Raw genomic sequence first — 70020 nt, forward strand, 5'->3', positions numbered from 1 at the left:
GCCCCTGGGACACCTCTGATAGCATATTTCCGTACATTCTGTATGGCACGTCTAAATAGTTTTGGATGGTTTTAATATTTTGTACCAGCCGTGGAAACTGGTTTGCTGCTAGGTGACTGTAAAAGTGAGATTTAGTAAATAATTATTAGAAATCTTACACTAACGCGATGATTGAAACAATAGACAAAAGTATAGCCAAGCAATTAACTAGCAGAGGTAGGTACTCCTAAGTTTTGCAGTTCTTTGCTCTTATGACTAGATGAGAACAATGCTGAAACTGACCGCATGCGATTGAAACTGCGTTAAGCTTCAAGATCAAAGAACCAAGGACAAGAATAAAGACTTCAAGGACAGCCGGCAAGAACTTCAAATGGGTCGGTGGTCGCAAAAGCAGCCCTTCGTCTCAAATGGATCCTTCATTGCGCGTGATCGGATGTAGGCAGTGCTATGATAATCAGTTGCCATCATTTTTATGTATACGTATACTAATCTGATTCATATGCAATTAGTTAGTCTATATGACCTGTTTGTGCTAAAGGTGTGGCATGCACGCTAGGTGGAACTATCCCCCGTGCATCCAGCGCTGCAATGAAGAATGCCTGCTTTCTAAAACGCCAAAACGAGCCTTCGAGAGTTTCTTGGACCGGCTTTTCAGTATCAGAGGTACAAGGGAGGAAAGGAAAAAAAAAAAAAGCGGCGTGGGAGAGAGAGGGGGCCAGGGGAGGGGCAGGGAGGGACCAGAACGCAGAAGAGGGGAGAGAGAGACAGGGCCCCGAGGGCCCGGGGCTCACCACAGCTCTCTTTCTTGGCGCTGCCAGCAGACTTTGCCAGTTCAGACGCTTCTTTCGGCTCCTCTCCCGCTCCCCTCCTCTTCCGTAACTCCGGCTGCACGGCCGTCCTCCCCCTAGGAGAACACGCGTCTCACAGGTCTTGCAAGACGAGGCTTCCTGGGCACGGAGCCTCGCTCGCCCGCACGCCACGCGGCCGTACCGCACCGTCGGTGCTGCGTACGGACCCTGCGGTGCACCCTGGCGGTCTGACCTGCTGTGGACTACGAAGAGGGATCCTTCCACACGCGGAGAGGCAGGCTCTCTCTTGCCTGCAGCGGGAGGCAGCTGCCGGCCGGGCGGCCGGCCGGCCTTCCGTTTCTTCTTCTCTACCTTTCTCTGGCCTCTCCAGCTTCAGCCGCAGCAGCTCCTGCCCACAGCCAGTAAGTGCCCTGCCTGTCCCTTTGTGCTCCCACGCCATGCCGCGCCGCGCCACGCCGCGCGGAGAGGGAGGCCAGGCAGAGACAGCCCATGCAAGCTTTCCTTTCCGGCGGCGTTTCCTTACCGGGAGGAAGCAACGAGTGCGGCGGCACCTCCCGCCGGCGCCGCATTGCCGTTACCGTCGGACGGCACGTGCGGGACGGGGGCAGCCCCGCGCACTCGCAGCCTCCGAGCTGCAGTACCGAACATTGGTCACGAGGTGGCGGAAGAGAGCGGCGGCGAAAGGCGCCGCCAGCGCGCATGCGCGGATCCCGAGCTCCTGTGCCGCGTTCTGGTTGCCACGCAACAGCAGGAGGGCTGCAAAACGCGCCACCGCGCATGCGCGGCTCCCGAACGCCAGGACCGCCCACTGGTTGCTAGGCAACAGCAGGGGTGCCGTAAACCGCGCCACCGCGCATGCGCGGTTGCAGAGGCGTCATGTCGCGCTACGGTTGCTAGGCAACAGCGGCGAGCGCCGTAAAAGGCGCACCGCGCATGCGCGCCTCCGAGCTGCCGTACAGCGCCTCGGTTGCTAGGCAACAGCAGCAGTGCCGTAAACCGCGCCACCGCGCATGCGCGGTTGCCGAGGCGTCGTGTCGCGCTACGGTTGCTAGGCAACAGCGGCGAGCGCCGTAAAAGGCGCACCGCGCATGCGCGCCTCCGCGCTGCCGTACAGCGCCTCGGTTGCTAGGCAACAGCACGAGCGCCGTAGATCGCGCCATCGCGCATGCGCAGTTGCAGAGGCGTCGTGTCGCGCTACGGTTGCTAGGCAACAGCGGCGAGCGCCGTAAAAGGCGCACCGCGCATGCGCGGTTTCCGAGCTGCCGTACAGCACCTCGGTTGCTAGGCAACAGCACGAGTGCCGTAAACCGCGCCACCGCGCGTGCGCGGTTGCCGAGGCGTCGTGTCGCGCTACGGTTGCTAGGCAACAGCGGCGAGCGCCGTAAAAGGCGCACCGCGCATGCGCGCCTCCGAGCTGCCGTACAGCGCCTCGGTTGCTAGGCAACAGCACGAGCGCCGTAAACCGCGCCACCGCGCATGCGCGGTTGCCGAGGCGTCGTGTCGCGCTACGGTTGCTAGGCAACAGCGGCGAGCGCCGTAAAAGGCGCACCGCGCATGCGCGCCTCCGAGCTGCCGTACAGCACCTCGGTTGCTAGGCAACAGCACGAGCGCCGTAAACCGCGCCACCGCGCATGCCGAGGCGTCGTGTCGCGCTACGGTTGCTAGGCAACAGCGGCGAGCGCCGTAAAAGGCGCACCGCGCGTGCGCGGTTTCCGAGCTGCCGTACAGCATCCTCGTTGCTAGGCAACAGCACGAGCTCCGTAAACCGCGCCAGCGCGCGTGCGCGGTTGCCGAGGCGTCGTGTCGCGCTACGGGTGCTAGGCAACAGCGGCGAGCGCCGTAAAAGGCGCACCGCGCGTGCGCGGTTTCCGAGCTGCCGTACAGCATCCTCGTTGCTAGGCAACAGCACGAGCGCCGTAAACCCCGCCATCGCGCATGCGCGGTTGCCGAGGCGTCGTGTCGCGCTACGGTTGCTAGGCAACAGCGGCGAGCGCCGTAAAAGGCGCACCGCGCATGCGCGCCTCCGAGCTGCCTTACAGCACCTCGGTTGCTAGGCAACAGCACGAGCGCCGTAAACCGCGCCACCGCGCATGCCGAGGCGTCGCGTCGCGCTACGGTTGCTAGGCAACAGCGGCGAGCGCCGTAAAAGGCGCACCGCGCATGCGCGCCTCCGAGCTGCCGTACAGCGCCTCGGTTGCTAGGCAACAGCACGAGCTCCGTAAACCGCGCCAGCGCGCGTGCGCGGTTGCCGAGGCGTCGTGTCGCGCTACGGTTGCTAGGTAACAGCGGCGAGCGCCGTAAAAGGAGCAGCGCGCATGCGCGCCTCCCCAGCTGCCGTACAGCCTCTCCCTTACCAGGCAACAGCGGGGGCCCAGCCACACGCACCACCGCGCATGCGCGCCTCCCACACGCCAGTTCCCACCTTCGCTCGCCGGGCAGCAGCTCCCCCGCAACGATCCTCTTCTGAGCATCAGCTGGATGAGACACCACTGACAGCTCAGCCCAGTAGAGACCAGCCACAGGCGGCAGCTACTTACTGGGGGCACAGGGCTTACGTTTCCCTGCCCTTTCCCCACTCGCAGCCCGGGCAGTCCTCTTCATTGCCTCTGTTCCAAAAAGCACCCGAGTGGCTGGAGCCTTTACAGCAGTCAAGCGCAAACAACAGACAATGCGGGCGGTCGCTTCTGTCCCTGCCCCCCCACCCCATTCTCTAGAGAGGAGAAGCAGCACAGGGAACCTGCAAACGGCAGGGGGGGTTGCCCTGGACCAAGCCCCAGGGACTGCTGTATCCGTCTGCACGTGGCATCAGGGTTGTGGGAGGGACAGCAGCCAGTCAACAGATGCTGGCGAGAGATTTAAAAAAAAAAAATAATAACGCCTGGTTCAGGTGACAGCCTGAAGGCAGGCCACGAGAGACCCAAAGCTGCTTCGTGCCAGAGGGGCAGCTCTGTTCAGCAGGAAACGGCGCGTCCCAGCGGACCAGATGCGAGCGGCCGACCTGCAAGTGAGCGATACCCTGGCGATCCTGGGGCTCTCTTGGGGTGGGCGCACCTTTCCTCACCTCTGTGCTATCACAACTCTGCTCTCCTAATCCTGCACGCACGCAAGGCTTCTTGGGCGGGGCTTGTCTCTTATCGAAGAGACGCTGCACGGTGTTACTTACCGCCCTGCCCTCCGGCGTGCAAAGTAATTAGACGGGAAGCAGGGAAAGCAAAAGAGGCGCGTCGGGATATTAGATGTCCTCAGCAGATGACCGTAGAGCCCTCGAGGTTCCACCTTTGCTCCCTACAGGAGCATGGCTCCGCACTCCTTGCCGCTCCCGCCAGCAAGCGTCACAATTGCCCTTTGCTGCCTGCAACGCGCAGTACCTGCACGGCCCGAGCACTGCTGCTTACGGAGCAAGAGGCGCTCGCTATAAAGCGGCAATGAAGAACAAGGACGGCCCGTCAAGACGGCAGGAGGAACACAGAGAGCCTCCAGCATGAGCCAGGCAGGGCTTCCAACTCACCTCGTGTCGTGATTTAACGCCAGCCGGCAACGAAGCCCCACGCGACCGCTCGCTCGCTCCCCCGCCCCCAGTGGGACGGGGAGACAATCGGAAGGGCGGAAGTGGAAAAACTCGTGGCTTGAAACAAAAACAGTTGAACCATTAAAAAGAAACAACAACAACAACTTGTAAGGAAAAGAAGAAAAAAAATGACAGAGAATGGGGTGCACGCAGCATGCCAGGGGTCTGAAGCCTGACGGATGATGGGGGGGGGTGGGTGTGTGGAATACGGAGGAGGGGAAGGGGGGGGGGGGCAGGAGATAGGAGAGCAGGGGATGCGGGGGGAAACAACTCGCGTGGGTTAAAAACTCGCGTGGGTGAAGGGGGCGGGCCGGAGCAACAGGGGGGCATATGGGGGAGAAACACACACGGCGGGAGGGTAGGGGAGGGCACAAAGGTGCACGGGGGGACACGGGTGGGGATGACCTACCCCAGGGAGTCCACCCGGGATAATCCACAGCAGGTAACTCACCTGGGATAACCCGCAACAGAGAATCCACACCGGGAGGACCCCCAGCAATGCCCCTCAAACTGCCTGTGCTTCACCCCCAATCTTCCCCAAACTGGGGAGTTTTCTGCTTTTTCAAAATACTCAGTTTGGGGTGTGTTTCAGTGCTTTTCCACAACATAAAAAGGGGAGATCTTTTGGTTGTGGTTTTGTGCATGAAAACGGGGTGGGTTTTTTTGCTTTCCAGCTGCACAAATCCAGGCGGATTTGGCTTTCCCAGGAGTCCCAAATCCGTTCGGTTTTTTCCCGTTGCAGACCCAGAATCAGGGGGGTTGGGGTTGTCCTGGTTTCGGCTGGAATAAAGTTAATTTTCTTCTGAGTAGCTGGTACAGGGCCATTTTGGATTTAGGATGAGAACAATGTTGACAACACACCGACGCTTTAGTTGTTGCTAAGCAGTGTTTATACTAAGTCAAGGACCTTCCAGCTTCTCATACCGCCCTGCCAGCGGAGGCTGGGGGTGCACAAGAAGAGTCGCTGAGCTAAAGGAGGATTCCAGGTAAACAGGTCAGCTCGAAATACACCACCTCCTTTAAAAGTTAAGAGCGATTTGAACGCTTAAAATCAGCATTTAGGCTAATCGATACCATTTTGAACACCTTCTTAGCATACAAGTAAACACTCTTGCCGGTGTTGGAAAACGTCTCCTCCCTTCCTTACAGCACTGCTGCAGGGAGATAACCCTGGGAGGCTGCGGGACGAGGTCGTACGCAATCAGAATCTACGCTTACGGATCCACCGCAACAGCTACAGCCCTTGCGCTGCTGCTGCTGCTTTGCATCTTGCTCGTTTGGTGAATAAAGCTGAAAGTGAAGTGGAAAACTTCAAAAAGCAAAATGAAAAATAAAGAATAAATCTCAACAATTCACTTTACACTAAAAGGGTGTGCCCATGTTTATATACATCCAATAAAAATACATTATTGAAGCAGTAACTCACCAAAACCACCTCAGGACTCACTGTCACTAGTTACAAGGCTGCTGATGCTTCCTGGGAAAACCTGGAAAACACACGGAAGCGACGCCAGTTTGTCCTGTTTTGTCCGCGTCTCTTCTTTGACCTTGATTGCTTTTAGTACAGGTGCTAGTTATCTCAGTAAGGTTGTCGAGTACTCCTGTAAGATATTTAAAAAAACTCATTGACTGCAGAAGCATAAAGCTTTTATCGTGAAAACAAAGCCCGTTTCTTCTGAACAGCTGAACTCTTACGAACAGTTTCTCCCCTCTTTTAGTACAAAATTATTTTCACGGTATCATTTACTAGTAAGCGCACGGAAACAGAAGATTACGTGCTTTCAGGAAGAGGAAATAGACAGAGGGAAGTCAACCTGGCGTAGGCGTAACGTGCTCCAGAACAGACCTTAGTTTTAGTATTCGTATTAAAATATTTCACAGAAAAAATGTGGAAGGAGAGTTGGCACATTCTTAATGTTAACTTTAAAGTCCATACTACAAGTACCTTTGGAAAAATGCAGACACACATCGTAGGCGTACCTTGTACTTGCAGACCACTGCGGAATCTTTCCATCTGTCTTGTACTTTCACGGCAGAAGAAAGGGCAACCACGGTGAAATGGTGGCAGCTGACATCCACCTGAGAGAGGGGGAAAAAAAAAACCCAACAAACAAAAAAACAAAACAAAACAAAACTTTAGCATAAAACTGGGTAGGAATCCAAAGCTGCCTTTTTTTGTGAAGGTTTGTGAAGACAGTACGACTGAGCAGAGCAAAAAGTATTTTTGCATCATCTTCGGTACAGCTGTTGACACAGGCCACTAAAGCTTTTGCATTTTTCAGACAACTGTGCCTTTTTTTTTTTTTTTTTTTTTTTTTTGACTCATTGGTAACTTTAGTTTCACTAGAACTCCCTTTCCTAGATACACGCAGGTGACAGACATAGAGACCTACATACATTTTCTCAAGCCTTAGTATAGCCAAGACTTCATCACCCTATATGTCCCAAGCCGAGTATTTTTGCTAAAGAGCACAGCAACACATCTGTCCTTGTGAACTGCCTCGTTGCAAAAACGGAATGATTTTTTCCAGGCCGTTGCTCCAAACGGTCAAGATCTTTTAAAACCGCAGTTGTGCCACCAAACCTGCTCAGGGTCCCTCCTAGCTTTTGACTGCCCTGAGATTTAACAGGCACACGCTCCATTCCATCTTCCAACAGCAAAAATACGTTAACGCTCTCGGACCCAGAGCGCGACCCTACGGATGTCCACACACACACCCCTCGCCGTTTTGATGAGGAGCCACCGAGCATCCCTGCGAGCACAGCTGCACGCGCCAGATCGGTTTCACCTACGCCGCCAGTTACCGGTTTCGGTGAATGTAGTTTCTGACGCTTTAAACCGAAAACCGTATCTCGATGCTTCGCCACAGTAGAAACGACCCATCGCTAGAATGCTACAAAAACGCAGTAACACAAGTTGCAAACCCACAGCAGCAACAGCTCCAGAAATATTTAGACCAGGAACAAGGGAGAAAAATAAAACAGCTTCATCTCACGCGCAGGGGAGCGGCAGGCAGAGAAAAGGGTCGGCATTCTGAGCCCTTACAGAAAACGGGCATTCTCCTTCCATTCCTCAGCCCGTCCGTTAAGGTCTCAATACCGCAACGCTACTACGGCAACGTCGAGAGTAGGGAACAACAGCCCTGCCGCTGGACTTGCCATTGACCCATGCTATTTACCTAGCAGGATGCGTACGCAGAGGGACGCGTTTTGCCACGCACAACCCTGAACTTCCTGAAAGTTTACGTTTACCAAAAAAAAGCCATTTGGAACATATTGCCAAACAACATTTGGCAATAAAGCTTCGATGCGTTTGACACACGCAAATTTTTGGTCACTTGCTATTTGCTTCCTGTTGCTGCTGCTGTTCTTCCTTCAGAAATTCTACTTGTAGCCAAGTTATTCACTACTGGTTCAAGCATTTGCCTTCCTGGTATTACCAGCACATTCACAGAGGCAAGTAACTTAATTGCTCTTCTACGATTATCCAAATGACAATTACAGCCATGAAAGAGAAGGAGAGGTCAGGCAGCAGAAGAGCTCTGCAGGCTGGCACCAGTCAATAATGCACTCTTTAAAAACAAACAACAACAAAACAAAACCGTGACCCTGTATCCTTTTTTTTTTTTTTTTTTTTCTTTCAGAGCTCATCCCTGCCTCAGCATTTTGTCTCATCAGAGCATGAAGCACAGGTGACCCGTACCCTGACGACTTTTGCGTGTGATGAATGCCTGTTCAGAAATAGTCCAGATCTGCAGGACTGGTGTCATTTTTATGGTTTTAATCATCATAACTCAGATTTTATTTACTCACGCATTTGTGAGGAAACTAATTCACTTTTAGACACTGCCTCTCCTTTTTTTTGGGGGGGGGGGGGGGGGTGTGGAATGTGCTAGAGACTGAAAAAAATTACGATTCAGAGCTCCCAACCATGACAGAGTGGTGGAGAAAGCAATGAAAGCAAAGACCAACAGCAGCAACATTAACTGAAAGTTGGCTTTAATTCCGATCACGTACTTAAGCGACTCTCCAAGTCTACGCCTCGGTCCGATGAACGACTAGTCCTTTTTTGGAAGGACAAACTTTTTTACTTAAAAGGCCTAGACTGAAGACTCCGCTGAACGGAATGGGGATTGTGCCACGGGACGACACGCCATCACCACTCTTAATGGGGAAGAAAAAAAAAAAATAAAATACAAATAAAAATCAAGTTTAAGTACCAGTTTCCATCATGTTTCACCCATTACATCTCTACTGGCATCTAGGTGCTCAAAAGTGAACTACAGGGACACCACATATTCCTAAAAATTCAGTTATACCTAAAAAAAATAAAAGGCTATCTCCAACTTGCCCATAAAATCAGTATGAACAGAGAGAAGAGAAACACTCGACCCTAAAGAAGCTAACAGGCAGCTCTGAATTTACCAGACATGAATTTTCGTTCTTTCACCTGAAACGCAAACATATCAAGGGACCAGTTCAGGAACAGGGCACGATCTGTTACAGCAATTTTTCCATCAGCTCTTCTGCACTAGCAGCAAATTTGCCTTTTCTGTGGGTTTAACGTGGAGCATCTGTAGTGCCCTCGAACTCGCAAGTGTTTCTCTCCGCTCCCCCAGCCCGATACGTGCGATTACCTGAGCGGCAAGCGGAATTAACCACGCAGGATTTTCTTCGTGTGACGCGGAAGGTGACGCTGGGAAAAGAGGAGACAAAGGAATGAACCTGCTTGTCACACCCAGCCAACGGTGAAAAGACAGGGGAGGATTCTGCCGGAAGGGCTCTGCACCCCAGGAGCTCCCACCGGCCGGTTTCTCTCCCCTTTGCCCGGTACCGAGGGGACGACGACACCTCGCCCGCGCCCCCTCGCGGGGGGGGGCTGCCCCAGGAGAGCCGGGGGACCCCCACCTCGCTTCCGCCCGCGGGAACGGACCGGGCGAGACCCTCCACGCAGAGAGAGGAGCGTGGCGTGGATCGCATCCCCGAGGGAAGAGGCCGGGCTCCCCGCTGGCAGAAGGACAACTCACCTCCCTGCTGCTCGGAGCCGCTCGCTGCGGACAGCCCTGCCTGCGCCCGGCCGCTCTTCGGCCGTGCTGGGAGCGCGGTCCGGCCGACGGATGCTCCAGCAAAAAGACGCTCCAGCTCATCGCGCCTCCTGCTCGTTACAGCCGCAGGTACTTTTGCCTCTGGCTAACGCACGCTCCAGACAGCGGACACCCCGCCTCGTTCCAGCTCCCGCTTGCTACAGTTCTGGCTCACTGAAGCCCCAGCTCCGCACTGAAGCTCCGGCTGATTTCAGCTGCTTCTCCTTACAAGTTCCAGCTATGTGCAACGGCCTGGGCTTTCCATAAGGTTGTATATCAACTGCTGTCAAAACCGGAGCATTAGGATTAAACATCAGAGTTACGCGCCGTATAAATATGCGTTAGTTTGGGCGATTAATTACCGAACAACTATTCTGAGCAGCGCAGAAAGAAGAGCTGCACTCAAAGAGGGCACGTGGGGTCTGAAAAGCGCCTTTCCCCCCCCCAGACCATCGCAGATGTTGAGTTCGGCCGGCTACGTGCCGGCCTCCCGAACTTCGGCGTCCGACACAACCAGACCCCCATCTCCGGGGAGGGTCCACGCGCCCTGCCCACCCCCTGCTTCCCCCCGCAGCTCCCCACACCCTCCCACCCGCCTGCCAAACCAGCCAAGCCGGCTCCCGCTTTTGGCCCCCACGCCGGCTGACTCGGGGCCCATTTGGGAGCCAAAAAACCCGGCTGCCGAGCCTGTTCTCAAGGCCCAAAAACGCAGGGCCGGACCTCTGTTTCTGGGCCCAAAGCCGCGCAGCAGCTCGGTCTGTTTCCGAGCCCCAAAATCAGCCAGGCGAGCCTGTTGTCAAGCCCCAGGAACAGAAAACTTGTTCTCCATTTCTGACCCTGCAGCGCCCGCGGGCGACGCCGAGCGTAGCCACCCCACAGCCCTGCACCCCCGGGGCCCCACGCGCAGTTTTGGGGAGTGCTCGGGACCGGCGGAGGGCCCGGCCCCACGCCTCTGCGGGGCAGCCCCAGCACAGGCAGGGCGTCGCTTCACGATCGCCGTTTCAGGCTTTATTTCCCCGCCATGGCCGGCACGGCCAGGCCCCCACCCCAAACCCCCGAGCCGAAGCACCCCCGCGGGTAGCCGGGCCCAGCCACCCGGAAAACAAGAAAACCAAAGAGGGAACAAGACAGAGAACGTGGGGAAAGGCAAGGAGACGGACACAGAAACAGAGAGAGCGCGAGAGGGATAGGGAGCAGGACAGAGAGATGGAGCAAGAAAGGAAAAAGGGACGGGAGGCAGAACCAAGGGAAAGAGACACAAGGACGGGGAGCAGGACAAAGGGACGGAAGAGGAAAAAAAAAACAGCGACGGGCTGCAGGACAGAGATGAAGGGATTAAATAGACACAGGGAGCACGACAGAAGGACAGGGAGAGACAAAAGGGACAAAGAGCAGGCCAGCAGCGGAGGGGAGAAAACCAACTGCGATGGGCAGTGGGAGAGAGATACGGAAAAAGAAAAAAATACTGAGGAACAGAACAAAGAAAGAAGAGACAGCTAGCTGGACAGGGGGACACAGTTAGAAAGGACGGGAGAGGGAACGGGGCAGAGAGAGACAGACAGAAAAGGTAGCGAAAGAAAGCAAGGCAGAGGGACAGCAAGGCGGGGCGGGGGGGAAGGGACGGGGGTCTGGACAGATGGAGAAATAAGCAGCAGGGACAGAGGAAAAGAGACAGAAAGAGGGACAGGGAACATGGCAGAGAAGGACAAATCAGGACAGCGGCAGGACGGAGATAAAAAACTGGGACGGTCCTCAGGACAGAGAGGAATACAAATACGAGCAGGGAGCCGGACAAAGGGATACAGCGAGAAACGACGGGACAGGAAGCAAGACAGAGCGACAGACAAGAACAATGGCAACGAGAGAGAGAGAAAGAGAGAGACCGTGAGAAGCACAGGGGGTTGGGGAATTTAGAAAGAGAAGTATCAGGAGCCCTGCAGAGAGAGGGAGGGTGAATAAAAAAGGGGCAGGAAGCAGCACAAAGGGTCAGAGAGAGTAAGAGATGAACAGGAAGGAGGACGGGGACAGTGAGATCCAGAATGACAAAAATAAACAGCAACAGCGAGCAAGACAAAGGGATAGAGAGAGAAAGAGAAAGTAGAAAGAAGAGAGATAGGAAGGCAGGGACACAGAGCGGCACGTACAGGCGCAGAGAGGAAAAGAACGCCAGGGAACAGGCCAGAGAAATTGGGAGGCGGGGAAAGAGGTGGATGCAGATCAGGACAAGGAGATGGAAAAGGAAAAAACAGCGACTGGCTGCAGGAGAAAGACGGGGGGCGGCGGGGCGGGGAAGAGGGAGAGGGAGCAGGACAAGAACGCAGAGAGAAAAAGGAAGGGGGGCAGTCGAACAAGAGAGAGAAAGGGGGAGAGGAAGAGGGAGCAGGACAAGAGAATAGACAGAAGAGGAGAGGTACAGGGAAGAAAAAAAAAAACCAAAAAACACAAACACCACCCAAAAAACCCCAAACGTCACAGCAGCATGGGAAAGCGAGGGGGCCAGGAGAGGGGGAGGGAGGGACCGGGACACACAAGAGGAGCGACAGGGCCTCGAGGGCCCAGGACTCACCGCAGCTCTCGCTCTTGGAGCTGCCAGGAGACCTTGCCAGCTCAGACGCTTCCTTCTCCTTCTCTCCTCCCTTCCTCTTCTGGAACTCCCGTCGCTTGGCTGTCCTCCGCGTAACGGAACACGCGAGCGTCTCACAGCTCTTACGAGATGAGGCCTCCTAGACACGTAGCCTCGCAAGCCTGAGGCTGCTGCAGTCAACGGCATCCCCAGGGGACGAACGGACAACCGCACCCACAGCGTGGCCTCTGGGAGAGGGAAAGAGGCAGCAGTGATCGTTATTACCGCAGCTCGACCCTGGCCGGAGCCCCTCCTTCCGCAGGGGCTTCCGCAGACGCCGCTCGTTCCCCGCGCCGCTGCTAACGGCACCCCCGTTAAGGGAGACTCCAGACCACCGCAGGGCCAGCTTGCTGCCCTCGCGACAGGGCTCGGGGGCTGCCTGCGGCTACAGCGCAGGCTTCAGGGGAGGGGCTGGAGCTGGGGGCAGCCGCGCGGGCCGAGCGGGGCCGGGGGAGCTCTGGCGACTCGGGCGGGCGCCCGCTGGCCGCGCCTGGGGGGTGCCCGCCTCCGTCCCCTCTTCCCTTCTACCGGCTCTCTCTCGGGAACTCCCCGGCGCTGCCCTGGCCCGGCTCGCCTCCGGCGGACCGGCAGCCTGCCGCGGCGGCCGCTTCGCAGCTTCCCGTCCCGCCAGCCCCGGGCGGCCAGCGGGCAGGAGGCACCCCTCGCCCTCGCCCCCGCCCCCGCCCCCGCCGGAGGGGATCGCTCGCCTCACCCGCGGTCCCGGCGCTCGCCCGCTGCCGCCGAGACCCGCGCGCCGCCACGCTGCTCCCGGGGACCGCGCATGCGCCGGAGGGGCCGGAGCCGGCGCGCGAGCGCCGGGCTGCCCCACGCGCAGGACGGCGCATGCGCCCGGGAGGGCTGGTCGGGGAGCGGGCGCAGCGGGAAGCCCGCGGAAAACCACGCGAAACCGGCAACGCTCCTGAGTCTGACCTGGTCGCACTCCGGGGGCCGCGGCGGCGGCAGCAGCGAGGACTACGCCGCGCCCGAGAGCCACGCGGCTGCCCGGCCGCCGAGTCCGCGGAAACTACAGCTCCCGGCATGCCCCGAGGGGACGCCGCTTCCGTTTCCGCCCACCCCCACGCCGGCGCAGCCGCAGTCCCCGCCGAGCCCCCAGCGCCGCTCCGGGCAGCTCCGGCGCGCTCCCGCCGCCCGCCGCCGGACAGTCCCCGCCGCCGGCTCCGGCACGGTCAGTCCCCGTCGCCGCCGCTCCGTGCACGGCGCGGCACCCCCCGCCCGGCTCCGGGCAGCGCCCGCCGCCGCCGCTCCGGCACGGCGCGGCACCCCCCGCCCCGCTGCCGCTCCGCGCGTCTGGCACGGACCCCGCCGTCCTCCTCGGGGCTTTCCCCGGGACCCGCCGGGCGATTGCGCAAGCCCCGCCACGGGGCCCGGGCCCCCCCCGGCCCACGTGCTCCCGGCCCCCCGCGAGCCCCCAGGGCCCCGGCCCCCCCCCCCGGCCTCGGCACAGGCGGCCCCCACCTCCCCCGGGCCACCCCCGCCGGGGACGGTCGCGGTCCGAGGGGCGCCCGGCCCCGCTCACCTTCTCCCGAGGGGCAGCCGCAGCCCGGCCACCGCTCTGCTCTGCTCTGCTCCGCTCCTGCCTGGGCTCCCACCGGCCCCGCCGCGGCCCCTCCCCCGGCAGCCCCCCCTTCCCAGGGAGGGGCCGTCGCCATCAGCCTCACTGCCCGCACCTGGGGCTCCTCCAGCCCCGGCCCGCAGCTGTGGTACCGAAATCCCGAATAAAACTCCACAACACCCATGGGAAGTTCAGAAGCAGGCGCTTCGTTTATGGAATGAAAGATGTCAAAGTAAGATGACTCTTGACGAGCTGCTCGCTGGGGTAAAAATACAGATTTTAATACCCGTCTTATTTTAGTTCTAAGACTTGGCAATTGCCAGGTATCATCTTTTCGATTTACCCAGGTCCACCGCCAAGGCCGCAAGGGAGATTTCTTCCAGAGAGAGGATAGAGTTATTAAGTCTAAAGTCCATTATTTGCTTTTGTCCTTCAGGAGAAGGTGAGTGGATCGTATATCATCACTATTCACCCAAACAGTTAACCCTAAACTTTTCACCTGTCCTTTACTACAGTCAATTCCAAGCTAATTTTTTTCCATTATTAAGAGGGGACCCAGGATCATTTAAAATATTATTCTACTTTCCACAAATACATGCCCCATCTTAGAGCTTTAGCTACTAGAGAAAGTCTTTGGATTTGGGGGTCAGAGGAGTTGCAAGTCTAAACTTTCATACCCTTCTCTTTAGGATGTGTGATTCTTCTCTCTTTGTCTAAACCAATCTAAATTTCCCTAGATGGTCCTGACTCTGGGTGGATCTAACAAGGATCCTGGAACTCCAGTAAATTCCAAACATCGTTTTATATTTTAAATATGGTCCCAAGTTCCTTTCTGCACTTGTCTCTACGGTTTTGGCAACTGACAGCCCCAAGGGGTCTTTGTACAAGTTTCTCCCGAAGGGCGATAAATTTATTCTTTTGTCCGTGAGGTGGATGGTTTGGTAATGTTATAATTCAAAATGCTATAATTCCTTCTTTCAAATTTAAAAAAACAATTGCCTTTTAAATCCATCCAATTTAATTTGCTAAAATGATTCTCATTGTTCTACGTCTTTTCTCAAGTTTTGGTTAAATTCAGTGTCAGTATTCTCCACGGAACTAGATTTTCATCTGACTTTGGAATCGGAAGGCAGGCTGTTATCGAGGTTAAATTTTGTGTCTTTACAAAACTTCGAATCAATTCCAAAACTAGAATTTTTTTTTTTTTAATCAAAATTACAGAAACGGTTAATATCAAGATTAATAGCTCAAACAATAATTGTTTCATTTTGTTTATGTTTAGAACCCCTCAAAAAAAATACTTAAACCCTATAACACACAAAAAGATTACTGCCCTTGACAACATTCCTAATAGCAACCCCAATATTATAAATTTTACACAATTGTTTTCCCAAATAGATAATGTGAAACTTACTTATAGGTTTTCAGTTTCAAAGGGCCAGTTTCTTTAGACTTCCAATTTCCTGTTGGTGCTTTCTTTAGTCTTGAATAATGAAGCCAAGGTTCTTCGCCCAGACCTTTACTGCTCTAAGTGTTGTTAAAATGACTCGATGCGGTCCTTTCCACTTCTCAGTGATTTTATATATATTCAATCTCCTGGTCGGAAGGGATGCGCTGCTACGTCCAATTCTAAGGGTCCAGCTGCGGAGACATACTGACGAAGTTCTTGAAAAGAATTTCTCAAAGAAATCATAACACCTTTTAAAAACATATCTCCAAAGCCACTCCAGATACTCAGAACATAGGACTCTTGATACAGTCTTTCATATAACATTGCATAATGACTTAAATTTTCTTTCTCTTCTGGCTATACTCTGATTCTTAATAGAGCCATGGGTAAGGCTTTAACCCATGTGAGTGAGGTTTCCTGACAAATTTTACTCAACCGTTGCTTGAGGGTATAGTTCATTCTTTCTCCGCCCCCCCCCCCCCCCCCCGCCCCCTTGCTTGTGGTCTATATGGGGTGTGATAGTCTCAATCTATAGCCAATACTTTGCTCGACTTGTCTCATCATCTTTGCTATGAAATGAGGGCCATTGTCAGATGACATTCTTACAGGCACCCCATATTTTGGTATTATCTCTTTGAGCAAGACTTTAACTACTTCTCTTGCTTTGTCGGTGTGACAAGGGAAAGCCTCGGGCCACCCAGTAAAGATATCAACTAAAACTAGGGTAGATCCTTCTTTTCAAGGCAATTCTATAAAATCAATTTGCTAGTATTCCCCTAAAAAATTTCCTTATTTAATAATTCCAAAGATAATCTTATTACTGATTTGGGGATCATTTTATATATAAATTTCACATCCGCTTATAATTGTTTAAACAATCTTTGTCATATTTTACTTTCTGTTCCCCGATATACTTTGTTATGTTCAGCTCGGGCAATTTCTCTTGTTATCGTGGGCGGGACTATTATTTGACCTGTCGGTGTTACAGCCTGTCCTGTTTCATTTTGTTAGCCTGCAATCTAACAATTAATTCTTCCATCTTTTTCATTATAATTTGGAGTTTCTTTAGGCCATTTTATACTTTTCTCTGGAACTAGCGCTAGGATGCCTTTTTCTGCAGCCTCTTTAGCAGCTTTATCAGCCAGTCGGTTACCTGCGTTAGGAACAGTCTTACCTAACTGATGCGCTTTACAGCGCGTTATCGTGACTGCTGTTGGTTTTTGAACGGTTTCTAACAATTTCGGTATTTGTTCTGCATGCTGAATGGTGGTTCCTTGTGCAGATAACAGTCCTCTTTCTCTCCATATCGCTCCATGTGCACGTACTACTCCAAAAGCGTACTTTGAGTCTGTCCAAATGTTGACTCGCTTTCCTTGACTTAGTTCCAGAGCTCGAATAAGAGCTATCAATTCAGCCTTTTGGGCAGATGTCATCGAAGGCAAAGTTCGCAACGCAATTACCTCCTCGGTTGTTATTGTCTATCTGGATAAACGTTTTCCTTCACAGATGAAACCGCTTCCGTCGGTATACAGTTCCCAGTCTGCTTCTTCTAGCGGCACATCTCAGAGATCCAGTCAGCTGGGGTAAACTCCTTCAGTTGTCTGCAAGCAGTCACGTTCCAGTTCTCCTTTAACTTGATCAGTTGTTGAAAACGCAACAGGGTTAACGGTGGTAGTAGTTTTTAAGTAAACATCATCTTGTTCCAGCAACACCACTCGGTATTTCAGCATTCTGCTAGGGGATAACCAATGCCCCCCTTTCTGTTTTAGCGCAACAGTTATCGTATGGGAAACGTACAGTAATCCTTTGTCCTCAGGTGAACTTACGAGCTTCCTGGATCAGTAGCACAGTTGCAGCGACGGCTCTCAGACGACCAGAGCATCCCAGACTCACGTGATCTAATCGCTTCGAGAAGCAGGCCACAGCTCGCCCACTTGGCCCTAAATATTGGGCCGGCATGCCCAGAGCTATACCTCTTCTTTCGCGAGTGAAAAGTTCAAATGTCTTTGTGAGATCCGGCAGGCCTAGGGCTGGCACCCCTATTACAGCCTGTTTCAATTCTTTGAAAGTAGCTTTCTCGGCATCAGTCCAATCCATTGTTTGAGGTTTTGAGCTGCTCCTACAAAGGTCGGACCCGCAAGCCGCAACTGGTAATCGACAGGTGACACCACGCAACCGTTCCCGGAAATGCTCGTCATTAATTTGTTAGTCTTAGGTTCGGGGAGACGACAAATTGCCTCTTTGCTCTCAGTTCCTAATTGTCTCTGTCCTTTTAGGATTTTAAAACTCAAATAAGTTTCTTCTTTCTGGGTTATTTGGGTTTTTTCTTTTGACACTCGCTATCCACTGATTCCCAAAGAGTTCAAAAAGTTAATAGTTAACTTTGTGCGTTGTTCTTCCATCTCAGCTACAATTAACAGATCATCCATACATTTCAACAAGATTTCTTGATTATTTTCTTTCTTCCAAAGCTCTAATTCTCGTGCCAATGGATTTCCAAAAATGGTAAGACTATTCTTAAAGCCTTGAGGCAAGACTGTCCCTGTATATTGTCTTTTTCTCCCTGTCTCAGGATTTTCCCATTCAAAAGCAAAAAGCTCTTGACTGTTGGGATCCAAGGGAATACAGAAAAAGGCATCTTTTCAGTCTAACACTGTGAACCGTTCTCGTTTCTCTGTTAGGGTTGTTAACAAAGTATAAGGATTTGCTACTACCGGATGAATATCTTGTACTATTTGATTTATTGCTCTGAGGTGTTGAACTAATCTATAATCTTTTTCATTAGCCTTTTAACAGGCAAGGTCGGGGTGTTATATTTGGATTCACATTCTGTTAACAATTTATATCTTAAAAATTTTTGTATTATCAATAGTAACCCTTTCCGGCTTTCCAGTTTTAGGGGGTATGGCTTAATTCGTAGCGGATTCGATCCTGGCTTTAAATCCAGTCTCACAGGTTCTGCTTTTTGGATTTACCGGGAACTTCCCAGTCCAGACGATTGGAATTACAGCATTATACTTTGACTGGTATGATCTTCTGCTTTCGGTAACCATCCTGTAACAACAAAGCCACTGCTTCGATACGTTTAGTTTCTGGAATTAAAATTTTAATCTCTCCATTTTTTAATTTAATTTCTGCCTCTAAGTTCTCCAGTAGATCTCCCCTTAACAGGAGTTTAGGAGAATTTGGCACATACAAAAACTGCTGAGTGACCCATTGCTTTCCTAATTTCATTGTTAAAGATTTAAAGAAGGGTCTAGTTTCTCGTTCACTTGTTGCACCAACACCACCAATTTCTTCAAAACTTAACTCTCCCTCTAAGGTATTTAAAACTGAAAAGGTGACTCTAGCATCAATTCACATTCAATTTTCTGTTCTCCCAGTTTAGCTGTAACCAGAGCTTCTGCTGGGAGACTCCCCTCCGGTCCCCGTCAGCTGCGTTCACTTAAAAAGAACAAATCGACATATGGCACTTCATTCCATTTACTCTCTCTCCTACAAAACAACAGTAATTGCAATATAGTATTATAACTCAAAGTTCTGTTTGTTTCCCATTTTTCCTGCAATTCACCCCAGTGTGCCAACAAACATCCCAACGGTGATGGTTTTGGTATCTTTTCATCAGCAGTTCTATTTCCTGCACTCTTATTCTTAAACAATTTTGCTAATGCCATTATACTTATATACATTCAAATCCCAAATACCAAACAAACGCAAATGACAGTTGTCCCAAATAATACACAAAGTCCAACCCAGCAATAGCTTTCGCTTACGACTTAGGGGCAGACGCCTAGGCTTCCACTGCAAACGGGTACCCTCCAAGCCCCAACCCTGCGAAGCTTTCGCCGCGCCTCACGGGCAGGCTTTCCAAACAAATTCCAAAGCAGCAGCGCCTTACCTTTTTTCCAGGGAACGCCGCGAGGAGCTTTGTGAGTCGAGGGCGATGGTTCTCCCCGAGAATACCTCGGCGCCGGCCGGAGTTCGATCGACACTCGATCTCGTCCAGTCTCACTCGCAAGGTCCCGTCTGGGTCGCCAAAACCGTTACCGAAATCCGGAATAGAACTCCTTAACACCAACGTGAAGTTAAGAAGCGGGCACTTAGTTTATCGCAGCGCTGGGGACACGGGGGATCGCTCCTCCAAAGGCGTGTCCCACTTAGTATCAAAATCCGTCAGTTTTTACAGACTTTTTCTGTCAGGTCATTGTTACATAAGCTCTTTCCATAAAAAGGCATACTATGCTCGTTCTTAAATTTAACCTTTCTAAGGATTGGTCCTTTGATTATATAACCTTATCAATATTCTTATTTAAAAACAATCATTGGTCAGTTACACTTAGCTCTACTGACTGGAATCTTCGATACTCAAATCAAGATGGGAAGGGTAAGGGGGTTTCCAAGCAGCAAACTGGCGTCCACGACGGTTTCCTTCGTTTCTTGAAACGGAACATAGAAAAACCTGTAACTTCCTGGTGAGGTTTCTAGGGTTAGCTATTTCCAACCTTAACAATATTAAGGTTCCGATAGTCACACGTAACGCAGTTCCTAAAGTTTCTATGGCTACGTTTCAAACGTAACAATCCTATACGTTACGCTTCACAATTTTACTTCTTAATCAAACCTAACTCTTCTACGTGATTAAATTTTGATTTCTTTACCAGAATATTTGCAACAGCTGGAGCCCAGCAGGAACGGGGGGGGCATGGCCCGACCCCCCCCAGCGCCTCACCTCCTCCTCCCCTGGGCTCCCTCACGGCCCCTCGCCCCGTGCAAAGGGAGCGCAAACGCAGCCCGGAGGGCAACGGGGCCGGCCGGCCGGCGTCCGTTCGGTCAGTCGCGCGCCTAACGAGTCCTGCCAGCGAGTCCGCTCCGGGGCTCGGGGCCCCCCCCGACGCTCCCCCTGCCCCTGGGACACCTCTGATAGCATATTTCCGTACATTCTGTATGGCACGTCTAAATAGTTTTGGATGGTTTTAATATTTTGTACCAGCCGTGGAAACTGGTTTGCTGCTAGGTGACTGTAAAAGTGAGATTTAGTAAATAATTATTAGAAATCTTACACTAACGCGATGATTGAAACAATAGACAAAAGTATAGCCAAGCAATTAACTAGCAGAGGTAGGTACTCCTAAGTTTTGCAGTTCTTTGCTCTTATGACTAGATGAGAACAATGCTGAAACTGACCGCATGCGATTGAAACTGCGTTAAGCTTCAAGATCAAAGAACCAAGGACAAGAATAAAGACTTCAAGGACAGCCGGCAAGAACTTCAAATGGGTCGGTGGTCGCAAAAGCAGCCCTTCGTCTCAAATGGATCCTTCATTGCGCGTGATCGGATGTAGGCAGTGCTATGATAATCAGTTGCCATCATTTTTATGTATACGTATACTAATCTGATTCATATGCAATTAGTTAGTCTATATGACCTGTTTGTGCTAAAGGTGTGGCATGCACGCTAGGTGGAACTATCCCCCGTGCATCCAGCGCTGCAATGAAGAATGCCTGCTTTCTAAAACGCCAAAACGAGCCTTCGAGAGTTTCTTGGACCGGCTTTTCAGTATCAGAGGTACAAGGGAGGAAAGGAAAAAAAAAAAAAGCGGCGTGGGAGAGAGAGGGGGCCAGGGGAGGGGCAGGGAGGGACCAGAACGCAGAAGAGGGGAGAGAGAGACAGGGCCCCGAGGGCCCGGGGCTCACCACAGCTCTCTTTCTTGGCGCTGCCAGCAGACTTTGCCAGTTCAGACGCTTCTTTCGGCTCCTCTCCCGCTCCCCTCCTCTTCCGTAACTCCGGCTGCACGGCCGTCCTCCCCCTAGGAGAACACGCGTCTCACAGGTCTTGCAAGACGAGGCTTCCTGGGCACGGAGCCTCGCTCGCCCGCACGCCACGCGGCCGTACCGCACCGTCGGTGCTGCGTACGGACCCTGCGGTGCACCCTGGCGGTCTGACCTGCTGTGGACTACGAAGAGGGATCCTTCCACACGCGGAGAGGCAGGCTCTCTCTTGCCTGCAGCGGGAGGCAGCTGCCGGCCGGGCGGCCGGCCGGCCTTCCGTTTCTTCTTCTCTACCTTTCTCTGGCCTCTCCAGCTTCAGCCGCAGCAGCTCCTGCCCACAGCCAGTAAGTGCCCTGCCTGTCCCTTTGTGCTCCCACGCCATGCCGCGCCGCGCCACGCCGCGCGGAGAGGGAGGCCAGGCAGAGACAGCCCATGCAAGCTTTCCTTTCCGGCGGCGTTTCCTTACCGGGAGGAAGCAACGAGTGCGGCGGCACCTCCCGCCGGCGCCGCATTGCCGTTACCGTCGGACGGCACGTGCGGGACGGGGGCAGCCCCGCGCACTAGCAGCCTCCGAGCTGCAGTACCGAACATTGGTCACGAGGTGGCGGAAGAGAGCGGCGGCGAAAGGCGCCGCCAGCGCGCATGCGCGGATCCCGAGCTCCTGTGCCGCGTTCTGGTTGCCACGCAACAGCAGGAGGGCTGCAAAACGCGCCACCGCGCATGCGCGGCTCCCGAACGCCAGGACCGCCCACTGGTTGCTAGGCAACAGCAGGGGTGCCGTAAACCGCGCCACCGCGCATGCGCGGTTGCAGAGGCGTCATGTCGCGCTACGGTTGCTAGGCAACAGCGGCGAGCGCCGTAAAAGGCGCACCGCGCATGCGCGCCTCCGAGCTGCCGTACAGCGCCTCGGTTGCTAGGCAACAGCAGCAGTGCCGTAAACCGCGCCACCGCGCATGCGCGGTTGCCGAGGCGTCGTGTCGCGCTACGGTTGCTAGGCAACAGCGGCGAGCGCCGTAAAAGGCGCACCGCGCATGCGCGCCTCCGAGCTGCCGTACAGCACCTCGGTTGCTAGGCAACAGCACGAGCGCCGTAAACCGCGCCACCGCGCATGCGCGGTTGCCGAGGCGTCGTGTCGCGCTACGGTTGCTAGGCAACAGCGGCGAGCGCCGTAAAAGGCGCACCGCGCATGCGCGCCTCCGAGCTGCCGTACAGCGCCTCGGTTGCTAGGCAACAGCACGAGCGCCGTAAACCGCCCCACCGCGCATGCGCGGTTGCCGAGGCGTCGTGTCGCGCTACGGTTGCTAGGCAACAGCGGCGAGCGCCGTAAAAGGCGCACCGCGCATGCGCGCCTCCGAGCTGCCGTACAGCACCTCGGTTGCTAGGCAACAGCACGAGCGCCGTAAACCGCGCCACCGCGGTTGCCGAGGCGTCGTGTCGCGCTACGGTTGCTAGGCAACAGCGGCGAGCGCCGTAAAAGGCGCACCGCGCGTGCGCGGTTTCCGAGCTGCCGTACAGCATCCTCGTTGCTAGGCAACAGCACGAGCTCCGTAAACCGCGCCAGCGCGCGTGCGCGGTTGCCGAGGCGTCGTGTCGCGCTACGGGTGCTAGGCAACAGCGGCGAGCGCCGTAAAAGGCGCACCACGCGTGCGCGGTTTCCGAGCTGCCGTACAGCATCCTCGTTGCTAGGCAACAGCACGAGCGCCGTAAACCCCGCCATCGCGCATGCGCGGTTGCCGAGGCGTCGTGTCGCGCTACGGTTGCTAGGCAACAGCGGCGAGCGCCGTAAAAGGCGCACCGCGCATGCGCGCCTCCGAGCTGCCTTACAGCACCTCGGTTGCTAGGCAACAGCACGAGCGCCGTAAACCGCGCCACCGCGCATGCCGAGGCGTCGCGTCGCGCTACGGTTGCTAGGCAACAGCGGCGAGCGCCGTAAAAGGCGCACCGCGCGTGCGCGCCTCCGAGCTGCCGTACAGCGCCTCGGTTGCTAGGCAACAGCACGAGCTCCGTAAACCGCGCCAGCGCGCGTGCGCGGTTGCCGAGGCGTCGTGTCGCGCTACGGTTGCTAGGTAACAGCGGCGAGCGCCGTAAAAGGAGCAGCGCGCATGCGCGCCTCCCCAGCTGCCGTACAGCCTCTCCCTTACCAGGCAACAGCGGGGGCCCAGCCACACGCACCACCGCGCATGCGCGCCTCCCACACGCCAGTTCCCACCTTCGCTCGCCGGGCAGCAGCTCCCCCGCAACGATCCTCTTCTGAGCATCAGCTGGATGAGACACCACTGACAGCTCAGCCCAGTAGAGACCAGCCACAGGCGGCAGCTACTTACTGGGGGCACAGGGCTTACGTTTCCCTGCCCTTTCCCCACTCGCAGCCCGGGCAGTCCTCTTCATTGCCTCTGTTCCAAAAAGCACCCGAGTGGCTGGAGCCTTTACAGCAGTCAAGCGCAAACAACAGACAATGCGGGCGGTCGCTTCTGTCCCTGCCCCCCCACCCCATTCTCTAGAGAGGAGAAGCAGCACAGGGAACCTGCAAACGGCAGGGGGGGTTGCCCTGGACCAAGCCCCAGGGACTGCTGTATCCGTCTGCACGTGGCATCAGGGTTGTGGGAGGGACAGCAGCCAGTCAACAGATGCTGGCGAGAGATTTAAAAAAAAAAAATAATAACGCCTGGTTCAGGTGACAGCCTGAAGGCAGGCCACGAGAGACCCAAAGCTGCTTCGTGCCAGAGGGGCAGCTCTGTTCAGCAGGAAACGGCGCGTCCCAGCGGACCAGATGCGAGCGGCCGACCTGCAAGTGAGCGATACCCTGGCGATCCTGGGGCTCTCTTGGGGTGGGCGCACCTTTCCTCACCTCTGTGCTATCACAACTCTGCTCTCCTAATCCTGCACGCACGCAAGGCTTCTTGGGCGGGGCTTGTCTCTTATCGAAGAGACGCTGCACGGTGTTACTTACCGCCCTGCCCTCCGGCGTGCAAAGTAATTAGACGGGAAGCAGGGAAAGCAAAAGAGGCGCGTCGGGATATTAGATGTCCTCAGCAGATGACCGTAGAGCCCTCGAGGTTCCACCTTTGCTCCCTACAGGAGCATGGCTCCGCACTCCTTGCCGCTCCCGCCAGCAAGCGTCACAATTGCCCTTTGCTGCCTGCAACGCGCAGTACCTGCACGGCCCGAGCACTGCTGCTTACGGAGCAAGAGGCGCTCGCTATAAAGCGGCAATGAAGAACAAGGACGGCCCGTCAAGACGGCAGGAGGAACACAGAGAGCCTCCAGCATGAGCCAGGCAGGGCTTCCAACTCACCTCGTGTCGTGATTTAACGCCAGCCGGCAACGAAGCCCCACGCGACCGCTCGCTCGCTCCCCCGCCCCCAGTGGGACGGGGAGACAATCGGAAGGGCGGAAGTGGAAAAACTCGTGGCTTGAAACAAAAACAGTTGAACCATTAAAAAGAAACAACAACAACAACTTGTAAGGAAAAGAAGAAAAAAAATGACAGAGAATGGGGTGCACGCAGCATGCCAGGGGTCTGAAGCCTGACGGATGATGGGGGGGGGTGGGTGTGTGGAATACGGAGGAGGGGAAGGGGGGGGGGGCAGGAGATAGGAGAGCAGGGGATGCGGGGGGAAACAACTCGCGTGGGTTAAAAACTCGCGTGGGTGAAGGGGGCGGGCCGGAGCAACAGGGGGGCATATGGGGGAGAAACACACACGGCGGGAGGGTAAGGGGAGGGCACAAAGGTGCACGGGGGGACACGGGTGGGGATGACCTACCCCAGGGAGTCCACCCGGGATAATCCACAGCAGGTAACTCACCTGGGATAACCCGCAACAGAGAATCCACACCGGGAGGACCCCCAGCAATGCCCCTCAAACTGCCTGTGCTTCACCCCCAATCTTCCCCAAACTGGGGAGTTTTCTGCTTTTTCAAAATACTCAGTTTGGGGTGTGTTTCAGTGCTTTTCCACAACATAAAAAGGGGAGATCTTTTGGTTGTGGTTTTGTGCATGAAAACGGGGTGGGTTTTTTTGCTTTCCAGCTGCACAAATCCAGGCGGATTTGGCTTTCCCAGGAGTCCCAAATCCGTTCGGTTTTTTCCCGTTGCAGACCCAGAATCAGGGGGGTTGGGGTTGTCCTGGTTTCGGCTGGAATAAAGTTAATTTTCTTCTGAGTAGCTGGTACAGGGCCATTTTGGATTTAGGATGAGAACAATGTTGACAACACACCGACGCTTTAGTTGTTGCTAAGCAGTGTTTATACTAAGTCAAGGACCTTCCAGCTTCTCATACCGCCCTGCCAGCGGAGGCTGGGGGTGCACAAGAAGAGTCGCTGAGCTAAAGGAGGATTCCAGGTAAACAGGTCAGCTCGAAATACACCACCTCCTTTAAAAGTTAAGAGCGATTTGAACGCTTAAAATCAGCATTTAGGCTAATCGATACCATTTTGAACACCTTCTTAGCATACAAGTAAACACTCTTGCCGGTGTTGGAAAACGTCTCCTCCCTTCCTTACAGCACTGCTGCAGGGAGATAACCCTGGGAGGCTGCGGGACGAGGTCGTACGCAATCAGAATCTACGCTTACGGATCCACCGCAACAGCTACAGCCCTTGCGCTGCTGCTGCTGCTTTGCATCTTGCTCGTTTGGTGAATAAAGCTGAAAGTGAAGTGGAAAACTTCAAAAAGCAAAATGAAAAATAAAGAATAAATCTCAACAATTCACTTTACACTAAAAGGGTGTGCCCATGTTTATATACATCCAATAAAAATACATTATTGAAGCAGTAACTCACCAAAACCACCTCAGGACTCACTGTCACTAGTTACAAGGCTGCTGATGCTTCCTGGGAAAACCTGGAAAACACACGGAAGCGACGCCAGTTTGTCCTGTTTTGTCCGCGTCTCTTCTTTGACCTTGATTGCTTTTAGTACAGGTGCTAGTTATCTCAGTAAGGTTGTCGAGTACTCCTGTAAGATATTTAAAAAAACTCATTGACTGCAGAAGCATAAAGCTTTTATCGTGAAAACAAAGCCCGTTTCTTCTGAACAGCTGAACTCTTACGAACAGTTTCTCCCCTCTTTTAGTACAAAATTATTTTCACGGTATCATTTACTAGTAAGCGCACGGAAACAGAAGATTACGTGCTTTCAGGAAGAGGAAATAGACAGAGGGAAGTCAACCTGGCGTAGGCGTAACGTGCTCCAGAACAGACCTTAGTTTTAGTATTCGTATTAAAATATTTCACAGAAAAAATGTGGAAGGAGAGTTGGCACATTCTTAATGTTAACTTTAAAGTCCATACTACAAGTACCTTTGGAAAAATGCAGACACACATCGTAGGCGTACCTTGTACTTGCAGACCACTGCGGAATCTTTCCATCTGTCTTGTACTTTCACGGCAGAAGAAAGGGCAACCACGGTGAAATGGTGGCAGCTGACATCCACCTGAGAGAGGGGGGAAAAAAAAAACCCAACAAACAAAAAAACAAAACAAAACAAAACTTTAGCATAAAACTGGGTAGGAATCCAAAGCTGCCTTTTTTTGTGAAGGTTTGTGAAGACAGTACGACTGAGCAGAGCAAAAAGTATTTTTGCATCATCTTCGGTACAGCTGTTGACACAGGCCACTAAAGCTTTTGCATTTTTCAGACAACTGTGCCTTTTTTTTTTTTTTTTTTTTTTTTTTTTTGACTCATTGGTAACTTTAGTTTCACTAGAACTCCCTTTCCTAGATACACGCAGGTGACAGACATAGAGACCTACATACATTTTCTCAAGCCTTAGTATAGCCAAGACTTCATCACCCTATATGTCCCAAGCCGAGTATTTTTGCTAAAGAGCACAGCAACACATCTGTCCTTGTGAACTGCCTCGTTGCAAAAACGGAATGATTTTTTCCAGGCCGTTGCTCCAAACGGTCAAGATCTTTTAAAACCGCAGTTGTGCCACCAAACCCGCTCAGGGTCCCTCCTAGCTTTTGACTGCCCTGAGATTTAACAGGCACACGCTCCATTCCATCTTCCAACAGCAAAAATACGTTAACGCTCTCGGACCCAGAGCGCGACCCTACGGATGTCCACACACACACCCCTCGCCGTTTTGATGAGGAGCCACCGAGCATCCCTGCGAGCACAGCTGCACGCGCCAGATCGGTTTCACCTACGCCGCCAGTTACCGGTTTCGGTGAATGTAGTTTCTGACGCTTTAAACCGAAAACCGTATCTCGATGCTTCGCCACAGTAGAAACGACCCATCGCTAGAATGCTACAAAAACGCAGTAACACAAGTTGCAAACCCACAGCAGCAACAGCTCCAGAAATATTTAGACCAGGAACAAGGGAGAAAAATAAAACAGCTTCATCTCACGCGCAGGGGAGCGGCAGGCAGAGAAAAGGGTCGGCATTCTGAGCCCTTACAGAAAACGGGCATTCTCCTTCCATTCCTCAGCCCGTCCGTTAAGGTCTCAATACCGCAACGCTACTACGGCAACGTCGAGAGTAGGGAACAACAGCCCTGCCGCTGGACTTGCCATTGACCCATGCTATTTACCTAGCAGGATGCGTACGCAGAGGGACGCGTTTTGCCACGCACAACCCTGAACTTCCTGAAAGTTTACGTTTACCAAAAAAAAGCCATTTGGAACATATTGCCAAACAACATTTGGCAATAAAGCTTCGATGCGTTTGACACACGCAAATTTTTGGTCACTTGCTATTTGCTTCCTGTTGCTGCTGCTGTTCTTCCTTCAGAAATTCTACTTGTAGCCAAGTTATTCACTACTGGTTCAAGCATTTGCCTTCCTGGTATTACCAGCACATTCACAGAGGCAAGTAACTTAATTGCTCTTCTACGATTATCCAAATGACAATTACAGCCATGAAAGAGAAGGAGAGGTCAGGCAGCAGAAGAGCTCTGCAGGCTGGCACCAGTCAATAATGCACTCTTTAAAAACAAACAACAACAAAACAAAACCGTGACCCTGTATCCTTTTTTTTTTTTTTTTTTTTTTTCTTTCAGAGCTCATCCCTGCCTCAGCATTTTGTCTCATCAGAGCATGAAGCACAGGTGACCCGTACCCTGACGACTTTTGCGTGTGATGAATGCCTGTTCAGAAATAGTCCAGATCTGCAGGACTGGTGTCATTTTTATGGTTTTAATCATCATAACTCAGATTTTATTTACTCACGCATTTGTGAGGAAACTAATTCACTTTTAGACACTGCCTCTCCTTTTTTTTGGGGGGGGGGGGGGGGGGGGGTGTGGAATGTGCTAGAGACTGAAAAAAATTACGATTCAGAGCTCCCAACCATGACAGAGTGGTGGAGAAAGCAATGAAAGCAAAGACCAACAGCAGCAACATTAACTGAAAGTTGGCTTTAATTCCGATCACGTACTTAAGCGACTCTCCAAGTCTACGCCTCGGTCCGATGAACGACTAGTCCTTTTTTGGAAGGACAAACTTTTTTACTTAAAAGGCCTAGACTGAAGACTCCGCTGAACGGAATGGGGATTGTGCCACGGGACGACACGCCATCACCACTCTTAATGGGGAAGAAAAAAAAAAAATAAAATACAAATAAAAATCAAGTTTAAGTACCAGTTTCCATCATGTTTCACCCATTACATCTCTACTGGCATCTAGGTGCTCAAAAGTGAACTACAGGGACACCACATATTCCTAAAAATTCAGTTATACCTAAAAAAAATAAAAGGCTATCTCCAACTTGCCCATAAAATCAGTATGAACAGAGAGAAGAGAAACACTCGACCCTAAAGAAGCTAACAGGCAGCTCTGAATTTACCAGACATGAATTTTCGTTCTTTCACCTGAAACGCAAACATATCAAGGGACCAGTTCAGGAACAGGGCACGATCTGTTACAGCAATTTTTCCATCAGCTCTTCTGCACTAGCAGCAAATTTGCCTTTTCTGTGGGTTTAACGTGGAGCATCTGTAGTGCCCTCGAACTCGCAAGTGTTTCTCTCCGCTCCCCCAGCCCGATACGTGCGATTACCTGAGCGGCAAGCGGAATTAACCACGCAGGATTTTCTTCGTGTGACGCGGAAGGTGACGCTGGGAAAAGAGGAGACAAAGGAATGAACCTGCTTGTCACACCCAGCCAACGGTGAAAAGACAGGGGAGGATTCTGCCGGAAGGGCTCTGCACCCCAGGAGCTCCCACCGGCCGGTTTCTCTCCCCTTTGCCCGGTACCGAGGGGACGACGACACCTCGCCCGCGCCCCCTCGCGGGGGGGGGCTGCCCCAGGAGAGCCGGGGGACCCCCACCTCGCTTCCGCCCGCGGGAACGGACCGGGCGAGACCCTCCACGCAGAGAGAGGAGCGTGGCGTGGATCGCATCCCCGAGGGAAGAGGCCGGGCTCCCCGCTGGCAGAAGGACAACTCACCTCCCTGCTGCTCGGAGCCGCTCGCTGCGGACAGCCCTGCCTGCGCCCGGCCGCTCTTCGGCCGTGCTGGGAGCGCGGTCCGGCCGACGGATGCTCCAGCAAAAAGACGCTCCAGCTCATCGCGCCTCCTGCTCGTTACAGCCGCAGGTACTTTTGCCTCTGGCTAACGCACGCTCCAGACAGCGGACACCCCGCCTCGTTCCAGCTCCCGCTTGCTACAGTTCTGGCTCACTGAAGCCCCAGCTCCGCACTGAAGCTCCGGCTGATTTCAGCTGCTTCTCCTTACAAGTTCCAGCTATGTGCAACGGCCTGGGCTTTCCATAAGGTTGTATATCAACTGCTGTCAAAACCGGAGCATTAGGATTAAACATCAGAGTTACGCGCCGTATAAATATGCGTTAGTTTGGGCGATTAATTACCGAACAACTATTCTGAGCAGCGCAGAAAGAAGAGCTGCACTCAAAGAGGGCACGTGGGGTCTGAAAAGCGCCTTTCCCCCCCCCAGACCATCGCAGATGTTGAGTTCGGCCGGCTACGTGCCGGCCTCCCGAACTTCGGCGTCCGACACAACCAGACCCCCATCTCCGGGGAGGGTCCACGCGCCCTGCCCACCCCCTGCTTCCCCCCGCAGCTCCCCACACCCTCCCACCCGCCTGCCAAACCAGCCAAGCCGGCTCCCGCTTTTGGCCCCCACGCCGGCTGACTCGGGGCCCATTTGGGAGCCAAAAAACCCGGCTGCCGAGCCTGTTCTCAAGGCCCAAAAACGCAGGGCCGGACCTCTGTTTCTGGGCCCAAAGCCGCGCAGCAGCTCGGTCTGTTTCCGAGCCCCAAAATCAGCCAGGCGAGCCTGTTGTCAAGCCCCAGGAACAGAAAACTTGTTCTCCATTTCTGACCCTGCAGCGCCCGCGGGCGACGCCGAGCGTAGCCACCCCACAGCCCTGCACCCCCGGGGCCCCACGCGCAGTTTTGGGGAGTGCTCGGGACCGGCGGAGGGCCCGGCCCCACGCCTCTGCGGGGCAGCCCCAGCACAGGCAGGGCGTCGCTTCACGATCGCCGTTTCAGGCTTTATTTCCCCGCCATGGCCGGCACGGCCAGGCCCCCACCCCAAACCCCCGAGCCGAAGCACCCCCGCGGGTAGCCGGGCCCAGCCACCCGGAAAACAAGAAAACCAAAGAGGGAACAAGACAGAGAACGTGGGGAAAGGCAAGGAGACGGACACAGAAACAGAGAGAGCGCGAGAGGGATAGGGAGCAGGACAGAGAGATGGAGCAAGAAAGGAAAAAGGGACGGGAGGCAGAACCAAGGGAAAGAGACACAAGGACGGGGAGCAGGACAAAGGGACGGAAGAGGAAAAAAAAAACAGCGACGGGCTGCAGGACAGAGATGAAGGGATTAAATAGACACAGGGAGCACGACAGAAGGACAGGGAGAGACAAAAGGGACAAAGAGCAGGCCAGCAGCGGAGGGGAGAAAACCAACTGCGATGGGCAGTGGGAGAGAGATACGGAAAAAGAAAAAAATACTGAGGAACAGAACAAAGAAAGAAGAGACAGCTAGCTGGACAGGGGGACACAGTTAGAAAGGACGGGAGAGGGAACGGGGCAGAGAGAGACAGACAGAAAAGGTAGCGAAAGAAAGCAAGGCAGAGGGACAGCAAGGCGGGGCGGGGGGGAAGGGACGGGGGTCTGGACAGATGGAGAAATAAGCAGCAGGGACAGAGGAAAAGAGACAGAAAGAGGGACAGGGAACATGGCAGAGAAGGACAAATCAGGACAGCGGCAGGACGGAGATAAAAAACTGGGACGGTCCTCAGGACAGAGAGGAATACAAATACGAGCAGGGAGCCGGACAAAGGGATACAGCGAGAAACGACGGGACAGGAAGCAAGACAGAGCGACAGACAAGAACAATGGCAACGAGAGAGAGAGAAAGAGAGAGACCGTGAGAAGCACAGGGGGTTGGGGAATTTAGAAAGAGAAGTATCAGGAGCCCTGCAGAGAGAGGGAGGGTGAATAAAAAAGGGGCAGGAAGCAGCACAAAGGGTCAGAGAGAGTAAGAGATGAACAGGAAGGAGGACGGGGACAGTGAGATCCAGAATGACAAAAATAAACAGCAACAGCGAGCAAGACAAAGGGATAGAGAGAGAAAGAGAAAGTAGAAAGAAGAGAGATAGGAAGGCAGGGACACAGAGCGGCACGTACAGGCGCAGAGAGGAAAAGAACGCCAGGGAACAGGCCAGAGAAATTGGGAGGCGGGGAAAGAGGTGGATGCAGATCAGGACAAGGAGATGGAAAAGGAAAAAACAGCGACTGGCTGCAGGAGAAAGACGGGGGGCGGCGGGGCGGGGAAGAGGGAGAGGGAGCAGGACAAGAACGCAGAGAGAAAAAGGAAGGGGGGCAGTCGAACAAGAGAGAGAAAGGGGGAGAGGAAGAGGGAGCAGGACAAGAGAATAGACAGAAGAGGAGAGGTACAGGGAAGAAAAAAAAAAACCAAAAAACACAAACACCACCCAAAAAACCCCAAACGTCACAGCAGCATGGGAAAGCGAGGGGGCCAGGAGAGGGGGAGGGAGGGACCGGGACACACAAGAGGAGCGACAGGGCCTCGAGGGCCCAGGACTCACCGCAGCTCTCGCTCTTGGAGCTGCCAGGAGACCTTGCCAGCTCAGACGCTTCTTTCTCCTTCTCTCCTCCCTTCCTCTTCTGGAACTCCCGTCGCTTGGCTGTCCTCCGCGTAACGGAACACGCGAGCGTCTCACAGCTCTTACGAGATGAGGCCTCCTAGACACGTAGCCTCGCAAGCCTGAGGCTGCTGCAGTCAACGGCATCCCCAGGGGACGAACGGACAACCGCACCCACAGCGTGGCCTCTGGGAGAGGGAAAGAGGCAGCAGTGATCGTTATTACCGCAGCTCGACCCTGGCCGGAGCCCCTCCTTCCGCAGGGGCTTCCGCAGACGCCGCTCGTTCCCCGCGCCGCTGCTAACGGCACCCCCGTTAAGGGAGACTCCAGACCACCGCAGGGCCAGCTTGCTGCCCTCGCGACAGGGCTCGGGGGCTGCCTGCGGCTACAGCGCAGGCTTCAGGGGAGGGGCTGGAGCTGGGGGCAGCCGCGCGGGCCGAGCGGGGCCGGGGGAGCTCTGGCGACTCGGGCGGGCGCCCGCTGGCCGCGCCTGGGGGGTGCCCGCCTCCGTCCCCTCTTCCCTTCTACCGGCTCTCTCTCGGGAACTCCCCGGCGCTGCCCTGGCCCGGCTCGCCTCCGGCGGACCGGCAGCCTGCCGCGGCGGCCGCTTCGCAGCTTCCCGTCCCGCCAGCCCCGGGCGGCCAGCGGGCAGGAGGCACCCCTCGCCCTCGCCCCCGCCCCCGCCCCCGCCGGAGGGGATCGCTCGCCTCACCCGCGGTCCCGGCGCTCGCCCGCTGCCGCCGAGACCCGCGCGCCGCCACGCTGCTCCCGGGGACCGCGCATGCGCCGGAGGGGCCGGAGCCGGCGCGCGAGCGCCGGGCTGCCCCACGCGCAGGACGGCGCATGCGCCCGGGAGGGCTGGTCGGGGAGCGGGCGCAGCGGGAAGCCCGCGGAAAACCACGCGAAACCGGCAACGCTCCTGAGTCTGACCTGGTCGCACTCCGGGGGCCGCGGCGGCGGCAGCAGCGAGGACTACGCCGCGCCCGAGAGCCACGCGGCTGCCCGGCCGCCGAGTCCGCGGAAACTACAGCTCCCGGCATGCCCCGAGGGGACGCCGCTTCCGTTTCCGCCCACCCCCACGCCGGCGCAGCCGCAGTCCCCGCCGAGCCCCCAGCGCCGCTCCGGGCAGCTCCGGCGCGCTCCCGCCGCCCGCCGCCGGACAGTCCCCGCCGCCGGCTCCGGCACGGTCAGTCCCCGTCGCCGCCGCTCCGTGCACGGCGCGGCACCCCCCGCCCGGCTCCGGGCAGCGCCCGCCGCCGCCGCTCCGGCACGGCGCGGCACCCCCCGCCCCGCTGCCGCTCCGCGCGTCTGGCACGGACCCCGCCGTCCTCCTCGGGGCTTTCCCCGGGACCCGCCGGGCGATTGCGCAAGCCCCGCCACGGGGCCCGGGCCCCCCCCGGCCCACGTGCTCCCGGCCCCCCGCGAGCCCCCAGGGCCCCGGCCCCCCCCCCCGGCCTCGGCACAGGCGGCCCCCACCTCCCCCGGGCCACCCCCGCCGGGGACGGTCGCGGTCCGAGGGGCGCCCGGCCCCGCTCACCTTCTCCCGAGGGGCAGCCGCAGCCCGGCCACCGCTCTGCTCTGCTCCGCTCCGCTCCTGCCTGGGCTCCCACCGGCCCCGCCGCGGCCCCTCCCCCGGCAGCCCCTCCCCCGGCAGCCCCCCCTTCCCAGGGAGGGGCCGTCGCCATCAGCCTCACTGCCCGCACCTGGGGCTCCTCCAGCCCCGGCCCGCAGCTGTGGTACCGAAATCCCGAATAAAACTCCACAACACCCATGGGAAGTTCAGAAGCAGGCGCTTCGTTTATGGAATGAAAGATGTCAAAGTAAGATGACTCTTGACGAGCTGCTCGCTGGGGTAAAAATACAGATTTTAATACCCGTCTTATTTTAGTTCTAAGACTTGGCAATTGCCAGGTATCATCTTTTCGATTTACCCAGGTCCACCGCCGAGGCCGCAAGGGAGATTTCTTCCAGAGAGAGGATAGAGTTATTAAGTCTAAAGTCCATTATTTGCTTTTGTCCTTCAGGAGAAGGTGAGTGGATCGTATATCATCACTATTCACCCAAACAGTTAACCCTAAACTTTTCACCTGTCCTTTACTACAGTCAATTCCAAGCTAATTTTTTTCCATTATTAAGAGGGGACCCAGGATCATTTAAAATATTATTCTACTTTCCACAAATACATGCCCCATCTTAGAGCTTTAGCTACTAGAGAAAGTCTTTGGATTTGGGGGTCAGAGGAGTTGCAAGTCTAAACTTTCATACCCTTCTCTTTAGGATGTGTGATTTTTCTCTGTATGTCTAAACCAGTCTAAATTTCCCTAGATGGTCCTGACTCTGGGTGGATCTAACAAGGATCCTGGAACTCCAGTAAATTCCAAACATCGTTTTATATTTTAAATATGGTCCCAAGTTCCTTTCTGCACTTGTCTCTACGGTTTTGGCAACTGACAGCCCCAAGGGGTCTTTGTACAAGTTTCTCCCGAAGGGCGATAAATTTATTCTTTTGTCCGTGAGGTGGATGGTTTGGTAATGTTATAATTCAAAATGCTATAATTCCTTCTTTCAAATTTAAAAAAACAATTGCCTTTTAAATCCATCCAATTTAATTTGCTAAAATGATTCTCATTGTTCTACGTCTTTTCTCAAGTTTTGGTTAAATTCAGTGTCAGTATTCTCCACGGAACTAGATTTTCATCTGACTTTGGAATCGGAAGGCAGGCTGTTATCGAGGTTAAATTTTGTGTCTTTACAAAACTTCGAATCAATTCCAAAACTAGAATTTTTTTTTTTTTAATCAAAATTACAGAAACGGTTAATATCAAGATTAATAGCTCAAACAATAATTGTTTCATTTTGTTTATGTTTAGAACCCCTCAAAAAAAATACTTAAACCCTATAACACACAAAAAGATTACTGCCCTTGACAACATTCCTAATAGCAACCCCAATATTATAAATTTTACACAATTGTTTTCCCAAATAGATAATGTGAAACTTACTTATAGGTTTTCAGTTTCAAAGGGCCAGTTTCTTTAGACTTCCAATTTCCTGTTGGTGCTTTCTTTAGTCTTGAATAATGAAGCCAAGGTTCTTCGCCCAGACCTTTACTGCTCTAAGTGTTGTTAAAATGACTCGATACGGTCCTTTCCACTTCTCAGTGATTTTATATATATTCAATCTCCTGGTCGGAAGGGATGCGCTGCTACGTCCAATTCTAAGGGTCCAGCTGCGGAGACATACTGACGAAGTTCTTGAAAAGAATTTCTCAAAGAAATCATAACACCTTTTAAAAACATATCTCCAAAGCCACTCCAGATACTCAGAACATAGGACTCTTGATACGGTCTTTCATATAACATTGCATAATGACTTAAATTTTCTTTCTCTTCTGGCTATACTCTGATTCTTAATAGAGCCATGGGTAAGGCTTTAACCCATGTGAGTGAGGTTTCCTGACAAATTTTACTCAACCGTTGCTTGAGGGTATAGTTCATTCTTTCTCCGCCCCCCCCCCCCCCCCGCCCCCTTGCTTGTGGTCTATATGGGGTGTGATAGTCTCAATCTATAGCTAATACTTTGCTCGACTTGTCTCATCATCTTTGCTATGAAATGAGGGCCATTGTCAGATGACATTCTTACAGGCACCCCATATTTTGGTATTATCTCTTTGAGCAAGACTTTAACTACTTCTCTTGCTTTGTCGGTGTGACAAGGGAAAGCCTCGGGCCACCCAGTAAAGATATCAACTAAAACTAGGGTAGATCCTTCTTTTCAAGGCAATTCTATAAAATCAATTTGCTAGTATTCCCCTAAAAAATTTCCTTATTTAATAATTCCAAAGATAATCTTATTACTGATTTGGGGATCATTTTATATATAAATTTCACATCCGCTTATAATTGTTTAAACAATCTTTGTCATATTTTACTTTCTGTTCCCCGATATACTTTGTTATGTTCAGCTCGGGCAATTTCTCTTGTTATCGTGGGCGGGACTATTATTTGACCTGTCGGTGTTACAGCCTGTCCTGTTTCATTTTGTTAGCCTGCAATCTAACAATTAATTCTTCCATCTTTTTCATTATAATTTGGAGTTTCTTTAGGCCATTTTATACTTTTCTCTGGAACTAGCGCTAGGATGCCTTTTTCTGCAGCCTCTTTAGCAGCTTTATCAGCCAGTCGGTTACCTGCGTTAGGAACAGTCTTACCTAACTGATGCGCTTTACAGCGCGTTATCGTGACTGCTGTTGGTTTTTGAACGGTTTCTAACAATTTCGGTATTTGTTCTGCATGCTGAATGGTGGTTCCTTGTGCAGATAACAGTCCTCTTTCTCTCCATATCGCTCCATGTGCACGTACTACTCCAAAAGCGTACTTTGAGTCTGTCCAAATGTTGACTCGCTTTCCTTGACTTAGTTCCAGAGCTCGAATAAGAGCTATCAATTCAGCCTTTTGGGCAGATGTCATCGAAGGCAAAGTTCGCAACGCAATTACCTCCTCGGTTGTTATTGTCTATCTGGATAAACGTTTTCCTTCACAGATGAAACCGCTTCCGTCGGTATACAGTTCCCAGTCTGCTTCTTCTAGCGGCACATCTCAGAGATCCAGTCAGCTGGGGTAAACTCCTTCAGTTGTCTGCAAGCAGTCACGTTCCAGTTCTCCTTTAACTTGATCAGTTGTTGAAAACGCAACAGGGTTAACGGTGGTAGTAGTTTTTAAGTAAACATCATCTTGTTCCAGCAACACCACTCGGTATTTCAGCATTCTGCTAGGGGATAACCAATGCCCCCCTTTCTGTTTTAGCGCAACAGTTATCGTATGGGAAACGTACAGTAATCCTTTGTCCTCAGGTGAACTTACGAGCTTCCTGGATCAGTAGCACAGTTGCAGCGACGGCTCTCAGACGACCAGAGCATCCCAGACTCACGTGATCTAATCGCTTCGAGAAGCAGGCCACAGCTCGCCCACTTGGCCCTAAATATTGGGCCGGCATGCCCAGAGCTATACCTCTTCTTTCGCGAGTGAAAAGTTCAAATGTCTTTGTGAGATCCGGCAGGCCTAGGGCTGGCACCCCTATTACAGCCTGTTTCAATTCTTTGAAAGTAGCTTTCTCGGCATCAGTCCAATCCATTGTTTGAGGTTTTGAGCTGCTCCTACAAAGGTCGGACCCGCAAGCCGCAACTGGTAATCGACAGGTGACACCACGCAACCGTTCCCGGAAATGCTCGTCATTAATTTGTTAGTCTTAGGTTCGGGGAGACGACAAATTGCCTCTTTGCTCTCAGTTCCTAATTGTCTCTGTCCTTTTAGGATTTTAAAACTCAAATAAGTTTCTTCTTTCTGGGTTATTTGGGTTTTTTCTTTTGACACTCGCTATCCACTGATTCCCAAAGAGTTCAAAAAGTTAATAGTTAACTTTGTGCGTTGTTCTTCCATCTCAGCTACAATTAACAGATCATCCATACATTTCAACAAGATTTCTTGATTATTTTCTTTCTTCCAAAGCTCTAATTCTCGTGCCAATGGATTTCCAAAAATGGTAAGACTATTCTTAAAGCCTTGAGGCAAGACTGTCCCTGTATATTGTCTTTTTCTCCCTGTCTCAGGATTTTCCCATTCAAAAGCAAAAAGCTCTTGACTGTTGGGATCCAAGGGAATACAGAAAAAGGCATCTTTTCAGTCTAACACTGTGAACCGTTCTCGTTTCTCTGTTAGGGTTGTTAACAAAGTATAAGGATTTGCTACTACCGGATGAATATCTTGTACTATTTGATTTATTGCTCTGAGGTGTTGAACTAATCTATAATCTTTTTCATTAGCCTTTTAACAGGCAAGGTCGGGGTGTTATATTTGGATTCACATTCTGTTAACAATTTATATCTTAAAAATTTTTGTATTATCAATAGTAACCCTTTCCGGCTTTCCAGTTTTAGGGGGTATGGCTTAATTCGTAGCGGATTCGATCCTGGCTTTAAATCCAGTCTCACAGGTTCTGCTTTTTGGATTTACCGGGAACTTCCCAGTCCAGACGATTGGAATTACAGCATTATACTTTGACTGGTATGATCTTCTGCTTTCGGTAACCATCCTGTAACAACAAAGCCACTGCTTCGATACGTTTAGTTTCTGGAATTAAAATTTTAATCTCTCCATTTTTTAATTTAATTTCTGCCTCTAAGTTCTCCAGTAGATCTCCCCTTAACAGGAGTTTAGGAGAATTTGGCACATACAAAAACTGCTGAGTGACCCATTGCTTTCCTAATTTCATTGTTAAAGATTTAAAGAAGGGTCTAGTTTCTCGTTCACTTGTTGCACCAACACCACCAATTTCTTCAAAACTTAACTCTCCCTCTAAGGTATTTAAAACTGAAAAGGTGACTCTAGCATCAATTCACATTCAATTTTCTGTTCTCCCAGTTTAGCTGTAACCAGAGCTTCTGCTGGGAGACTCCCCTCCGGTCCCCGTCAGCTGCGTTCACTTAAAAAGAACAAATCGACATATGGCACTTCATTCCATTTACTCTCTCTCCTACAAAACAACAGTAATTGCAATATAGTATTATAACTCAAAGTTCTGTTTGTTTCCCATTTTTCCTGCAATTCACCCCAGTGTGCCAACAAACATCCCAACGGTGATGGTTTTGGTATCTTTTCATCAGCAGTTCTATTTCCTGCACTCTTATTCTTAAACAATTTTGCTAATGCCATTATACTTATATACATTCAAATCCCAAATACCAAACAAACGCAAATGACAGTTGTCCCAAATAATACACAAAGTCCAACCCAGCAATAGCTTTCGCTTACGACTTAGGGGCAGACGCCTAGGCTTCCACTGCAAACGGGTACCCTCCAAGCCCCAACCCTGCGAAGCTTTCGCCGCGCCTCACGGGCAGGCTTTCCAAACAAATTCCAAAGCAGCAGCGCCTTACCTTTTTTCCAGGGAACGCCGCGAGGAGCTTTGTGAGTCGAGGGCGATGGTTCTCCCCGAGAATACCTCGGCGCCGGCCGGAGTTCGATCGACACTCGATCTCGTCCAGTCTCACTCGCAAGGTCCCGTCTGGGTCGCCAAAACCGTTACCGAAATCCGGAATAGAACTCCTTAACACCAACGTGAAGTTAAGAAGCGGGCACTTAGTTTATCGCAGCGCTGGGGACACGGGGGATCGCTCCTCCAAAGGCGTGTCCCACTTAGTATCAAAATCCGTCAGTTTTTACAGACTTTTTCTGTCAGGTCATTGTTACATAAGCTCTTTCCATAAAAAGGCATACTATGCTCGTTCTTAAATTTAACCTTTCTAAGGATTGGTCCTTTGATTATATAACCTTATCAATATTCTTATTTAAAAACAATCATTGGTCAGTTACACTTAGCTCTACTGACTGGAATCTTCGATACTCAAATCAAGATGGGAAGGGTAAGGGGGTTTCCAAGCAGCAAACTGGCGTCCACGACGGTTTCCTTCGTTTCTTGAAACGGAACATAGAAAAACCTGTAACTTCCTGGTGAGGTTTCTAGGGTTAGCTATTTCCAACCTTAACAATATTAAGGTTCCGATAGTCACACGTAACGCAGTTCCTAAAGTTTCTATGGCTACGTTTCAAACGTAACAATCCTATACGTTACGCTTCACAATTTTACTTCTTAATCAAACCTAACTCTTCTACGTGATTAAATTTTGATTTCTTTACCAGAATATTTGCAACAGCTGGAGCCCAGCAGGAACGGGGGGGGCATGGCCCGACCCCCCCCAGCGCCTCACCTCCTCCTCCCCTGGGCTCCCTCACGGCCCCTCGCCCCGTGCAAAGGGAGCGCAAACGCAGCCCGGAGGGCAACGGGGCCGGCCGGCCGGCGTCCGTTCGGTCAGTCGCGCGCCTAACGAGTCCTGCCAGCGAGTCCGCTCCGGGGCTCGGGGCCCCCCCCGACGCTCCCCCTGCCCCTGGGACACCTCTGATAGCATATTTCCGTACATTCTGTATGGCACGTCTAAATAGTTTTGGATGGTTTTAATATTTTGTACCAGCCGTGGAAACTGGTTTGCTGCTAGGTGACTGTAAAAGTGAGATTTAGTAAATAATTATTAGAAATCTTACACTAACGCGATGATTGAAACAATAGACAAAAGTATAGCCAAGCAATTAACTAGCAGAGGTAGGTACTCCTAAGTTTTGCAGTTCTTTGCTCTTATGACTAGATGAGAACAATGCTGAAACTGACCGCATGCGATTGAAACTGCGTTAAGCTTCAAGATCAAAGAACCAAGGACAAGAATAAAGACTTCAAGGACAGCCGGCAAGAACTTCAAATGGGTCGGTGGTCGCAAAAGCAGCCCTTCGTCTCAAATGGATCCTTCATTGCGCGTGATCGGATGTAGGCAGTGCTATGATAATCAGTTGCCATCATTTTTATGTATACGTATACTAATCTGATTCATATGCAATTAGTTAGTCTATATGACCTGTTTGTGCTAAAGGTGTGGCATGCACGCTAGGTGGAACTATCCCCCGTGCATCCAGCGCTGCAATGAAGAATGCCTGCTTTCTAAAACGCCAAAACGAGCCTTCGAGAGTTTCTTGGACCGGCTTTTCAGTATCAGAGGTACAAGGGAGGAAAGGAAAAAAAAAAAAAGCGGCGTGGGAGAGAGAGGGGGCCAGGGGAGGGGCAGGGAGGGACCAGAACGCAGAAGAGGGGAGAGAGAGACAGGGCCCCGAGGGCCCGGGGCTCACCACAGCTCTCTTTCTTGGCGCTGCCAGCAGACTTTGCCAGTTCAGACGCTTCTTTCGGCTCCTCTCCCGCTCCCCTCCTCTTCCGTAACTCCGGCTGCACGGCCGTCCTCCCCCTAGGAGAACACGCGTCTCACAGGTCTTGCAAGACGAGGCTTCCTGGGCACGGAGCCTCGCTCGCCCGCACGCCACGCGGCCGTACCGCACCGTCGGTGCTGCGTACGGACCCTGCGGTGCACCCTGGCGGTCTGACCTGCTGTGGACTACGAAGAGGGATCCTTCCACACGCGGAGAGGCAGGCTCTCTCTTGCCTGCAGCGGGAGGCAGCTGCCGGCCGGGCGGCCGGCCGGCCTTCCGTTTCTTCTTCTCTACCTTTCTCTGGCCTCTCCAGCTTCAGCCGCAGCAGCTCCTGCCCACAGCCAGTAAGTGCCCTGCCTGTCCCTTTGTGCTCCCACGCCATGCCGCGCCGCGCCACGCCGCGCGGAGAGGGAGGCCAGGCAGAGACAGCCCATGCAAGCTTTCCTTTCCGGCGGCGTTTCCTTACCGGGAGGAAGCAACGAGTGCGGCGGCACCTCCCGCCGGCGCCGCATTGCCGTTACCGTCGGACGGCACGTGCGGGACGGGGGCAGCCCCGCGCACTCGCAGCCTCCGAGCTGCAGTACCGAACATTGGTCACGAGGTGGCGGAAGAGAGCGGCGGCGAAAGGCGCCGCCAGCGCGCATGCGCGGATCCCGAGCTCCTGTGCCGCGTTCTGGTTGCCACGCAACAGCAGGAGGGCTGCAAAACGCGCCACCGCGCATGCGCGGCTCCCGAACGCCAGGACCGCCCACTGGTTGCTAGGCAACAGCAGGGGTGCCGTAAACCGCGCCACCGCGCATGCGCGGTTGCAGAGGCGTCATGTCGCGCTACGGTTGCTAGGCAACAGCGGCGAGCGCCGTAAAAGGCGCACCGCGCATGCGCGCCTCCGAGCTGCCGTACAGCGCCTCGGTTGCTAGGCAACAGCAGCAGTGCCGTAAACCGCGCCACCGCGCATGCGCGGTTGCCGAGGCGTCGTGTCGCGCTACGGTTGCTAGGCAACAGCGGCGAGCGCCGTAAAAGGCGCACCGCGCATGCGCGCCTCCGCGCTGCCGTACAGCGCCTCGGTTGCTAGGCAACAGCACGAGCGCCGTAGATCGCGCCATCGCGCATGCGCAGTTGCAGAGGCGTCGTGTCGCGCTACGGTTGCTAGGCAACAGCGGCGAGCGCCGTAAAAGGCGCACCGCGCATGCGCGGTTTCCGAGCTGCCGTACAGCACCTCGGTTGCTAGGCAACAGCACGAGTGCCGTAAACCGCGCCACCGCGCGTGCGCGGTTGCCGAGGCGTCGTGTCGCGCTACGGTTGCTAGGCAACAGCGGCGAGCGCCGTAAAAGGCGCACCGCGCATGCGCGCCTCCGAGCTGCCGTACAGCGCCTCGGTTGCTAGGCAACAGCACGAGCGCCGTAAACCGCGCCACCGCGCATGCGCGGTTGCCGAGGCGTCGTGTCGCGCTACGGTTGCTAGGCAACAGCGGCGAGCGCCGTAAAAGGCGCACCGCGCATGCGCGCCTCCGAGCTGCCGTACAGCACCTCGGTTGCTAGGCAACAGCACGAGCGCCGTAAACCGCGCCACCGCGCATGCCGAGGCGTCGTGTCGCGCTACGGTTGCTAGGCAACAGCGGCGAGCGCCGTAAAAGGCGCACCGCGCGTGCGCGGTTTCCGAGCTGCCGTACAGCATCCTCGTTGCTAGGCAACAGCACGAGCTCCGTAAACCGCGCCAGCGCGCGTGCGCGGTTGCCGAGGCGTCGTGTCGCGCTACGGGTGCTAGGCAACAGCGGCGAGCGCCGTAAAAGGCGCACCGCGCGTGCGCGGTTTCCGAGCTGCCGTACAGCATCCTCGTTGCTAGGCAACAGCACGAGCGCCGTAAACCCCGCCATCGCGCATGCGCGGTTGCCGAGGCGTCGTGTCGCGCTACGGTTGCTAGGCAACAGCGGCGAGCGCCGTAAAAGGCGCACCGCGCATGCGCGCCTCCGAGCTGCCTTACAGCACCTCGGTTGCTAGGCAACAGCACGAGCGCCGTAAACCGCGCCACCGCGCATGCCGAGGCGTCGCGTCGCGCTACGGTTGCTAGGCAACAGCGGCGAGCGCCGTAAAAGGCGCACCGCGCATGCGCGCCTCCGAGCTGCCGTACAGCGCCTCGGTTGCTAGGCAACAGCACGAGCTCCGTAAACCGCGCCAGCGCGCGTGCGCGGTTGCCGAGGCGTCGTGTCGCGCTACGGTTGCTAGGTAACAGCGGCGAGCGCCGTAAAAGGAGCAGCGCGCATGCGCGCCTCCCCAGCTGCCGTACAGCCTCTCCCTTACCAGGCAACAGCGGGGGCCCAGCCACACGCACCACCGCGCATGCGCGCCTCCCACACGCCAGTTCCCACCTTCGCTCGCCGGGCAGCAGCTCCCCCGCAACGATCCTCTTCTGAGCATCAGCTGGATGAGACACCACTGACAGCTCAGCCCAGTAGAGACCAGCCACAGGCGGCAGCTACTTACTGGGGGCACAGGGCTTACGTTTCCCTGCCCTTTCCCCACTCGCAGCCCGGGCAGTCCTCTTCATTGCCTCTGTTCCAAAAAGCACCCGAGTGGCTGGAGCCTTTACAGCAGTCAAGCGCAAACAACAGACAATGCGGGCGGTCGCTTCTGTCCCTGCCCCCCCACCCCATTCTCTAGAGAGGAGAAGCAGCACAGGGAACCTGCAAACGGCAGGGGGGGTTGCCCTGGACCAAGCCCCAGGGACTGCTGTATCCGTCTGCACGTGGCATCAGGGTTGTGGGAGGGACAGCAGCCAGTCAACAGATGCTGGCGAGAGATTTAAAAAAAAAAAATAATAACGCCTGGTTCAGGTGACAGCCTGAAGGCAGGCCACGAGAGACCCAAAGCTGCTTCGTGCCAGAGGGGCAGCTCTGTTCAGCAGGAAACGGCGCGTCCCAGCGGACCAGATGCGAGCGGCCGACCTGCAAGTGAGCGATACCCTGGCGATCCTGGGGCTCTCTTGGGGTGGGCGCACCTTTCCTCACCTCTGTGCTATCACAACTCTGCTCTCCTAATCCTGCACGCACGCAAGGCTTCTTGGGCGGGGCTTGTCTCTTATCGAAGAGACGCTGCACGGTGTTACTTACCGCCCTGCCCTCCGGCGTGCAAAGTAATTAGACGGGAAGCAGGGAAAGCAAAAGAGGCGCGTCGGGATATTAGATGTCCTCAGCAGATGACCGTAGAGCCCTCGAGGTTCCACCTTTGCTCCCTACAGGAGCATGGCTCCGCACTCCTTGCCGCTCCCGCCAGCAAGCGTCACAATTGCCCTTTGCTGCCTGCAACGCGCAGTACCTGCACGGCCCGAGCACTGCTGCTTACGGAGCAAGAGGCGCTCGCTATAAAGCGGCAATGAAGAACAAGGACGGCCCGTCAAGACGGCAGGAGGAACACAGAGAGCCTCCAGCATGAGCCAGGCAGGGCTTCCAACTCACCTCGTGTCGTGATTTAACGCCAGCCGGCAACGAAGCCCCACGCGACCGCTCGCTCGCTCCCCCGCCCCCAGTGGGACGGGGAGACAATCGGAAGGGCGGAAGTGGAAAAACTCGTGGCTTGAAACAAAAACAGTTGAACCATTAAAAAGAAACAACAACAACAACTTGTAAGGAAAAGAAGAAAAAAAATGACAGAGAATGGGGTGCACGCAGCATGCCAGGGGTCTGAAGCCTGACGGATGATGGGGGGGGGTGGGTGTGTGGAATACGGAGGAGGGGAAGGGGGGGGGGGGCAGGAGATAGGAGAGCAGGGGATGCGGGGGGAAACAACTCGCGTGGGTTAAAAACTCGCGTGGGTGAAGGGGGCGGGCCGGAGCAACAGGGGGGCATATGGGGGAGAAACACACACGGCGGGAGGGTAGGGGAGGGCACAAAGGTGCACGGGGGGACACGGGTGGGGATGACCTACCCCAGGGAGTCCACCCGGGATAATCCACAGCAGGTAACTCACCTGGGATAACCCGCAACAGAGAATCCACACCGGGAGGACCCCCAGCAATGCCCCTCAAACTGCCTGTGCTTCACCCCCAATCTTCCCCAAACTGGGGAGTTTTCTGCTTTTTCAAAATACTCAGTTTGGGGTGTGTTTCAGTGCTTTTCCACAACATAAAAAGGGGAGATCTTTTGGTTGTGGTTTTGTGCATGAAAACGGGGTGGGTTTTTTTGCTTTCCAGCTGCACAAATCCAGGCGGATTTGGCTTTCCCAGGAGTCCCAAATCCGTTCGGTTTTTTCCCGTTGCAGACCCAGAATCAGGGGGGTTGGGGTTGTCCTGGTTTCGGCTGGAATAAAGTTAATTTTCTTCTGAGTAGCTGGTACAGGGCCATTTTGGATTTAGGATGAGAACAATGTTGACAACACACCGACGCTTTAGTTGTTGCTAAGCAGTGTTTATACTAAGTCAAGGACCTTCCAGCTTCTCATACCGCCCTGCCAGCGGAGGCTGGGGGTGCACAAGAAGAGTCGCTGAGCTAAAGGAGGATTCCAGGTAAACAGGTCAGCTCGAAATACACCACCTCCTTTAAAAGTTAAGAGCGATTTGAACGCTTAAAATCAGCATTTAGGCTAATCGATACCATTTTGAACACCTTCTTAGCATACAAGTAAACACTCTTGCCGGTGTTGGAAAACGTCTCCTCCCTTCCTTACAGCACTGCTGCAGGGAGATAACCCTGGGAGGCTGCGGGACGAGGTCGTACGCAATCAGAATCTACGCTTACGGATCCACCGCAACAGCTACAGCCCTTGCGCTGCTGCTGCTGCTTTGCATCTTGCTCGTTTGGTGAATAAAGCTGAAAGTGAAGTGGAAAACTTCAAAAAGCAAAATGAAAAATAAAGAATAAATCTCAACAATTCACTTTACACTAAAAGGGTGTGCCCATGTTTATATACATCCAATAAAAATACATTATTGAAGCAGTAACTCACCAAAACCACCTCAGGACTCACTGTCACTAGTTACAAGGCTGCTGATGCTTCCTGGGAAAACCTGGAAAACACACGGAAGCGACGCCAGTTTGTCCTGTTTTGTCCGCGTCTCTTCTTTGACCTTGATTGCTTTTAGTACAGGTGCTAGTTATCTCAGTAAGGTTGTCGAGTACTCCTGTAAGATATTTAAAAAAACTCATTGACTGCAGAAGCATAAAGCTTTTATCGTGAAAACAAAGCCCGTTTCTTCTGAACAGCTGAACTCTTACGAACAGTTTCTCCCCTCTTTTAGTACAAAATTATTTTCACGGTATCATTTACTAGTAAGCGCACGGAAACAGAAGATTACGTGCTTTCAGGAAGAGGAAATAGACAGAGGGAAGTCAACCTGGCGTAGGCGTAACGTGCTCCAGAACAGACCTTAGTTTTAGTATTCGTATTAAAATATTTCACAGAAAAAATGTGGAAGGAGAGTTGGCACATTCTTAATGTTAACTTTAAAGTCCATACTACAAGTACCTTTGGAAAAATGCAGACACACATCGTAGGCGTACCTTGTACTTGCAGACCACTGCGGAATCTTTCCATCTGTCTTGTACTTTCACGGCAGAAGAAAGGGCAACCACGGTGAAATGGTGGCAGCTGACATCCACCTGAGAGAGGGGGAAAAAAAAAACCCAACAAACAAAAAAACAAAACAAAACAAAACTTTAGCATAAAACTGGGTAGGAATCCAAAGCTGCCTTTTTTTGTGAAGGTTTGTGAAGACAGTACGACTGAGCAGAGCAAAAAGTATTTTTGCATCATCTTCGGTACAGCTGTTGACACAGGCCACTAAAGCTTTTGCATTTTTCAGACAACTGTGCCTTTTTTTTTTTTTTTTTTTTTTTTTTTTGACTCATTGGTAACTTTAGTTTCACTAGAACTCCCTTTCCTAGATACACGCAGGTGACAGACATAGAGACCTACATACATTTTCTCAAGCCTTAGTATAGCCAAGACTTCATCACCCTATATGTCCCAAGCCGAGTATTTTTGCTAAAGAGCACAGCAACACATCTGTCCTTGTGAACTGCCTCGTTGCAAAAACGGAATGATTTTTTCCAGGCCGTTGCTCCAAACGGTCAAGATCTTTTAAAACCGCAGTTGTGCCACCAAACCCGCTCAGGGTCCCTCCTAGCTTTTGACTGCCCTGAGATTTAACAGGCACACGCTCCATTCCATCTTCCAACAGCAAAAATACGTTAACGCTCTCGGACCCAGAGCGCGACCCTACGGATGTCCACACACACACCCCTCGCCGTTTTGATGAGGAGCCACCGAGCATCCCTGCGAGCACAGCTGCACGCGCCAGATCGGTTTCACCTACGCCGCCAGTTACCGGTTTCGGTGAATGTAGTTTCTGACGCTTTAAACCGAAAACCGTATCTCGATGCTTCGCCACAGTAGAAACGACCCATCGCTAGAATGCTACAAAAACGCAGTAACACAAGTTGCAAACCCACAGCAGCAACAGCTCCAGAAATATTTAGACCAGGAACAAGGGAGAAAAATAAAACAGCTTCATCTCACGCGCAGGGGAGCGGCAGGCAGAGAAAAGGGTCGGCATTCTGAGCCCTTACAGAAAACGGGCATTCTCCTTCCATTCCTCAGCCCGTCCGTTAAGGTCTCAATACCGCAACGCTACTACGGCAACGTCGAGAGTAGGGAACAACAGCCCTGCCGCTGGACTTGCCATTGACCCATGCTATTTACCTAGCAGGATGCGTACGCAGAGGGACGCGTTTTGCCACGCACAACCCTGAACTTCCTGAAAGTTTACGTTTACCAAAAAAAAGCCATTTGGAACATATTGCCAAACAACATTTGGCAATAAAGCTTCGATGCGTTTGACACACGCAAATTTTTGGTCACTTGCTATTTGCTTCCTGTTGCTGCTGCTGTTCTTCCTTCAGAAATTCTACTTGTAGCCAAGTTATTCACTACTGGTTCAAGCATTTGCCTTCCTGGTATTACCAGCACATTCACAGAGGCAAGTAACTTAATTGCTCTTCTACGATTATCCAAATGACAATTACAGCCATGAAAGAGAAGGAGAGGTCAGGCAGCAGAAGAGCTCTGCAGGCTGGCACCAGTCAATAATGCACTCTTTAAAAACAAACAACAACAAAACAAAACCGTGACCCTGTATCCCTTTTTTTTTTTTTTTTTTTCTTTCAGAGCTCATCCCTGCCTCAGCATTTTGTCTCATCAGAGCATGAAGCACAGGTGACCCGTACCCTGACGACTTTTGCGTGTGATGAATGCCTGTTCAGAAATAGTCCAGATCTGCAGGACTGGTGTCATTTTTATGGTTTTAATCATCATAACTCAGATTTTATTTACTCACGCATTTGTGAGGAAACTAATTCACTTTTAGACACTGCCTCTCCTTTTTTTTGGGGGGGGTGGGGGGGGTGTGGAATGTGCTAGAGACTGAAAAAAATTACGATTCAGAGCTCCCAACCATGACAGAGTGGTGGAGAAAGCAATGAAAGCAAAGACCAACAGCAGCAACATTAACTGAAAGTTGGCTTTAATTCCGATCACGTACTTAAGCGACTCTCCAAGTCTACGCCTCGGTCCGATGAACGACTAGTCCTTTTTTGGAAGGACAAACTTTTTTACTTAAAAGGCCTAGACTGAAGACTCCGCTGAACGGAATGGGGATTGTGCCACGGGACGACACGCCATCACCACTCTTAATGGGGAAGAAAAAAAAAAAATAAAATACAAATAAAAATCAAGTTTAAGTACCAGTTTCCATCATGTTTCACCCATTACATCTCTACTGGCATCTAGGTGCTCAAAAGTGAACTACAGGGACACCACATATTCCTAAAAATTCAGTTATACCTAAAAAAAATAAAAGGCTATCTCCAACTTGCCCATAAAATCAGTATGAACAGAGAGAAGAGAAACACTCGACCCTAAAGAAGCTAACAGGCAGCTCTGAATTTACCAGACATGAATTTTCGTTCTTTCACCTGAAACGCAAACATATCAAGGGACCAGTTCAGGAACAGGGCACGATCTGTTACAGCAATTTTTCCATCAGCTCTTCTGCACTAGCAGCAAATTTGCCTTTTCTGTGGGTTTAACGTGGAGCATCTGTAGTGCCCTCGAACTCGCAAGTGTTTCTCTCCGCTCCCCCAGCCCGATACGTGCGATTACCTGAGCGGCAAGCGGAATTAACCACGCAGGATTTTCTTCGTGTGACGCGGAAGGTGACGCTGGGAAAAGAGGAGACAAAGGAATGAACCTGCTTGTCACACCCAGCCAACGGTGAAAAGACAGGGGAGGATTCTGCCGGAAGGGCTCTGCACCCCAGGAGCTCCCACCGGCCGGTTTCTCTCCCCTTTGCCCGGTACCGAGGGGACGACGACACCTCGCCCGCGCCCCCTCGCGGGGGGGGGCTGCCCCAGGAGAGCCGGGGGACCCCCACCTCGCTTCCGCCCGCGGGAACGGACCGGGCGAGACCCTCCACGCAGAGAGAGGAGCGTGGCGTGGATCGCATCCCCGAGGGAAGAGGCCGGGCTCCCCGCTGGCAGAAGGACAACTCACCTCCCTGCTGCTCGGAGCCGCTCGCTGCGGACAGCCCTGCCTGCGCCCGGCCGCTCTTCGGCCGTGCTGGGAGCGCGGTCCGGCCGACGGATGCTCCAGCAAAAAGACGCTCCAGCTCATCGCGCCTCCTGCTCGTTACAGCCGCAGGTACTTTTGCCTCTGGCTAACGCACGCTCCAGACAGCGGACACCCCGCCTCGTTCCAGCTCCCGCTTGCTACAGTTCTGGCTCACTGAAGCCCCAGCTCCGCACTGAAGCTCCGGCTGATTTCAGCTGCTTCTCCTTACAAGTTCCAGCTATGTGCAACGGCCTGGGCTTTCCATAAGGTTGTATATCAACTGCTGTCAAAACCGGAGCATTAGGATTAAACATCAGAGTTACGCGCCGTATAAATATGCGTTAGTTTGGGCGATTAATTACCGAACAACTATTCTGAGCAGCGCAGAAAGAAGAGCTGCACTCAAAGAGGGCACGTGGGGTCTGAAAAGCGCCTTTCCCCCCCCCAGACCATCGCAGATGTTGAGTTCGGCCGGCTACGTGCCGGCCTCCCGAACTTCGGCGTCCGACACAACCAGACCCCCATCTCCGGGGAGGGTCCACGCGCCCTGCCCACCCCCTGCTTCCCCCCGCAGCTCCCCACACCCTCCCACCCGCCTGCCAAACCAGCCAAGCCGGCTCCCGCTTTTGGCCCCCACGCCGGCTGACTCGGGGCCCATTTGGGAGCCAAAAAACCCGGCTGCCGAGCCTGTTCTCAAGGCCCAAAAACGCAGGGCCGGACCTCTGTTTCTGGGCCCAAAGCCGCGCAGCAGCTCGGTCTGTTTCCGAGCCCCAAAATCAGCCAGGCGAGCCTGTTGTCAAGCCCCAGGAACAGAAAACTTGTTCTCCATTTCTGACCCTGCAGCGCCCGCGGGCGACGCCGAGCGTAGCCACCCCACAGCCCTGCACCCCCGGGGCCCCACGCGCAGTTTTGGGGAGTGCTCGGGACCGGCGGAGGGCCCGGCCCCACGCCTCTGCGGGGCAGCCCCAGCACAGGCAGGGCGTCGCTTCACGATCGCCGTTTCAGGCTTTATTTCCCCGCCATGGCCGGCACGGCCAGGCCCCCACCCCAAACCCCCGAGCCGAAGCACCCCCGCGGGTAGCCGGGCCCAGCCACCCGGAAAACAAGAAAACCAAAGAGGGAACAAGACAGAGAACGTGGGGAAAGGCAAGGAGACGGACACAGAAACAGAGAGAGCGCGAGAGGGATAGGGAGCAGGACAGAGAGATGGAGCAAGAAAGGAAAAAGGGACGGGAGGCAGAACCAAGGGAAAGAGACACAAGGACGGGGAGCAGGACAAAGGGACGGAAGAGGAAAAAAAAAACAGCGACGGGCTGCAGGACAGAGATGAAGGGATTAAATAGACACAGGGAGCACGACAGAAGGACAGGGAGAGACAAAAGGGACAAAGAGCAGGCCAGCAGCGGAGGGGAGAAAACCAACTGCGATGGGCAGTGGGAGAGAGATACGGAAAAAGAAAAAAATACTGAGGAACAGAACAAAGAAAGAAGAGACAGCTAGCTGGACAGGGGGACACAGTTAGAAAGGACGGGAGAGGGAACGGGGCAGAGAGAGACAGACAGAAAAGGTAGCGAAAGAAAGCAAGGCAGAGGGACAGCAAGGCGGGGCGGGGGGGAAGGGACGGGGGTCTGGACAGATGGAGAAATAAGCAGCAGGGACAGAGGAAAAGAGACAGAAAGAGGGACAGGGAACATGGCAGAGAAGGACAAATCAGGACAGCGGCAGGACGGAGATAAAAAACTGGGACGGTCCTCAGGACAGAGAGGAATACAAATACGAGCAGGGAGCCGGACAAAGGGATACAGCGAGAAACGACGGGACAGGAAGCAAGACAGAGCGACAGACAAGAACAATGGCAACGAGAGAGAGAGAAAGAGAGAGACCGTGAGAAGCACAGGGGGTTGGGGAATTTAGAAAGAGAAGTATCAGGAGCCCTGCAGAGAGAGGGAGGGTGAATAAAAAAGGGGCAGGAAGCAGCACAAAGGGTCAGAGAGAGTAAGAGATGAACAGGAAGGAGGACGGGGACAGTGAGATCCAGAATGACAAAAATAAACAGCAACAGCGAGCAAGACAAAGGGATAGAGAGAGAAAGAGAAAGTAGAAAGAAGAGAGATAGGAAGGCAGGGACACAGAGCGGCACGTACAGGCGCAGAGAGGAAAAGAACGCCAGGGAACAGGCCAGAGAAATTGGGAGGCGGGGAAAGAGGTGGATGCAGATCAGGACAAGGAGATGGAAAAGGAAAAAACAGCGACTGGCTGCAGGAGAAAGACGGGGGGCGGCGGGGCGGGGAAGAGGGAGAGGGAGCAGGACAAGAACGCAGAGAGAAAAAGGAAGGGGGGCAGTCGAACAAGAGAGAGAAAGGGGGAGAGGAAGAGGGAGCAGGACAAGAGAATAGACAGAAGAGGAGAGGTACAGGGAAGAAAAAAAAAAACCAAAAAACACAAACACCACCCAAAAAACCCCAAACGTCACAGCAGCATGGGAAAGCGAGGGGGCCAGGAGAGGGGGAGGGAGGGACCGGGACACACAAGAGGAGCGACAGGGCCTCGAGGGCCCAGGACTCACCGCAGCTCTCGCTCTTGGAGCTGCCAGGAGACCTTGCCAGCTCAGACGCTTCCTTCTCCTTCTCTCCTCCCTTCCTCTTCTGGAACTCCCGTCGCTTGGCTGTCCTCCGCGTAACGGAACACGCGAGCGTCTCACAGCTCTTACGAGATGAGGCCTCCTAGACACGTAGCCTCGCAAGCCTGAGGCTGCTGCAGTCAACGGCATCCCCAGGGGACGAACGGACAACCGCACCCACAGCGTGGCCTCTGGGAGAGGGAAAGAGGCAGCAGTGATCGTTATTACCGCAGCTCGACCCTGGCCGGAGCCCCTCCTTCCGCAGGGGCTTCCGCAGACGCCGCTCGTTCCCCGTGCCGCTGCTAACGGCACCCCCGTTAAGGGAGACTCCAGACCACCGCAGGGCCAGCTTGCTGCCCTCGCGACAGGGCTCGGGGGCTGCCTGCGGCTACAGCGCAGGCTTCAGGGGAGGGGCTGGAGCTGGGGGCAGCCGCGCGGGCCGAGCGGGGCCGGGGGAGCTCTGGCGACTCGGGCGGGCGCCCGCTGGCCGCGCCTGGGGGGTGCCCGCCTCCGTCCCCTCTTCCCTTCTACCGGCTCTCTCTCGGGAACTCCCCGGCGCTGCCCTGGCCCGGCTCGCCTCCGGCGGACCGGCAGCCTGCCGCGGCGGCCGCTTCGCAGCTTCCCGTCCCGCCAGCCCCGGGCGGCCAGCGGGCAGGAGGCACCCCTCGCCCTCGCCCCCGCCCCCGCCCCCGCCGGAGGGGATCGCTCGCCTCACCCGCGGTCCCGGCGCTCGCCCGCTGCCGCCGAGACCCGCGCGCCGCCACGCTGCTCCCGGGGACCGCGCATGCGCCGGAGGGGCCGGAGCCGGCGCGCGAGCGCCGGGCTGCCCCACGCGCAGGACGGCGCATGCGCCCGGGAGGGCTGGTCGGGGAGCGGGCGCAGCGGGAAGCCCGCGGAAAACCACGCGAAACCGGCAACGCTCCTGAGTCTGACCTGGTCGCACTCCGGGGGCCGCGGCGGCGGCAGCAGCGAGGACTACGCCGCGCCCGAGAGCCACGCGGCTGCCCGGCCGCCGAGTCCGCGGAAACTACAGCTCCCGGCATGCCCCGAGGGGACGCCGCTTCCGTTTCCGCCCACCCCCACGCCGGCGCAGCCGCAGTCCCCGCCGAGCCCCCAGCGCCGCTCCGGGCAGCTCCGGCGCGCTCCCGCCGCCCGCCGCCGGACAGTCCCCGCCGCCGGCTCCGGCACGGTCAGTCCCCGTCGCCGCCGCTCCGTGCACGGCGCGGCACCCCCCGCCCGGCTCCGGGCAGCGCCCGCCGCCGCCGCTCCGGCACGGCGCGGCACCCCCCGCCCCGCTGCCGCTCCGCGCGTCTGGCACGGACCCCGCCGTCCTCCTCGGGGCTTTCCCCGGGACCCGCCGGGCGATTGCGCAAGCCCCGCCACGGGGCCCGGGCCCCCCCCGGCCCACGTGCTCCCGGCCCCCCGCGAGCCCCCAGGGCCCCGGCCCCCCCCCCGGCCTCGGCACAGGCGGCCCCCACCTCCCCCGGGCCACCCCCGCCGGGGACGGTCGCGGTCCGAGGGGCGCCCGGCCCCGCTCACCTTCTCCCGAGGGGCAGCCGCAGCCCGGCCACCGCTCTGCTCTGCTCCGCTCCGCTCCTGCCTGGGCTCCCACCGGCCCCGCCGCGGCCCCTCCCCCGGCAGCCCCCCCTTCCCAGGGAGGGGCCGTCGCCATCAGCCTCACTGCCCGCACCTGGGGCTCCTCCAGCCCCGGCCCGCAGCTGTGGTACCGAAATCCCGAATAAAACTCCACAACACCCATGGGAAGTTCAGAAGCAGGCGCTTCGTTTATGGAATGAAAGATGTCAAAGTAAGATGACTCTTGACGAGCTGCTCGCTGGGGTAAAAATACAGATTTTAATACCCGTCTTATTTTAGTTCTAAGACTTGGCAATTGCCAGGTATCATCTTTTCGATTTACCCAGGTCCACCGCCGAGGCCGCAAGGGAGATTTCTTCCAGAGAGAGGATAGAGTTATTAAGTCTAAAGTCCATTATTTGCTTTTGTCCTTCAGGAGAAGGTGAGTGGATCGTATATCATCACTATTCACCCAAACAGTTAACAACCCTAAACTTTTCACCTGTCCTTTACTACAGTCAATTCCAAGCTAATTTTTTTCCATTATTAAGAGGGGACCCAGGATCATTTAAAATATTATTCTACTTTCCACAAATACATGCCCCATCTTAGAGCTTTAGCTACTAGAGAAAGTCTTTGGATTTGGGGGTCAGAGGAGTTGCAAGTCTAAACTTTCATACCCTTCTCTTTAGGATGTGTGATTCTTCTCTCTTTGTCTAAACCAATCTAAATTTCCCTAGATGGTCCTGACTCTGGGTGGATCTAACAAGGATCCTGGAACTCCAGTAAATTCCAAACATCGTTTTATATTTTAAATATGGTCCCAAGTTCCTTTCTGCACTTGTCTCTACGGTTTTGGCAACTGACAGCCCCAAGGGGTCTTTGTACAAGTTTCTCCCGAAGGGCGATAAATTAATTCTTTTGTCCGTGAGGTGGATGGTTTGGTAATGTTATAATTCAAAATGCTATAATTCCTTCTTTCAAATTTAAAAAAACAATTGCCTTTTAAATCCATCCAATTTAATTTGCTAAAATGATTCTCATTGTTCTACGTCTTTTCTCAAGTTTTGGTTAAATTCAGTGTCAGTATTCTCCACGGAACTAGATTTTCATCTGACTTTGGAATCGGAAGGCAGGCTGTTATCGAGGTTAAATTTTGTGTCTTTACAAAACTTCGAATCAATTCCAAAACTAGAATTTTTTTTTTTTTAATCAAAATTACAGAAACGGTTAATATCAAGATTAATAGCTCAAACAATAATTGTTTCATTTTGTTTATGTTTAGAACCCCTCAAAAAAAATACTTAAACCCTATAACACACAAAAAGATTACTGCCCTTGACAACATTCCTAATAGCAACCCCAATATTATAAATTTTACACAATTGTTTTCCCAAATAGATAATGTGAAACTTACTTATAGGTTTTCAGTTTCAAAGGGCCAGTTTCTTTAGACTTCCAATTTCCTGTTGGTGCTTTCTTTAGTCTTGAATAATGAAGCCAAGGTTCTTCGCCCAGACCTTTACTGCTCTAAGTGTTGTTAAAATGACTCGATGCGGTCCTTTCCACTTCTCAGTGATTTTATATATATTCAATCTCCTGGTCGGAAGGGATGCGCTGCTACGTCCAATTCTAAGGGTCCAGCTGCGGAGACATACTGACGAAGTTCTTGAAAAGAATTTCTCAAAGAAATCATAACACCTTTTAAAAACATATCTCCAAAGCCACTCCAGATACTCAGAACATAGGACTCTTGATACGGTCTTTCATATAACATTGCATAATGACTTAAATTTTCTTTCTCTTCTGGCTATACTCTGATTCTTAATAGAGCCATGGGTAAGGCTTTAACCCATGTGAGTGAGGTTTCCTGACAAATTTTACTCAACCGTTGCTTGAGGGTATAGTTCATTCTTTCTCCGCCCCCCCCCCCCCCCCCCGCCCCCTTGCTTGTGGTCTATATGGGGTGTGATAGTCTCAATCTATAGCCAATACTTTGCTCGACTTGTCTCATCATCTTTGCTATGAAATGAGGGCCATTGTCAGATGACATTCTTACAGGCACCCCATATTTTGGTATTATCTCTTTGAGCAAGACTTTAACTACTTCTCTTGCTTTGTCGGTGTGACAAGGGAAAGCCTCGGGCCACCCAGTAAAGATATCAACTAAAACTAGGGTAGATCCTTCTTTTCAAGGCAATTCTATAAAATCAATTTGCTAGTATTCCCCTAAAAAATTTCCTTATTTAATAATTCCAAAGATAATCTTATTACTGATTTGGGGATCATTTTATATATAAATTTCACATCCGCTTATAATTGTTTAAACAATCTTTGTCATATTTTACTTTCTGTTCCCCGATATACTTTGTTATGTTCAGCTCGGGCAATTTCTCTTGTTATCGTGGGCGGGACTATTATTTGACCTGTCGGTGTTACAGCCTGTCCTGTTTCATTTTGTTAGCCTGCAATCTAACAATTAATTCTTCCATCTTTTTCATTATAATTTGGAGTTTCTTTAGGCCATTTTATACTTTTCTCTGGAACTAGCGCTAGGATGCCTTTTTCTGCAGCCTCTTTAGCAGCTTTATCAGCCAGTCGGTTACCTGCGTTAGGAACAGTCTTACCTAACTGATGCGCTTTACAGCGCGTTATCGTGACTGCTGTTGGTTTTTGAACGGTTTCTAACAATTTCGGTATTTGTTCTGCATGCTGAATGGTGGTTCCTTGTGCAGATAACAGTCCTCTTTCTCTCCATATCGCTCCATGTGCACGTACTACTCCAAAAGCGTACTTTGAGTCTGTCCAAATGTTGACTCGCTTTCCTTGACTTAGTTCCAGAGCTCGAATAAGAGCTATCAATTCAGCCTTTTGGGCAGATGTCATCGAAGGCAAAGTTCGCAACGCAATTACCTCCTCGGTTGTTATTGTCTATCTGGATAAACGTTTTCCTTCACAGATGAAACCGCTTCCGTCGGTATACAGTTCCCAGTCTGCTTCTTCTAGCGGCACATCTCAGAGATCCAGTCAGCTGGGGTAAACTCCTTCAGTTGTCTGCAAGCAGTCACGTTCCAGTTCTCCTTTAACTTGATCAGTTGTTGAAAACGCAACAGGGTTAACGGTGGTAGTAGTTTTTAAGTAAACATCATCTTGTTCCAGCAACACCACTCGGTATTTCAGCATTCTGCTAGGGGATAACCAATGCCCCCCTTTCTGTTTTAGCGCAACAGTTATCGTATGGGAAACGTACAGTAATCCTTTGTCCTCAGGTGAACTTACGAGCTTCCTGGATCAGTAGCACAGTTGCAGCGACGGCTCTCAGACGACCAGAGCATCCCAGACTCACGTGATCTAATCGCTTCGAGAAGCAGGCCACAGCTCGCCCACTTGGCCCTAAATATTGGGCCGGCATGCCCAGAGCTATACCTCTTCTTTCGCGAGTGAAAAGTTCAAATGTCTTTGTGAGATCCGGCAGGCCTAGGGCTGGCACCCCTATTACAGCCTGTTTCAATTCTTTGAAAGTAGCTTTCTCGGCATCAGTCCAATCCATTGTTTGAGGTTTTGAGCTGCTCCTACAAAGGTCGGACCCGCAAGCCGCAACTGGTAATCGACAGGTGACACCACGCAACCGTTCCCGGAAATGCTCGTCATTAATTTGTTAGTCTTAGGTTCGGGGAGACGACAAATTGCCTCTTTGCTCTCAGTTCCTAATTGTCTCTGTCCTTTTAGGATTTTAAAACTCAAATAAGTTTCTTCTTTCTGGGTTATTTGGGTTTTTTCTTTTGACACTCGCTATCCACTGATTCCCAAAGAGTTCAAAAAGTTAATAGTTAACTTTGTGCGTTGTTCTTCCATCTCAGCTACAATTAACAGATCATCCATACATTTCAACAAGATTTCTTGATTATTTTCTTTCTTCCAAAGCTCTAATTCTCGTGCCAATGGATTTCCAAAAATGGTAAGACTATTCTTAAAGCCTTGAGGCAAGACTGTCCCTGTATATTGTCTTTTTCTCCCTGTCTCAGGATTTTCCCATTCAAAAGCAAAAAGCTCTTGACTGTTGGGATCCAAGGGAATACAGAAAAAGGCATCTTTTCAGTCTAACACTGTGAACCGTTCTCGTTTCTCTGTTAGGGTTGTTAACAAAGTATAAGGATTTGCTACTACCGGATGAATATCTTGTACTATTTGATTTATTGCTCTGAGGTGTTGAACTAATCTATAATCTTTTTCATTAGCCTTTTAACAGGCAAGGTCGGGGTGTTATATTTGGATTCACATTCTGTTAACAATTTATATCTTAAAAATTTTTGTATTATCAATAGTAACCCTTTCCGGCTTTCCAGTTTTAGGGGGTATGGCTTAATTCGTAGCGGATTCGATCCTGGCTTTAAATCCAGTCTCACAGGTTCTGCTTTTTGGATTTACCGGGAACTTCCCAGTCCAGACGATTGGAATTACAGCATTATACTTTGACTGGTATGATCTTCTGCTTTCGGTAACCATCCTGTAACAACAAAGCCACTGCTTCGATACGTTTAGTTTCTGGAATTAAAATTTTAATCTCTCCATTTTTTAATTTAATTTCTGCCTCTAAGTTCTCCAGTAGATCTCCCCTTAACAGGAGTTTAGGAGAATTTGGCACATACAAAAACTGCTGAGTGACCCATTGCTTTCCTAATTTCATTGTTAAAGATTTAAAGAAGGGTCTAGTTTCTCGTTCACTTGTTGCACCAACACCACCAATTTCTTCAAAACTTAACTCTCCCTCTAAGGTATTTAAAACTGAAAAGGTGACTCTAGCATCAATTCACATTCAATTTTCTGTTCTCCCAGTTTAGCTGTAACCAGAGCTTCTGCTGGGAGACTCCCCTCCGGTCCCCGTCAGCTGCGTTCACTTAAAAAGAACAAATCGACATATGGCACTTCATTCCATTTACTCTCTCTCCTACAAAACAACAGTAATTGCAATATAGTATTATAACTCAAAGTTCTGTTTGTTTCCCATTTTTCCTGCAATTCACCCCAGTGTGCCAACAAACATCCCAACGGTGATGGTTTTGGTATCTTTTCATCAGCAGTTCTATTTCCTGCACTCTTATTCTTAAACAATTTTGCTAATGCCATTATACTTATATACATTCAAATCCCAAATACCAAACAAACGCAAATGACAGTTGTCCCAAATAATACACAAAGTCCAACCCAGCAATAGCTTTCGCTTACGACTTAGGGGCAGACGCCTAGGCTTCCACTGCAAACGGGTACCCTCCAAGCCCCAACCCTGCGAAGCTTTCGCCGCGCCTCACGGGCAGGCTTTCCAAACAAATTCCAAAGCAGCAGCGCCTTACCTTTTTTCCAGGGAACGCCGCGAGGAGCTTTGTGAGTCGAGGGCGATGGTTCTCCCCGAGAATACCTCGGCGCCGGCCGGAGTTCGATCGACACTCGATCTCGTCCAGTCTCACTCGCAAGGTCCCGTCTGGGTCGCCAAAACCGTTACCGAAATCCGGAATAGAACTCCTTAACACCAACGTGAAGTTAAGAAGCGGGCACTTAGTTTATCGCAGCGCTGGGGACACGGGGGATCGCTCCTCCAAAGGCGTGTCCCACTTAGTATCAAAATCCGTCAGTTTTTACAGACTTTTTCTGTCAGGTCATTGTTACATAAGCTCTTTCCATAAAAAGGCATACTATGCTCGTTCTTAAATTTAACCTTTCTAAGGATTGGTCCTTTGATTATATAACCTTATCAATATTCTTATTTAAAAACAATCATTGGTCAGTTACACTTAGCTCTACTGACTGGAATCTTCGATACTCAAATCAAGATGGGAAGGGTAAGGGGGTTTCCAAGCAGCAAACTGGCGTCCACGACGGTTTCCTTCGTTTCTTGAAACGGAACATAGAAAAACCTGTAACTTCCTGGTGAGGTTTCTAGGGTTAGCTATTTCCAACCTTAACAATATTAAGGTTCCGATAGTCACACGTAACGCAGTTCCTAAAGTTTCTATGGCTACGTTTCAAACGTAACAATCCTATACGTTACGCTTCACAATTTTACTTCTTAATCAAACCTAACTCTTCTACGTGATTAAATTTTGATTTCTTTACCAGAATATTTGCAACAGCTGGAGCCCAGCAGGAACGGGGGGGGCATGGCCCGACCCCCCCCAGCGCCTCACCTCCTCCTCCCCTGGGCTCCCTCACGGCCCCTCGCCCCGTGCAAAGGGAGCGCAAACGCAGCCCGGAGGGCAACGGGGCCGGCCGGCCGGCGTCCGTTCGGTCAGTCGCGCGCCTAACGAGTCCTGCCAGCGAGTCCGCTCCGGGGCTCGGGGCCCCCCCCGACGCTCCCCCTGCCCCTGGGACACCTCTGATAGCATATTTCCGTACATTCTGTATGGCACGTCTAAATAGTTTTGGATGGTTTTAATATTTTGTACCAGCCGTGGAAACTGGTTTGCTGCTAGGTGACTGTAAAAGTGAGATTTAGTAAATAATTATTAGAAATCTTACACTAACGCGATGATTGAAACAATAGACAAAAGTATAGCCAAGCAATTAACTAGCAGAGGTAGGTACTCCTAAGTTTTGCAGTTCTTTGCTCTTATGACTAGATGAGAACAATGCTGAAACTGACCGCATGCGATTGAAACTGCGTTAAGCTTCAAGATCAAAGAACCAAGGACAAGAATAAAGACTTCAAGGACAGCCGGCAAGAACTTCAAATGGGTCGGTGGTCGCAAAAGCAGCCCTTCGTCTCAAATGGATCCTTCATTGCGCGTGATCGGATGTAGGCAGTGCTATGATAATCAGTTGCCATCATTTTTATGTATACGTATACTAATCTGATTCATATGCAATTAGTTAGTCTATATGACCTGTTTGTGCTAAAGGTGTGGCATGCACGCTAGGTGGAACTATCCCCCGTGCATCCAGCGCTGCAATGAAGAATGCCTGCTTTCTAAAACGCCAAAACGAGCCTTCGAGAGTTTCTTGGACCGGCTTTTCAGTATCAGAGGTACAAGGGAGGAAAGGAAAAAAAAAAAAAGCGGCGTGGGAGAGAGAGGGGGCCAGGGGAGGGGCAGGGAGGGACCAGAACGCAGAAGAGGGGAGAGAGAGACAGGGCCCCGAGGGCCCGGGGCTCACCACAGCTCTCTTTCTTGGCGCTGCCAGCAGACTTTGCCAGTTCAGACGCTTCTTTCGGCTCCTCTCCCGCTCCCCTCCTCTTCCGTAACTCCGGCTGCACGGCCGTCCTCCCCCTAGGAGAACACGCGTCTCACAGGTCTTGCAAGACGAGGCTTCCTGGGCACGGAGCCTCGCTCGCCCGCACGCCACGCGGCCGTACCGCACCGTCGGTGCTGCGTACGGACCCTGCGGTGCACCCTGGCGGTCTGACCTGCTGTGGACTACGAAGAGGGATCCTTCCACACGCGGAGAGGCAGGCTCTCTCTTGCCTGCAGCGGGAGGCAGCTGCCGGCCGGGCGGCCGGCCGGCCTTCCGTTTCTTCTTCTCTACCTTTCTCTGGCCTCTCCAGCTTCAGCCGCAGCAGCTCCTGCCCACAGCCAGTAAGTGCCCTGCCTGTCCCTTTGTGCTCCCACGCCATGCCGCGCCGCGCCACGCCGCGCGGAGAGGGAGGCCAGGCAGAGACAGCCCATGCAAGCTTTCCTTTCCGGCGGCGTTTCCTTACCGGGAGGAAGCAACGAGTGCGGCGGCACCTCCCGCCGGCGCCGCATTGCCGTTACCGTCGGACGGCACGTGCGGGACGGGGGCAGCCCCGCGCACTAGCAGCCTCCGAGCTGCAGTACCGAACATTGGTCACGAGGTGGCGGAAGAGAGCGGCGGCGAAAGGCGCCGCCAGCGCGCATGCGCGGATCCCGAGCTCCTGTGCCGCGTTCTGGTTGCCACGCAACAGCAGGAGGGCTGCAAAACGCGCCACCGCGCATGCGCGGCTCCCGAACGCCAGGACCGCCCACTGGTTGCTAGGCAACAGCAGGGGTGCCGTAAACCGCGCCACCGCGCATGCGCGGTTGCAGAGGCGTCATGTCGCGCTACGGTTGCTAGGCAACAGCGGCGAGCGCCGTAAAAGGCGCACCGCGCATGCGCGGTTTCCGAGCTGCCGTACAGCACCTCGGTTGCTAGGCAACAGCACGAGTGCCGTAAACCGCGCCACCGCGCGTGCGCGGTTGCCGAGGCGTCGTGTCGCGCTACGGTTGCTAGGCAACAGCGGCGAGCGCCGTAAAAGGCGCACCGCGCATGCGCGCCTCCGAGCTGCCGTACAGCGCCTCGGTTGCTAGGCAACAGCACGAGCGCCGTAAACCGCGCCACCGCGCATGCGCGGTTGCCGAGGCGTCGTGTCGCGCTACGGTTGCTAGGCAACAGCGGCGAGCGCCGTAAAAGGCGCACCGCGCATGCGCGCCTCCGAGCTGCCGTACAGCACCTCGGTTGCTAGGCAACAGCACGAGCGCCGTAAACCGCGCCACCGCGCATGCCGAGGCGTCGTGTCGCGCTACGGTTGCTAGGCAACAGCGGCGAGCGCCGTAAAAGGCGCACCGCGCGTGCGCGGTTTCCGAGCTGCCGTACAGCATCCTCGTTGCTAGGCAACAGCACGAGCTCCGTAAACCGCGCCAGCGCGCGTGCGCGGTTGCCGAGGCGTCGTGTCGCGCTACGGGTGCTAGGCAACAGCGGCGAGCGCCGTAAAAGGCGCACCGCGCGTGCGCGGTTTCCGAGCTGCCGTACAGCATCCTCGTTGCTAGGCAACAGCACGAGCGCCGTAAACCCCGCCATCGCGCATGCGCGGTTGCCGAGGCGTCGTGTCGCGCTACGGTTGCTAGGCAACAGCGGCGAGCGCCGTAAAAGGCGCACCGCGCATGCGCGCCTCCGAGCTGCCTTACAGCACCTCGGTTGCTAGGCAACAGCACGAGCGCCGTAAACCGCGCCACCGCGCATGCCGAGGCGTCGCGTCGCGCTACGGTTGCTAGGCAACAGCGGCGAGCGCCGTAAAAGGCGCACCGCGCGTGCGCGCCTCCGAGCTGCCGTACAGCGCCTCGGTTGCTAGGCAACAGCACGAGCTCCGTAAACCGCGCCAGCGCGCGTGCGCGGTTGCCGAGGCGTCGTGTCGCGCTACGGTTGCTAGGTAACAGCGGCGAGCGCCGTAAAAGGAGCAGCGCGCATGCGCGCCTCCCCAGCTGCCGTACAGCCTCTCCCTTACCAGGCAACAGCGGGGGCCCAGCCACACGCACCACCGCGCATGCGCGCCTCCCACACGCCAGTTCCCACCTTCGCTCGCCGGGCAGCAGCTCCCCCGCAACGATCCTCTTCTGAGCATCAGCTGGATGAGACACCACTGACAGCTCAGCCCAGTAGAGACCAGCCACAGGCGGCAGCTACTTACTGGGGGCACAGGGCTTACGTTTCCCTGCCCTTTCCCCACTCGCAGCCCGGGCAGTCCTCTTCATTGCCTCTGTTCCAAAAAGCACCCGAGTGGCTGGAGCCTTTACAGCAGTCAAGCGCAAACAACAGACAATGCGGGCGGTCGCTTCTGTCCCTGCCCCCCCACCCCATTCTCTAGAGAGGAGAAGCAGCACAGGGAACCTGCAAACGGCAGGGGGGGTTGCCCTGGACCAAGCCCCAGGGACTGCTGTATCCGTCTGCACGTGGCATCAGGGTTGTGGGAGGGACAGCAGCCAGTCAACAGATGCTGGCGAGAGATTTAAAAAAAAAAAATAATAACGCCTGGTTCAGGTGACAGCCTGAAGGCAGGCCACGAGAGACCCAAAGCTGCTTCGTGCCAGAGGGGCAGCTCTGTTCAGCAGGAAACGGCGCGTCCCAGCGGACCAGATGCGAGCGGCCGACCTGCAAGTGAGCGATACCCTGGCGATCCTGGGGCTCTCTTGGGGTGGGCGCACCTTTCCTCACCTCTGTGCTATCACAACTCTGCTCTCCTAATCCTGCACGCACGCAAGGCTTCTTGGGCGGGGCTTGTCTCTTATCGAAGAGACGCTGCACGGTGTTACTTACCGCCCTGCCCTCCGGCGTGCAAAGTAATTAGACGGGAAGCAGGGAAAGCAAAAGAGGCGCGTCGGGATATTAGATGTCCTCAGCAGATGACCGTAGAGCCCTCGAGGTTCCACCTTTGCTCCCTACAGGAGCATGGCTCCGCACTCCTTGCCGCTCCCGCCAGCAAGCGTCACAATTGCCCTTTGCTGCCTGCAACGCGCAGTACCTGCACGGCCCGAGCACTGCTGCTTACGGAGCAAGAGGCGCTCGCTATAAAGCGGCAATGAAGAACAAGGACGGCCCGTCAAGACGGCAGGAGGAACACAGAGAGCCTCCAGCATGAGCCAGGCAGGGCTTCCAACTCACCTCGTGTCGTGATTTAACGCCAGCCGGCAACGAAGCCCCACGCGACCGCTCGCTCGCTCCCCCGCCCCCAGTGGGACGGGGAGACAATCGGAAGGGCGGAAGTGGAAAAACTCGTGGCTTGAAACAAAAACAGTTGAACCATTAAAAAGAAACAACAACAACAACTTGTAAGGAAAAGAAGAAAAAAAATGACAGAGAATGGGGTGCACGCAGCATGCCAGGGGTCTGAAGCCTGACGGATGATGGGGGGGGGTGGGTGTGTGGAATACGGAGGAGGGGAAGGGGGGGGGGCAGGAGATAGGAGAGCAGGGGATGCGGGGGGAAACAACTCGCGTGGGTTAAAAACTCGCGTGGGTGAAGGGGGCGGGCCGGAGCAACAGGGGGGCATATGGGGGAGAAACACACACGGCGGGAGGGTAGGGGAGGGCACAAAGGTGCACGGGGGGACACGGGTGGGGATGACCTACCCCAGGGAGTCCACCCGGGATAATCCACAGCAGGTAACTCACCTGGGATAACCCGCAACAGAGAATCCACACCAGGAGGACCCCCAGCAATGCCCCTCAAACTGCCTGTGCTTCACCCCCAATCTTCCCCAAACTGGGGAGTTTTCTGCTTTTTCAAAATACTCAGTTTGGGGTGTGTTTCAGTGCTTTTCCACAACATAAAAAGGGGAGATCTTTTGGTTGTGGTTTTGTGCATGAAAACGGGGTGGGTTTTTTTGCTTTCCAGCTGCACAAATCCAGGCGGATTTGGCTTTCCCAGGAGTCCCAAATCCGTTCGGTTTTTTCCCGTTGCAGACCCAGAATCAGGGGGGTTGGGGTTGTCCTGGTTTCGGCTGGAATAAAGTTAATTTTCTTCTGAGTAGCTGGTACAGGGCCATTTTGGATTTAGGATGAGAACAATGTTGACAACACACCGACGCTTTAGTTGTTGCTAAGCAGTGTTTATACTAAGTCAAGGACCTTCCAGCTTCTCATACCGCCCTGCCAGCGGAGGCTGGGGGTGCACAAGAAGAGTCGCTGAGCTAAAGGAGGATTCCAGGTAAACAGGTCAGCTCGAAATACACCACCTCCTTTAAAAGTTAAGAGCGATTTGAACGCTTAAAATCAGCATTTAGGCTAATCGATACCATTTTGAACACCTTCTTAGCATACAAGTAAACACTCTTGCCGGTGTTGGAAAACGTCTCCTCCCTTCCTTACAGCACTGCTGCAGGGAGATAACCCTGGGAGGCTGCGGGACGAGGTCGTACGCAATCAGAATCTACGCTTACGGATCCACCGCAACAGCTACAGCCCTTGCGCTGCTGCTGCTGCTTTGCATCTTGCTCGTTTGGTGAATAAAGCTGAAAGTGAAGTGGAAAACTTCAAAAAGCAAAATGAAAAATAAAGAATAAATCTCAACAATTCACTTTACACTAAAAGGGTGTGCCCATGTTTATATACATCCAATAAAAATACATTATTGAAGCAGTAACTCACCAAAACCACCTCAGGACTCACTGTCACTAGTTACAAGGCTGCTGATGCTTCCTGGGAAAACCTGGAAAACACACGGAAGCGACGCCAGTTTGTCCTGTTTTGTCCGCGTCTCTTCTTTGACCTTGATTGCTTTTAGTACAGGTGCTAGTTATCTCAGTAAGGTTGTCGAGTACTCCTGTAAGATATTTAAAAAAACTCATTGACTGCAGAAGCATAAAGCTTTTATCGTGAAAACAAAGCCCGTTTCTTCTGAACAGCTGAACTCTTACGAACAGTTTCTCCCCTCTTTTAGTACAAAATTATTTTCACGGTATCATTTACTAGTAAGCGCACGGAAACAGAAGATTACGTGCTTTCAGGAAGAGGAAATAGACAGAGGGAAGTCAACCTGGCGTAGGCGTAACGTGCTCCAGAACAGACCTTAGTTTTAGTATTCGTATTAAAATATTTCACAGAAAAAATGTGGAAGGAGAGTTGGCACATTCTTAATGTTAACTTTAAAGTCCATACTACAAGTACCTTTGGAAAAATGCAGACACACATCGTAGGCGTACCTTGTACTTGCAGACCACTGCGGAATCTTTCCATCTGTCTTGTACTTTCACGGCAGAAGAAAGGGCAACCACGGTGAAATGGTGGCAGCTGACATCCACCTGAGAGAGGGGGAAAAAAAAAACCCAACAAACAAAAAAACAAAACAAAACAAAACTTTAGCATAAAACTGGGTAGGAATCCAAAGCTGCCTTTTTTTGTGAAGGTTTGTGAAGACAGTACGACTGAGCAGAGCAAAAAGTATTTTTGCATCATCTTCGGTACAGCTGTTGACACAGGCCACTAAAGCTTTTGCATTTTTCAGACAACTGTGCCTTTTTTTTTTTTTTTTTTTTTTTTTTTGACTCATTGGTAACTTTAGTTTCACTAGAACTCCCTTTCCTAGATACACGCAGGTGACAGACATAGAGACCTACATACATTTTCTCAAGCCTTAGTATAGCCAAGACTTCATCACCCTATATGTCCCAAGCCGAGTATTTTTGCTAAAGAGCACAGCAACACATCTGTCCTTGTGAACTGCCTCGTTGCAAAAACGGAATGATTTTTTCCAGGCCGTTGCTCCAAACGGTCAAGATCTTTTAAAACCGCAGTTGTGCCACCAAACCCGCTCAGGGTCCCTCCTAGCTTTTGACTGCCCTGAGATTTAACAGGCACACGCTCCATTCCATCTTCCAACAGCAAAAATACGTTAACGCTCTCGGACCCAGAGCGCGACCCTACGGATGTCCACACACACACCCCTCGCCGTTTTGATGAGGAGCCACCGAGCATCCCTGCGAGCACAGCTGCACGCGCCAGATCGGTTTCACCTACGCCGCCAGTTACCGGTTTCGGTGAATGTAGTTTCTGACGCTTTAAACCGAAAACCGTATCTCGATGCTTCGCCACAGTAGAAACGACCCATCGCTAGAATGCTACAAAAACGCAGTAACACAAGTTGCAAACCCACAGCAGCAACAGCTCCAGAAATATTTAGACCAGGAACAAGGGAGAAAAATAAAACAGCTTCATCTCACGCGCAGGGGAGCGGCAGGCAGAGAAAAGGGTCGGCATTCTGAGCCCTTACAGAAAACGGGCATTCTCCTTCCATTCCTCAGCCCGTCCGTTAAGGTCTCAATACCGCAACGCTACTACGGCAACGTCGAGAGTAGGGAACAACAGCCCTGCCGCTGGACTTGCCATTGACCCATGCTATTTACCTAGCAGGATGCGTACGCAGAGGGACGCGTTTTGCCACGCACAACCCTGAACTTCCTGAAAGTTTACGTTTACCAAAAAAAAGCCATTTGGAACATATTGCCAAACAACATTTGGCAATAAAGCTTCGATGCGTTTGACACACGCAAATTTTTGGTCACTTGCTATTTGCTTCCTGTTGCTGCTGCTGTTCTTCCTTCAGAAATTCTACTTGTAGCCAAGTTATTCACTACTGGTTCAAGCATTTGCCTTCCTGGTATTACCAGCACATTCACAGAGGCAAGTAACTTAATTGCTCTTCTACGATTATCCAAATGACAATTACAGCCATGAAAGAGAAGGAGAGGTCAGGCAGCAGAAGAGCTCTGCAGGCTGGCACCAGTCAATAATGCACTCTTTAAAAACAAACAACAACAAAACAAAACCGTGACCCTGTATCCTTTTTTTTTTTTTTTTTTTTCTTTCAGAGCTCATCCCTGCCTCAGCATTTTGTCTCATCAGAGCATGAAGCACAGGTGACCCGTACCCTGACGACTTTTGCGTGTGATGAATGCCTGTTCAGAAATAGTCCAGATCTGCAGGACTGGTGTCATTTTTATGGTTTTAATCATCATAACTCAGATTTTATTTACTCACGCATTTGTGAGGAAACTAATTCACTTTTAGACACTGCCTCTCCTTTTTTTTGGGGGGGGTGGGGGGGGTGTGGAATGTGCTAGAGACTGAAAAAAATTACGATTCAGAGCTCCCAACCATGACAGAGTGGTGGAGAAAGCAATGAAAGCAAAGACCAACAGCAGCAACATTAACTGAAAGTTGGCTTTAATTCCGATCACGTACTTAAGCGACTCTCCAAGTCTACGCCTCGGTCCGATGAACGACTAGTCCTTTTTTGGAAGGACAAACTTTTTTACTTAAAAGGCCTAGACTGAAGACTCCGCTGAACGGAATGGGGATTGTGCCACGGGACGACACGCCATCACCACTCTTAATGGGGAAGAAAAAAAAAAAATAAAATACAAATAAAAATCAAGTTTAAGTACCAGTTTCCATCATGTTTCACCCATTACATCTCTACTGGCATCTAGGTGCTCAAAAGTGAACTACAGGGACACCACATATTCCTAAAAATTCAGTTATACCTAAAAAAAATAAAAGGCTATCTCCAACTTGCCCATAAAATCAGTATGAACAGAGAGAAGAGAAACACTCGACCCTAAAGAAGCTAACAGGCAGCTCTGAATTTACCAGACATGAATTTTCGTTCTTTCACCTGAAACGCAAACATATCAAGGGACCAGTTCAGGAACAGGGCACGATCTGTTACAGCAATTTTTCCATCAGCTCTTCTGCACTAGCAGCAAATTTGCCTTTTCTGTGGGTTTAACGTGGAGCATCTGTAGTGCCCTCGAACTCGCAAGTGTTTCTCTCCGCTCCCCCAGCCCGATACGTGCGATTACCTGAGCGGCAAGCGGAATTAACCACGCAGGATTTTCTTCGTGTGACGCGGAAGGTGACGCTGGGAAAAGAGGAGACAAAGGAATGAACCTGCTTGTCACACCCAGCCAACGGTGAAAAGACAGGGGAGGATTCTGCCGGAAGGGCTCTGCACCCCAGGAGCTCCCACCGGCCGGTTTCTCTCCCCTTTGCCCGGTACCGAGGGGACGACGACACCTCGCCCGCGCCCCCTCGCGGGGGGGGGCTGCCCCAGGAGAGCCGGGGGACCCCCACCTCGCTTCCGCCCGCGGGAACGGACCGGGCGAGACCCTCCACGCAGAGAGAGGAGCGTGGCGTGGATCGCATCCCCGAGGGAAGAGGCCGGGCTCCCCGCTGGCAGAAGGACAACTCACCTCCCTGCTGCTCGGAGCCGCTCGCTGCGGACAGCCCTGCCTGCGCCCGGCCGCTCTTCGGCCGTGCTGGGAGCGCGGTCCGGCCGACGGATGCTCCAGCAAAAAGACGCTCCAGCTCATCGCGCCTCCTGCTCGTTACAGCCGCAGGTACTTTTGCCTCTGGCTAACGCACGCTCCAGACAGCGGACACCCCGCCTCGTTCCAGCTCCCGCTTGCTACAGTTCTGGCTCACTGAAGCCCCAGCTCCGCACTGAAGCTCCGGCTGATTTCAGCTGCTTCTCCTTACAAGTTCCAGCTATGTGCAACGGCCTGGGCTTTCCATAAGGTTGTATATCAACTGCTGTCAAAACCGGAGCATTAGGATTAAACATCAGAGTTACGCGCCGTATAAATATGCGTTAGTTTGGGCGATTAATTACCGAACAACTATTCTGAGCAGCGCAGAAAGAAGAGCTGCACTCAAAGAGGGCACGTGGGGTCTGAAAAGCGCCTTTCCCCCCCCCAGACCATCGCAGATGTTGAGTTCGGCCGGCTACGTGCCGGCCTCCCGAACTTCGGCGTCCGACACAACCAGACCCCCATCTCCGGGGAGGGTCCACGCGCCCTGCCCACCCCCTGCTTCCCCCCGCAGCTCCCCACACCCTCCCACCCGCCTGCCAAACCAGCCAAGCCGGCTCCCGCTTTTGGCCCCCACGCCGGCTGACTCGGGGCCCATTTGGGAGCCAAAAAACCCGGCTGCCGAGCCTGTTCTCAAGGCCCAAAAACGCAGGGCCGGACCTCTGTTTCTGGGCCCAAAGCCGCGCAGCAGCTCGGTCTGTTTCCGAGCCCCAAAATCAGCCAGGCGAGCCTGTTGTCAAGCCCCAGGAACAGAAAACTTGTTCTCCATTTCTGACCCTGCAGCGCCCGCGGGCGACGCCGAGCGTAGCCACCCCACAGCCCTGCACCCCCGGGGCCCCACGCGCAGTTTTGGGGAGTGCTCGGGACCGGCGGAGGGCCCGGCCCCACGCCTCTGCGGGGCAGCCCCAGCA

The 70020-nt window shown here is 53.2% G+C and overlaps 7 long non-coding RNA genes across 8 annotated transcripts; 3 read left to right on the plus strand and 4 right to left on the minus strand.

Annotated features, from left to right (window-relative positions):
* Positions 1-5244: 5244 nt before the first annotated feature.
* LOC128137745 (uncharacterized) lies at positions 5245-6470 on the minus strand. Its single transcript, XR_008233818.1, has 2 exons — positions 6358-6470; positions 5245-5978 (listed from the first exon to the last, which is right to left on the minus strand). It is a non-coding gene; the product is annotated as an uncharacterized LOC128137745 (long non-coding RNA).
* Positions 6471-14392: 7922 nt separating this feature from the next.
* LOC128137705 (uncharacterized) lies at positions 14393-19442 on the plus strand. Its single transcript, XR_008233803.1, has 2 exons — positions 14393-14439; positions 18063-19442. It is a non-coding gene; the product is annotated as an uncharacterized LOC128137705 (long non-coding RNA).
* A 5655-nt stretch (positions 19443-25097) lies between these two features.
* On the minus strand, positions 25098-32060 carry LOC128137559 (uncharacterized). 2 transcript variants are annotated; one of them, XR_008233732.1, is made up of 3 exons: positions 31892-32060; positions 26211-26309; positions 25098-25831 (listed from the first exon to the last, which is right to left on the minus strand). It is a non-coding gene; the product is annotated as an uncharacterized LOC128137559 (long non-coding RNA). The 2 variants fall into 2 exon arrangements; XR_008233731.1 differs by having other exon boundaries at positions 25098-26309.
* Positions 32061-34161: 2101 nt separating this feature from the next.
* On the plus strand, positions 34162-39319 carry LOC128137699 (uncharacterized). Its single transcript, XR_008233798.1, has 2 exons — positions 34162-34318; positions 37940-39319. It is a non-coding gene; the product is annotated as an uncharacterized LOC128137699 (long non-coding RNA).
* Positions 39320-45130: 5811 nt separating this feature from the next.
* Positions 45131-46356, minus strand: LOC128137743 (uncharacterized). Its single transcript, XR_008233816.1, has 2 exons — positions 46244-46356; positions 45131-45864 (listed from the first exon to the last, which is right to left on the minus strand). It is a non-coding gene; the product is annotated as an uncharacterized LOC128137743 (long non-coding RNA).
* A 7926-nt stretch (positions 46357-54282) lies between these two features.
* Positions 54283-59332, plus strand: LOC128137689 (uncharacterized). The gene is made up of 2 exons (XR_008233793.1): positions 54283-54329; positions 57953-59332. It is a non-coding gene; the product is annotated as an uncharacterized LOC128137689 (long non-coding RNA).
* A 5499-nt stretch (positions 59333-64831) lies between these two features.
* LOC128137744 (uncharacterized) lies at positions 64832-66057 on the minus strand. Its single transcript, XR_008233817.1, has 2 exons — positions 65945-66057; positions 64832-65565 (listed from the first exon to the last, which is right to left on the minus strand). It is a non-coding gene; the product is annotated as an uncharacterized LOC128137744 (long non-coding RNA).
* Positions 66058-70020: the final 3963 nt, after the last annotated feature.

This window comes from Harpia harpyja, chromosome Z, assembly GCF_026419915.1.
Source record: "Harpia harpyja isolate bHarHar1 chromosome Z, bHarHar1 primary haplotype, whole genome shotgun sequence".
NCBI classification, from domain to species: Eukaryota; Metazoa; Chordata; class Aves; order Accipitriformes; family Accipitridae; genus Harpia; species Harpia harpyja.